The sequence below is a fragment of the Pimephales promelas genome, chromosome 14 (assembly GCF_988280905.1).
Source record: "Pimephales promelas chromosome 14, fPimPro1.hap1.1, whole genome shotgun sequence".
NCBI classification, from domain to species: Eukaryota; Metazoa; Chordata; class Actinopteri; order Cypriniformes; family Leuciscidae; genus Pimephales; species Pimephales promelas.
The window spans coordinates 9,382,048-9,454,136 of record NC_142782.1 but is presented as its reverse complement, the minus strand read 5'-3'; the positions used below and the strand labels follow the sequence as shown (position 1 = coordinate 9,454,136).

Here is a 72,089-nt window from a genome sequence, read left to right as displayed (position 1 = left end):
AATGTGTAAAATTTGGTGCAGATCTTGGCATTTACAGCTAGGGCTGCAACTAACGATTATTTTGATAATCGATTAATCGGACGATTATTTTTTTCGATTAATCGATTAATCGGATAAAAAATTTATATTCCATTTTTTTGTTTATTATAACAAAATAAAACCCTAAAAACCACACTCTTTTGTGTGTTAAACAATCTACTTAATACAGACAACTTCATTATAAAGAAAAAAAACAAATAAAAAAAATATATATGACCATAACCTATGACAAAAATGCTATTGTAAACTAGATTAGTGGATAACTCAGCAAAACTTAGCCTAGAAATATCACAAGTGCACAATAATTTTATAAAATCTGAACATTTAGTGAAAAAAATATTCCTTAGTGGGGAACAAATAAGAGACAATAAGTGTAGCACTAACTCTGGTAAAACGTACACATTTCTCTTTGTATTGTTGTTATACATTCATGAAAAACATCGTAAAAATCAGATGCACAACTGTTTTAAATGTAAAGCACAGCTGTTTAGTGAGGAAGCAAAATATAATAGATAGGACAGAACAAGAAAGGCTATTAATAAGCTTTCATTGCGCAAAAGTATTATGACATGATCATGAAAGAGCTGCACAAAGTGCTTATGGGCATCGCGAGCGCTGAATGATGCGCTTGAAGCAACACGGAGTCACAGGGCGGCGCGCAGCTCTTCAGTGTCCGCCGCATTAAAGTTAAAAGCACCAAGGAAAGAAAAAGACATATTGACTGTGTATTATACAGTATCTATGCAATAGTTTATTAAGCCTTTTCTTTTAACAGTTTTAAATTTCAGTTAGGCTACTGTGCACGTGAAGAACAATTATACTGCGCCGACTCTACTATAGTGTTGTGATCTAACAGACACTCAGTAGAAAGTGATTAAGTTACAGCAATAAAAGTCTAGCAAGATAGAAAAACCATCATAGACCTTTATCTACGGATCAATTATAAAAATAACATTGAATCATCTTGGAAAGAGTTTCATCATGTTAACTGTTGTAACGCGACGCGAATAGAGAATGACTGACAGCCGCAGTGGAGGGAAAAGCTTAGGTTGACTTAAATATACATTTCTATCTCACATTATACTATAGTATGGCTTCATAAAGTATACACGATTAACGTAGGTCACCTATTTTGGTTTCAAAACGGCGAATTTACCGAAAGGTGAATGATTTTCGTGTATGCTGCATATTGATAGCGGTTTCCTGATGCCCGCAAATTAGTTCAAACTCACGGAATCAAGAGCGCGCATGCGAGACAGAAGATAATGTGCTCCAAACCGTCCGTGTTGCGCGCGCGAGACAGGGTAGAGCGGCGAGGGAGAGAGACCGCATGTGCGCCTCATGAAGCGCATGTAAGAAGCGCATGTTCCATGTAAACAATCCCCGTGATGTAATCAGACCAACTAATCGATAATGACATTCGTTGACAACGATTTTCATAATCGATTATAATCGATTTTATCGATTAGTTGTTGCAGCCCTATTTACAGCCAAGTTACTACAACTTCCTCTTTCATGGCGAATCATCGAGCCCACGGACACGCCCATCAACGAAAACGCGCAGATAGCACAACTTTACATCGTCAATGCCTTTAGAAGGTACAGCAGAAATTTGAAGTTGATCCGACTAAATCCCTAGGAGGAGTTCGTTAAAGTACGGAGTGTGTAAATCGTCCCAAATCGGTCGCCAAATTCAAAATGGCGGACTTCCTGTCGAGTTTAGGGTATGGGTTCTTGTGGCTTTTTTGTGCGTCTGGTCATGGTAGATGTACCACAGAAATTTCGTACATGTCGGTCAAACAAGCGGCGGGGGCTACTTCGATAAAGGTCACTTCCTGTTGCCAGCAGGTGGCGCTATGACTGTGGGTGAATGTCGGCATGTAGATTTGTTCAGGGCGGGACTCTTGTCAAATATGTAAAATTTCTTGTAGATCTGGGCATTTACAGCCAAGTTACTACAACTTCCTGTTTCATGGCGAATCTTCGACGCCACGGACACGCCCATCGACGAAAACGCGCAGATAGCACAACTTTACATCGTCAATGCCTTTAGAAGGCACAGCAGAAATTTTAAGTCGATCCGACTAAATCCCTAGGAGGAGTTCGTTAAAGTACGGAGTCTGTAAATCGTCCAAAAATGGCCGCCAAATTCAAAATGGCGGACCTCCTGTCGAGTTTAGGGTATGGGTTCTTGAGGCTTTTTTGTGCGTCTTGATATGATACACGTCCCCACCAAATTTCGTGCATGTAGGTTGAACGTGGACGAGGGGCTAATTTTTTCCAATTTTCTAGGTGGCGCTAGCGTGGCATTTTGCCCCGCCCATCCGCGAAACCCACAAAATACGAAATTTTTCACCAGTCCTGACATGCGTGCCAAATTTGGTGAGTTTTTGAGCATGTTGCGGCCCCGAAAATGGCACTTACTTTGCAGAAAAAAGAAGAAAAAATAAAAAATAAAAAAAATTAAAGCTGCAAGCAGCGATGGGCGGGCCCTCGCACCTGTAGCGTGTTGGGGTGTGAGGCGGCCGCGTTGCATATTCTGCAGCTCAGCCAGTGCGGCTGTGCATTTGCTACGCTGCTTCGGTAAAGGTCACTTCCTGTTGCCAGCAGGTAGCGCTATGACTGTGGGTGAATGTTCGGCATGTAGATTTCTTCAGGACAGGACTCTTGTCAAAGGTATAAAATTTCATGCATATCTGGGCATTTACAGCCAAGTTACTACAACTTCCTGTTTCATGGCGAATCATCGACGCCATGGACATGCCCATTGACGAAAACGCGCAGATAGCACAACTTTACATCGTCAATGCCTTTAGAAGGCACAGCAGAAATGTGAAGTCGATCCGACTAAAGCCCTAGGAGGAGTTCGTTAAAGTACGTAATGAGTAAATCATCCAAAAATGGCGGTAAAATTCGAAATGGCCGACTTCCTGTTGAGTTTAGGGCAATGCTCCAAGAGACTTTTCTGTGTGTCTGGACATGGTAGATGTACCACAGAAATTTCGTACATGTCGGTCAAACATGCGACGGGGGCTGCTTCGTTAAAGGTCACTTCCTGTTGCCAGCAGGTGGCGCTATTACTGTGGGTGAATGTCAGCATGTAGATTTGTTCAGGGCGGGACTCTTGTCAAATGTGTAAAATTTCGTGCAGATCTGGGCATGTACAGCCAAGTTACTACAACTTCCTGTTTCATGGCGAATCATCGACGCCACGGACACACCCATCGACGAAAACGTGCAGATAGCACAACTTTACATCGTCAATGCCTTTAGAAGGTACAGCAGAAATTTGAAGTTGATCCGACTTAATCCCTAGGAGGAGTTCGTTAAAGTACGGAGTGTGTAAATCGTAACAATTTGGTCGCCGAATTCAAAATGGCGGACTTCCTGTCGAGTTTAGGGTATGGGTTTTTGAGGCTTTTTTGTGCGGCTGGTCATGGTAGATGTACCACAGAAATTTCGTACATGTCGGTCAAACAAGCGGCGGGGGCTGCTTCGTTAAAGGTCACTTCCTATGGCCAGCAGGTGGCGCTATGACTATGGGTGAATGTCGGCATGTAGATTTGTTCAGGGCGGGACTCTTGTCAAATGTGTTAAATTTCGTGCAGATCTGGGCATTTACAGCCAAGTTACTACAACTTCCTGTTTCACCGCGAATCATCGACGCCACGGACACACCCATCGACGAAAACGCGCAGATAGCACAACTTTACATCGTCAATGCCTTCAGAAGGCACAGCAGAAATTTGAAGTTGATCCGACTAAATCCCTAGGAGGAGTTCGTTAAAGTAAGGAGTCTGTAAATCGTCCAAAAATGGCCGCCAAATTCAAAATGGCGGACCTCCTGTCGAGTTTAGGGTATGGGTTCTTGAGGCTTTTTTGTGCGTCTTGATATGATACACGTCCCCACCAAATTTCGTGCATGTAGGTTGAACGTGGACGAGGGGCTAATTTTTTCTAATTTTCTAGGTGGCACTAGCGTGCCATTTTGCCCCGCCCATCCACGAAACCCACAAAATACGAAATTTTTCACCAGTCCTGACATGCATGCCAAATTTGGTGAGTTTTTGAGCATGTTGCGGCCCCGAAAATGGCACTTACTTTGCAGAAAAAAGAAAAAAAAAAATAATCCTAACAGTTTCAATAGGGTCCTCGCACTGTTAGTGCTCGGGCCCTAAATATAATCCTAACAGTTTCAATAGGGTCCTCGCACTGTTAGTGCGCTCGGGCCCTAATAATCCTAACAGTTTCAATAGGGTCCTCGCACTGTTAGTGTTCGGGCCCTAAAAATAATCCTAACAGTTTCAATAGGGTCCTCGCACTGTTAGTGCTCGGGCCCTAAAAATAACCCTAACAGTTTCAATAGGGTCCTCGCACTGTTAGTGCTCGGGCCCTAAAAAAAATCCTAACAGTTTCAATAGGGTCCTCGCACTGTTAGTGCTCGGGCCCTAATAAATAATCCTAACAGTTTCAATAGGGTCCTCGCACTGTTAGTGCTCGGGCCCTAATAACCCTAACAGTTTCAATAGGGTCCTCGCACTGTTAGTGCTCGGGCCCTAATAACCCTAACAGTTTCAATAGGGTCCTCGCACTGTTAGTGCTCGGGCCCTAACTATGTAAATGGCGCTCTGTGGCGCAGCAGGGTTTTGAACACGGTCCTGAGCCGTTGCTGGGCGCCGCGGACAGACGCCGAACGGCGCCGCCGGTGTGTGTACACTCATAGAGAATAATGGCTGCGTTCCAAACCGCATACTCAATGAGTAGGTACTTAATTAGGGCCCGAGCACTAACAGTGCGAGGACCCTATTGAAACTGTTAGGATTATTTTTTTTCTTTTTTCTGCAAAGTAAGTGCCATTTTCGGGGCCACAACATGCTCAAAAACTCACCAAATTTGGCACTCATGTCAGGACTGGTGAAAAATTTCGTATTTTGTGGGTTTCGCGGATGGGCGGGGCAAAATGGCTCGCTAGCGCCACCTAGAAAATTGGAAAAAATTAGCCCCTCGTCCACGTTCAACCTACGTGCACGAAATTTGGTAGGGACGTGTATCCTTTGAAGACGCACAAAAATGCCTCAAGAACCCTTACCCTAAACTCGACAGGAAGTCCGCCATTTTGAATTCGGCGACCAAATTGGGACGATTTACACACTCCGTACTTTAACGAACTCCTCCTAGGGATTTAGTTGGATCGACTTCAAATTTCTGCTGTACCTTCTAAAGGCATTGACGATGTAAAGTTGTGCTATCTGCGCATTTTCGTCGATGGGTGTGTCCGTGGCGTCGATGATTCGCCATGAAACAGGAAGTTGTAGTAACTTGGCTGTAAATGCCCAGATCTGCACGAAATTTTACACATTTGACAAGAGTCCCGCCCTGAACAAATCTACATGCCGACTTTCAACCACAGTCATAGCGCCACCTGCTGGCAACAGGAAGTGAACTTTAACGAAGCAGCCCCCGCCGCATGTTTGACCGACATGCACAAAATTTCTGTGGTACATCTACCATGTCCAGACGCACAGAAAAGCCTCTTGGAGCAATGCCCTAAACTCGACAGGAAGTCGGCCATTTCTAATTTTACCGCCATTTTTGGATGATTTACTCATTACGTACTTTAACTAACTCCTCCTAGGGATTTAGTGGGATCCACTTCAAATTTCTGCTGTGCCTTCTAAAGGCATTGACGATGTAAAGTTGTGCTATCTGTGCGTTTTCGTCGATGGGTGTGTCCGTGGCGTCGATGTTTCGCCATGAAACAGGAAGTTGTAGTAACTTGGCTATAAATGCCCAGATTTGCAGGAAATTTTACACATTTGACAAGAGTCCTGCCCTGAACAAATCTAAATGCCGACATTCACCCACAGTCATAGCGCCACCTGCTGGCAACAGGAAGTGACCTTTAACGAAGCAGCCCCCGCCACTTGTTTGACCGACATGTACGAAATTTCTGTGGTACATCTACCATGACCAGACGTACAAAAAAGCCTCAAGAACCCATACCCTTAACTCGACAGGAAGTCCACCATTTTGAATTTGGCGCCCATTTTGGGACGATTTACACACTCCGTACTTTAACGAACTCCTCCTAGGGATTTAGTCGGATCGACTTCAAATTTCTGCTGTGCCTTCTAAAGGCATTGATGATGTAAAGTTGTGCTCTCTGCGCGTTTTCATCGATGGGCATGTCCGTGGCGTCGATGATTCGCCATGAAACAGGAAGTTGTAGTAACTTGGCTGTAAATGCCCAGATCTGAATGAAATTTGACACATTTGACAAGAGTCCCGCCCTAAACAAATCTACATGATCACATTCACCCTAAGTCATAGCGCCACCTGCTGGCAACAGAAAGTGACCTTTAACGAAGCAGCGAACCAAATTCACAGCCGCACCGGCTGAGCCGCAGAATATGCAACGCGGCCGCCTCACACCCCGACGCGCTACAGGTGCGAGGGCCCGCCCATCGCTGCTTGCAGCTTTAATTTCAATAAGTACTTACTCATCGAGCGCTAAAAGAGTAGGTACTTTATAGCCAAATCTCGTTGAGTATGAATGCGAACCGGACATCTGCCATGTTGACGTTATCATGTGACCTACTACGCGTTATCACAAGCGCAACACCTTCATGCAATAAAAAAAAATATGAACGATACGTTTAATTAATCTACCTATAAATATCTTGATATTGATGAAACTTGCTCATTTTGTTGTGGTATTGTTGAAGAAACAGCTGCCTATTTATTTTGTGAATACATTTAGGGTTGATTTAAGTTGTTATATTTTAAACCCTACTAATGTGACCAACAGTGTTATTCTAACGATATTTTTTTATTATTAAGAAACCCCAAAATCATCATCTCTTGATTATGTTGTTAATTTCTTTATTTTATACCCAAAAAGTTTCTCCTTTAAGTTTTCCTCTTTTTCTTCATGAATTTACCTCGTTTCATCCCTCAGATATAACAACAACTTTTTTTATGTATTATGAAGAACTATAATGAAGATATTTAGCCTTTTTTATTGTTCTTATTTCCTGTGTATAAATATAATTTTATGTCATATTATGATGTACACAAACCAATGATCTTTATATTTTCTGTTTTGTCACTATGATTGTTACATAAACTATAGTATCTTTCCATGATCTTGCATATTAATAAGTTTAAATTATATGAGCGACAGGTGCTCTAACACTTCATAACATCAGTAACTTGACAGCACAACCTAGAACAGCGTTTGTAATGTCTGCACAAAGGAGACGGGCAGCTGCTTGAAGATCTCTTTTGGAGAAAACTGTTGATTTTATACTCAAAAAAATGTAAGTATCACTGCTTAAAAATTAATATTACCTCAGAATGAATTTCATTGTTAGCCCACCCCAAAACTTAAACAAAATAATAATATTAAATGCTGACCAATACTTATATAACTTTTTATATACTAAAAATATAATTTAATAAAACAAGCAAAATGTAATTTGTTTTGTAATATGACAGTAATGCATGAATTCATTTATATTGCTAAATGCAGTGAAACATCTCAATTGTCAGTCAATCGATGAATTAATGCATAAATTAATTACATTTTATATACTGACAACAATAAAAAACATGAATAAATGAGTAAAAGAACAAATAAAAGTAACCATCACAATAAACAAATGCATATACAAGTCAACACATGAAACAGCTTTATTCAAACTACAAGCATGTATTTACAGGCACTGAACCCCAAACCCTACTGCCGACTCAACACAGCGGTTCCCATTCATTGATGACAGCATTCAGCATCATGAGCCTCTCTCCACTGGATAAACACACGCGTGTTCTCCTGTCCCTGTAACATACAGACAAGATTCACATTACGAGCTCAACACTGCATTTACATGTTGAGGTTGATGTGTTAACTCACTTTTAATCCAACTTAAATGTTCCTCAATATATCAACACCAATAAGGGACAAATTAAATATATATCATGTTTAGTTACTTTATAGATGTTTTTATTCACAGCACATAATTTGTCTAATGTAAGCAGTGTTGACAACAGTGAATCCTACATAATAGCACACACATGTATTTTTCATGTTGGGATGTGTTCACCTGCAATACTTATACAATATTTTCCTTCCTGATGTAAATAGACATTTTAAATAAGCGTTTTTAAGATGTATGGTTATGTAAATACACGTTGGAAACGTAACTTTACGGTTACTGGAGCTCCCCTGTTATCAATACATAATAAAACATGTGTTTACAGCAAAATCACAACTATACTATACTGTCTAACTCCTTTAGACGTTCAACAGTTAAAACGTTTACTCTATAGTAGTTTAACACATACGATTTAAACCGTATTTACTCACATTTGAAAACCCCCGCGTCGCTTATCTCCGCGATGTTGATATTGACGTATCCTCTCGCGTGGCCTCCTGGGATAGATGAGTATCATGAGTAGCCGTGGAAAAGCACTCAAAAATCTGGGCGGAAGCAGTAAGCCATCCGGGAACTTCTCGCCTACTCTTTTTATGAAAACGTCTCGGTTACGTATGTAACCCTCGTTCCCTGAGTAGGGAACGGAGACGTTACGTCAGAAGTGACGGAGATTGGGGGATTTCACATAGAAAGCCAATCCTCTTCGAGTATTTAAACATGAGCCAATGGCATGCAATGCCTTGGGGCTGCGGAAATTTGCATAGCGTACTCCGCCCTACTCCGTGAGTATAAAAGGAGGAAGTGAACGCAACCGCAGTATGTCTTCGCTGAGGAGCCAAGACTGAACTCGGCATCTACCCAGCGATACAGCAGAAGTGGCAGGGAGACGTAACGTCTCCGTTCCCTACTCAGGGAACGAGGGTTACATACGTAACCGAGACGTTCCCTTTCGTAGTCACTTCGAGTTACGTCAGAAGTGACGGAGATTGGGGGTCTGTGCCATCACGCCATCTTCAAGCTGTCTTCCAGTGCCCTGCGAAAGTCTGGACACCCGAGCCTTACCTCTTTTTTTTTTTTTGGGGGGGGGGATCCGACTTTGACACAGGATTACCAAGGTACACTGGGAAACATATCCCGGAAGGGACATGCTACCAGCTGCCTACTGAAGGGAGGACTTACGAATACACATATGGCCACATAGGAACGCATATGGAACACTGGAGCACCAACCGCAGGTGGCTACTAATTTCAACTCCAGGGGTGGCAGATGGCTTGCCAAGGGAAGACACATGCTCAGAGAGGCTTACAGTGGATAATACACATGAGACGGTTACCATGGGGAACCGTGCGCATGGAGGCACCTAGCCAGCACCCAGAGCAACAGCAGTGGTGCCCGCATCGTCGGTGCTGGAGGACTCAAGACTTCAATGGAAGAACTGAGGAAATATCGCACTTATCCAGTCCGGGGAGTGGAGTGGCGAGCAAGCGAAGACACCTGAGCGGATCCAGAACTGGCCGAAACGAGTACGTGAGAGGATACCGGCTCAATTCGCAGATTATAGAATCTGGCGAAGGTGTTGGGTGTCGCCCAGCCTGCAGCTCTGCAGATGTCTGTTAGCGAGGCGCCGTGCGCTAAAGCCCAAGAGGAGGCTACACTCCGAGTGGAATGGGCCGTCACACCAAGGGGGCACGGAAGGCCCTGCTGCTGGTAAGACAAAGCAATGGCATCCACTATCCAGTGGGACAGCCGTTGCTTTGAGAGAGCCCTTCCCTTCTGGCTCCCTCCATGACAGACAAAGAGCTGGTCTGAGGTCCTGAAACACTGCGTTCTGTCGACATAGGTGCGGAGAGCACGTACCGGACAGAGCAGTGCCAAGGCTGGGTCTGCCTCCTCCGGGGGCAGCGCTTGCAGGTTCACCACCTGGTCCCGGAAGGGAGTGGTGGGAACCTTGGGCACATATCCAGGCCGGGGTCTCAGGATCACGTGAGAGTAAGCCGGCCCGAACTCCAGGCACGCTTCGTCAACGGAGAATGCGTGCAGGTCCCCCACCCTCTTGATGGAGGCCAATGCAACCAGGAGTGCTGTCTTCATGGACAGAAACTTTAACTCTACCGATTGCAAAGGCTCAAAGGGATGCCTCTGCAGAGCACTTAAAACTACCGAGAGGTCCCAAGAGGGTACGAGGGGAGGACGAGGCGGATGCAGCCTCCTCGCTCCCCTCAGGAACCTGATGACCAGGTCGTGCTTCCCTAAGGACTTACCTTCCACTGCTTCATGAGAAGCGGCAATGGCCGCGACGTAAACCTTAAGGGTGGAGGGCGACAGCCTGCGCTCCAACCCCTCTTGCAGGAAGGAAAGCACGACACTGATCGAACATCTCCGGGGGTCTTCTCCGCGAGAAGAACACCAATTGACGAAGAGGTTCCACTTCAACGCATAAAGGTGTCTCGTGGACGACGCTCTTGCGGAAGTGATGGTTGCCGCCACCGCAGGTGGCAGCGAACTCAAACCTGCCTCGTCCCGTCCAGGAGCCACACGTGCAGCCTCCAAAGATCGGGACGAGGGTGCCACAGAGTGCCCCGTCTCTGAGAGAGTAGGTCCGGTCTCAGAGGAATAGGCCAAGGAGGGGCTGTCGCGAGGAGCATGAGTTAGGAGAACCATGTCTTGGTGGGCCAATAGGGGGCTACCAGCAAGACCTGCTCCTCGTCCTCCTTGATCTTGCACAACACCCGTGCAAGGAGGCTCACTGGGGGAAACGCATACTTGCGTGGGCCCCGTGGCCAGCTGTGCGCCAGCGCATCCGAGCCGAGAGTGCCGCGGGTCAGAGAATAAAACTGGGCGCAGTGGGACGAGTCCCGAGAGGCGAACAGGTCTATCTGTGCCTCCCCGAACTGGTCCCAAATCAGCTGGACCGACTGGGGATGGAGTCGCCATTCGCCGGAGATGGGACGGGCCCGAGACAGCTCGTCGGCTGCCCAGTTCCGGTCTCCAGGAATGTAAACTGCACGAAGGGACCTCAGGTGCTTCTGACTCCATATCAAGAGATGGAGCTGCGACAACTGGCGCGAGCGTAGACCCCCCTGGTGGTTGATGTACGCTACTGCCGTAGTGTTGTCTGAGCGGACAAGCACATGCTGGCCCTTGAGCAACGCTCGGAAGCGGTGCAGGGCGAGCCGTACTGCCAACAGCTCGAGGCAATTGATGTGCATGAGGCGCTGGGCTCCTGTCCAGGAACCGGCGGCTGCATGCCCATTGCACATGGCACCCCAACCCGTGGTAGACGCATCCGTGGAGACAACGAGATGCCTGGAAACTCGCTGAATAGGGACGTCGGTCCGTAAAAAGCTGAGGTTCGACCACGGGAAGAAGGTTCGGCGGCAAGCTGGAGTCACTGGAACTCGGAGCGAACCGCGATGCCATGCCCACCTCGGGACTCGGCCGCGGATGCCATATGCCCCAGGAGCCTCTGAAATAGTTTCAGTGGAACCGCACTCTTGCCCTCGAACTGTCGAAGGCAAGCCAGCAGTGAGTGCGCGCGCTCATTCGTGAGCTGCGCGGACATGGCGACCAAGTCTATCTCCATGCCGAGAAAAGAGATCCTCTGCACGGGGCAAAGTTTGCTCTTTTCCCGGTTGACCCGAAGGCCCAGACGGGCTAGGTGCCGGAGCACCAGGTCTCTGTGTTCGCAAACCTGAGCTCGAGAGTGTGCTAGTATCAGCAAGTCGTCGAGATAATTCAGGATGCGAACCCCGTGTTCGCGAAGGGGAACAAGGGCTGCCTCGACGATCTTCGTGAAGACGCGAGGGGACAGAGCTAACCCGAATGGGAGAACGGCGTACTGGTATGCCTGGCCCTCGAAGGCAAACCGAAGAAACGGTCTGTGTCGAGGGAGAATGGAGACATGGAAGTACGCGTCCTTCAGGTCGATCGCTGCAAACCAATCCTGATACCGAACACATTCGAAAATGCGTTTGGCCGTGAGCATTTTGAACGGTAGTCGATGGAGAGAACGGTTCAAAATGCGCAGGTCCAGGATCGGTCGTAACCCACCGGTCTTTTTGGGGACAATGAAGTAGGGGCTGTAAAACCCGGACCTCACCTCGGCAGGAGGGACCGTCTCGATTGCACCCTTCGCCAGCAGGGTCGCAATCTCCGCTCTCAAGACTGGGGCATTGCCACCGACCATCGTGGAGCGAACTCCCCAGAAGCGGGGAGGAGACCGTGCGAACTGAATCGCGTAGCCGAATCTGATCGTTCTGATGACCCAGCGGGATACCCCGGGAAGCGCTAGCCAGGCTTCCAGGAAGTGAGCCAACGGGGTCATGTGAACCACAGACGTCCCCCCGGAAGGGCCGCGGTGCGGGTCGACTGGCACGCGTGCAGGAGTTACCCCGCTCGGATGCGTCGAAGCCCGCTCCCCGACAGAAGGGACCAGGGAAAGCGGAGCCTTCCACGGGGGTCTGTTCTGCCGCGGGTCTGGCGATAGAGGGGGAAGGGATTGGCGTAGCCCGGGAGCGACACACGCACCCTTCCGCGCCCTCAGAGACAGAGAGGAGTGTGTGGGCTGACGCACGGGGGCATCGAGCGCACCCACTCCAGTCTGTGAGCTCAGTGAGGATGTCAAGTCTTTCTTTAACCAGTTCAGGGTGCTGCCCACCCGTGGGTGAGCAGCGGGGAGCTGAGAACAAAAGATTCTCCCCCGGCCCTCCACCGGGGGAAGGAGGGGGCCTGCTACCACCTCCTGTGAAAGACTCGAGATCGTCACTGAGCGGCCCGTGTCAGGATCTGAGGGGGCTGTGACGCCGGCCTGCGGCCTCCTCGACGCCGGGGCCCGGGTGAAGGCTGCTGCTGGGGCCGGGCGGGAGGGAGGGGAGCCGCAGGGGGGCGTCCTCGGCGGCGAGCAGAGGGAGGCACCTGCGCCGATGACTGGGTGGAGGCAGCAGCTGGTCGCCGGGGCAGGATGTGTTTGATGGCCTCCGTCTGCTTCTGGGCGGTGGAGAACTGCTGGGCGAAGTCCTCGACCGCACCGCCGAAAAGGCCAACCTGGGAGAGCGGAGCGTCGAGCAGACGAGTCCGCTCAGCGCTCCGCGTATCTGCCAGGTTGAGCCAGAGATGGCGCTCCTGAACCACACAAGTGGCCATCACCTGACCGACGGCGCGAGCGGCCACTTTCGTTGCCCGGAGAGCAAGGTCAGTGGCGGACCGCAAATCTTTAAATGCCGTTGTGTCAGTCCCGCCCTCGTGCATGCCTCTGAGCATCTTCGCTTGGAAGACCTGCAAAGTGCTCATCGCATGCAAAGCGGAGGCCGCCTGTCCCGCCGCTCTATAGGATCGCGCCGCCATAGCAGACGAGAACCCACAGGTTTTGGATGGGTTATTAGGAGGACCACGGGTGGAGGCGCTCTGTGGACACAGCTGCATCGCAACAGAGCGCTCCACCGGGGGCATCCCAGTGTACCCACGGGCGGCCCCACCGTCGAGGGGGGGAAAGGCGGGGGAGAGATCGCGCTCTCGAGTGGACAAAGGAGCCCCCCAAGAGCGCGATAACTCCGCATGCAGCTCTAAGGACTTACCTTCCACTGCTTCATGAGAAGCGGCAATGGCCGCGACGTAAACCTTAAGGGTGGAGGGCGACAGCCTGCGCTCCAACCCCTCTTGCAGGAAGGAAAGCACGACACTGATCGAACATCTCCGGGGGTCTTCTCCGCGAGAAGAACACCAATTGACGAAGAGGTTCCACTTCAACGCATAAAGGTGTCTCGTGGACGACGCTCTTGCGGAAGTGATGGTTGCCGCCACCGCAGGTGGCAGCGAACTCAAACCTGCCTCGTCCCGTCCAGGAGCCACACGTGCAGCCTCCAAAGATCGGGACGAGGGTGCCACAGAGTGCCCCGTCTCTGAGAGAGTAGGTCCGGTCTCAGAGGAATAGGCCAAGGAGGGGCTGTCGCGAGGAGCATGAGTTCGGAGAACCATGTCTTGGTGGGCCAATAGGGGGCTACCAGCAAGACCTGCTCCTCGTCCTCCTTGATCTTGCACAACACCCGTGCAAGGAGGCTCACTGGGGAAAACGCATACTTGCGTGGGCCCCGTGGCCAGCTGTGCGCCAGCGCATCCGAGCCGAGAGTGCCGCGGGTCAGAGAATAAAACTGGGCGCAGTGGGACGAGTCCCGAGAGGCGAACAGGTCTATCTGTGCCTCCCTGAACTGGTCCCAAATCAGCTGGACCGACTGGGGATGGAGTCGCCATTCTCCGGAGATGGGACGGGCCCGAGATAGCTCGTCGGCTGCCCAGTTCCGGTCTCCAGGAATGTAAACTGCACGAAGGGACCTCAGGTGCTTCTGACTCCATATCAAGAGATGGAGCTGCGACAACTGGTGCGAGCGTAGACCCCCCTGGTGGTTGATGTACGCTACTGCCGTAGTGTTGTCTGAGCGGACAAGCACATGCTGGCCCTTGAGCAACGTTCGGAAGCGGTGCAGGGCGAGCCGTACTGCCAACAGCTCGAGGCAATTGATGTGCATGAGGCGCTGGGCTCCTGTCCAGGAACCGGTGGCTGCATGCCCATTGCACATGGCACCCCAACCCGTGGTAGACGCATCCGTGGAGACAACGAGATGCCTGGAAACTCGCTGAATAGGGACGCCGGTCCGTAAAAAGCTGAGGTTCGACCACGGGAAGAAGGTTCGGCGGCACGCTGGAGTCACTGGAACTCGGAGCGAACCGCGATGCCATGCCCACCTCGGGACTCGATCGCGAAGCCACAGCTGAAGCGGTCTCATATGAAGCAAACCGAGCGGCGTTGCCGCGGCAGCGGATGCCATATGCCCCAGGAGCCTCTGAAATAGTTTCAGTGGAACCGCACTCTTGCCCTCGAACTGTCGAAGGCAAGCCAGCAGTGAGTGCGCGCGCTCATTCGTGAGCTGCGCGGACATGGCGACCGAGTCTATCTCCATGCCGAGAAAAGAGATCCTCTGCACGGGGCAAAGTTTGCTCTTTTCCCGGTTGACCCGAAGGCCCAGACGGGCTAGGTGCCGGAGCACCAGGTCTCTGTGTTCGCAAACCTGAGCTCGAGAGTGTGCTAGTATCAGCCAGTCGTCGAGATAATTCAGGATGCGAACCCCGTGTTCGCGAAGGGGAACAAGGGCTGCCTCGACGATCTTCGTGAAGACGCGAGGGGACAGAGCTAACCCGAATGGGAGAACGGCGTACTGGTATGCCTGGCCCTCGAAGGCAAACCGAAGAAACGGTCTGTGTCGAGGGAGAATGGAGACATGGAAGTACGCGTCCTTCAGGTCGATCGCTGCAAACCAATCCTGATACCGAACACATTCGAAAATGCGTTTGGCCGTGAGCATTTTGAACGGTAGTCAATGGAGAGAACGGTTCAAAATGCGCAGGTCCAGGATCGGTCATAACCCACCGGTTTTTTTGGGGACAATGAAGTAGGGGCTGTAAAACCCGGACCTCACCTCGGCAGGAGGGACCGTCTCGATTGCACCCTTCGCCAGCAGGGTCGCAATCTCCGCTCTCAAGACTGGGGCATTGCCACCGACCATCGTGGAGCGAACTCCCCAGAAGCGGGGAGGAGACCGTGCGAACTGAATCGCGTAGCCGAATCTGATCGTTCTGATGACCCAGCGGGATACCCCGGGAAGCGCTAGCCAGGCTTCCAGGAAGTGAGCCAACGGGGTCATGTGAACCACAGACGTCCCCCCGGAAGGGCCGCGGTGCGGGTCGACTGGCACGCGTGCAGGAGTTACCCCGCTCGGATGCGTCGAAGCCCGCTCCCCGACAGAAGGGACCAGGGAAAGCGGAGCCTTCCACGGGGGTCTGTTCTGCCGGGGGTCTGGCGATAGAGGGGGAAGGGATTGGCGTAGCCCGGGAGCGACACACGCACCCTTCCGCGCCCTCAGAGACAGAGAGGAGTGTGTGGGCTGACGCACGGGGGCATCGAGCGCACCCACTCCAGTCTGTGAGCTCAGTGAGGATGTCAAGTCTTTCTTTAACCAGTTCAGGGTGCTCCCCACCCGTGGGTGAGCAGCGGGGAGATGAGAACAAATGATTCTCCCCCGGCCCTCCACCGGGGGAAGGAGGGGGCCTGCTACCACCTCCTGTGAAAGACTCGAGATCGTCACTGAGCGGCCCGTGTCAGGATCTGAGGGGGCTGTGACGCCGGCCTGCGGCCTCCTCGACGCCGGGGCCCGGGTGAAGGCTGCTGCTGGGGCCGGGCGGGAGGGAGGGGAGCCGCAGGGGGGCGTCCTCGGCAGCGAGCAGAGGGAGGCACCTGCGTCGATGACTGGGTGGAGGCAGCAGCTGGTCGCCGGGGCAGGATGTGTTTGATGGCCTCCGTCTGCTTCTGGGCGGTGGAGAACTGCTGGGCGAAGTCCTCGACCGCACCGCCGAAAAGGCCAACCTGGGAGAGCGGAGCGTCGAGCAGACGAGTCCGCTCAGCGCTCCGCGTATCTGCCAGGTTGAGCCAGAGTGGCCACTTTCGTTGCCCGGAGAGCAAGGTCAGTGGCGGACCGCAAAACTTTAAATGCCGTCGTGTCAGTCCCGCCCTCGTGCATGTCTCTGAGCATCTTCGCTTGGAAGACCTGCAAAGTGCTCATCGCATGCAAAGCGGAGGCCGCCTGTCCCGCCGCTCTATAGGATCGCGCCGCCATAGCAGACGAGAACCCACAGGCTTTGGATGGGTTATTAGAAGGACCACGGGTGGAGGCGCTCTGTGGACACAGCTGCATCGCAACAGAGCGCTCCACCGGGGGCATCCCAGTGTACCCACGGGCGGCCCCACCGTCGAGGGGGGGAAAGGCGGGGGAGAGATCGCGCTCTCGAGTGGACAAAGGAGCCCCCCAAGAGCGCGATAACTCCGCATGCAGCTCGGGGAAAAAAGGTATTGGAGTTGGCCGTGGCCTTGCGGCGGCAGCTTTGTCCCGATACCAATTATCCATCCGCGAGAGATCGGGGCAGGATGGAGGTTTCCATTCTAGCCCGATACTCCCAGCGGCTCGAGACAGCATGGCCGTCAGCTCGGGATCTGACACGGGCAACGCTGGCACTCCCGAAGGGGGCAACGCAGCCGCATCTTCCTCTCCCGAGGACTCAAGCCCGCCTAGTGATGCAGTGATAGACATCACATCATCATCTGGAGCGCTGCTAGAAGCAGCCGGCGCCGCCGAAGAGACAGCCGACTGAATCGAGCTGGCGCTCGCTGGCTCACGCACTGAGGCGGGAGGTGTGGCCCGAGGAATCGTCGGGGCTTTATCCCACACCGTCACCGTTAGATCCCCGGGTCGACGGGCCCCCTTTCGTGAAGGAAGCCGATCGAGTAGGGGGGACCGGGGCTCTCACTCTAGTGAGATCATTGAGCCTCGACCTCAGTGTGGAGATGGTCATGCTCCCACAGAAGGAACATGAGTCATCCACGAACGCTGCTGCTGCATGCTGAATGCCCAGGCATACAAAGCAGCGTTCGTGACCATCAGATGATGACAGAAATCTACCACATCCAGAAGGACACGGGCGAACCATCTTTAAAAAGATGTGCCACGTGCAGCTCTTTCACTTTTATGAGAAAGGAGAAATTCACTCTTTCAGCGCTGAGGCTACCAGGGAGAAGTGCAAAGTCTGGCAGACCACTGCTCAGATCGCAGGCGATGCAGAATCTCGCTGGGTACCGCCGTCACACCAACACTGAAGAGGACGCTTGTTCTCGAAGAGTCTTGAATCAGCTTTTAGGAGTGAAGAGGTTCTCTTGGCTCCGAAGCGAAAACATACTGCGGTTCACTTCCTCCTTTTATACTCACGGAGTAGGGCGGAGTACGCTATGCAAATTTCCGCAGCCCCAAGGCATTGCATGCCATTGGCTCGTGTTTAAATACTCGAAGAGGATTGGCTTTCTATGCGAAATCCCCCAATCTCCGTCACTTCTGACGTAACTCGAAGTGACTACGAAAGGGAACTGATGTTTCGAACGTACTGCTTCCTTCACGTACTGTTTTCGCCTACTATATACTAGGAAAGTAGGCATATTGGAACGCACTTAAGTCCGAATCTCGCGACAATTGCTACGTCACCCAGGTAATTCTCGCCTACTCTTTTGGATTCATTCATACTTTTTTGCTCGCCTACTCTTTTTCCCATACTAAATAGTAGGGAAGTATGCGGTTTGGAACGCAGATTGTGTTCGAATTTTAAAGACGTGGTGCTGCGCGACGCGCCGCTACGCTTCTCGTCCGGTGTGCGACCTACTTTACTGGAGTTCCACAACTATTCAAACACTATGTTTTTCTCTCCCGCCACCGGAATGTGTGTGTCTGAGGTAGTGATGGGCAGATCGAGGCTTTGTGAAGCAATGAAACAGTTGAAGCAAATGTGCTATATTGTTTCGAGGCTTCGAATCAATCCGACACCCGTCTCCATGGTGACACCTAGTGGTCAATTGCAGGTGTTGATCTGAAACAACCTTTACAACAATGTGTTTTTTTTTTATTATTGTATTGTTTAAATATATGATGCTTGTAACCTGTAGTCTCTTCACATTGCATAATGTTATTTTGGTCATGAAAAATTAATATTAATAAAACAAATCAAGCCACAATGTCTCACTTGCTTATAGATTTTTATTTAAAAATATTAATTTCTCTTCTGTTGTTTCTATTAATCTGTCTATATTGTGCACACAGAATGCCTATTCTTAAAGTCTTGTGCTGTTTTATGAAGGCAAAAAGCCATATAATGGTTTCGATTTTAGTTCATTGGCAAAATATAACGCTAGAGACAATATATATATATGTGTGTGTGTGTGTGTGTGTGTGTGTGTGTGTGTATGGGGGGGGGGGTGTTTTAAGCAAAAACAGGCCTATCACGAATAGCTACAGTGGCGTAGATCGTAGAGCGCATAGTTCTTGAAAGAACGATTCATGTGCTCGAGTTCGAGCCTAGCTTTTGCCGAACATGAGATGTAAAAAGTATAAACTAACATTGTCTCTAGCGTTATATTTTGCCAATTAACTTAAATCGAAACCATTATATGGGTTTTTGCCTTCATAAAACAGCACAAGACTTTAAGAATAGGCATTCTGTGTGCACTTTGCTCACGCGATCCTTCCCGACCGACCTATCAATCAAACCCTGATTTGGCGGAGCACTCCACCTGATGAAACACTTAGAAGCTTCATTTAGCCTTTGTCACGTGACTGTCGGTGTTTTGAATCACGCTTCGGATCAGTGTTTCGAATCATTTTTGCTTCGGGATCTCGCAAAGCTTCGGAACGTCTGTTTCGCGTCAGCCATCCCTAGTCTGAGGTAAAAGGGACGGAGGCGGTGGACCAACGCACTGTGAGGCAAGGGAGGGGGGTCTCAAAATGTTTAGAACGCTTTTTTCGTAATTGCCCCGTTTGCATTTGTGTTATTTTATTTCTTAATTATTTTAAGAATATATCATTACATTATTTACAATACACATATTTTAATGGTTTTTTTGGGGGGGGACAACCCTCAGATAGGGGGGGTCCTGACCCCCATGACCCCCCCCCCCCCCCCCCCGCGATTTCCGCCTATGGGTGGAGGACGAGGAGGAGGTGGAGGTGGAGGAGGACGAGGACAAGGAGAAGGAGGAGGAGGACAAGGAGGAGGAGGAGGAGGACAAGGACAAGGAGGAGGACAAGGAGGAGAAGGAGGAAGGGGAGGAAGGGGAGGAAGAGGAATCAACAGAGGAGGAATCAACGGAAGAGGAAGAGATGGAGGCCATGCTGGAGGTAGAGGAAGAGGAAGAGGAAGACAAGAAGGTGCTCAAAGAGGACCGAATCTGACAAATGAGATCCGCGCAACACTGGTTGACCACGTTGTCAACCACGGCCTGACGCTGAGGGAGGCTGGACTGCGAGTACAGCCAAATCTAAGCCGATACACAGTGGCAAGTGTGATAAGAACATTTCGACTGGAAAATAGGTATTGTAAAAATATCATCATATCAAAAACATCTGCACGGTTTCAGCAACTGCTTACAGTACTGTATTCTATGCACTATCAGCACTTCCGTTACCTTTTCCTGTGAAATTACTGTACTATTGTTTACTGTTTTTTTTCTACATAGGATTAAGGGTCAGGAACGACGAGGGGGAAGGCCTCCTATGTTCACAGAACAGCAAGAGAGGGAGATAGTAAACATGGTTTTGGCCAACAATGCTATAACCCTCAATCAGCTCAAAGCTAACATTGTCAATAACCACGTCGGTTTCAACAATATCCATCAGGTCTCAACATCAACACTGGCACGCATCCTAAAAAAAAAACATATTCAAATGAAGCAAATTTATCGAGTGCCTTTCGAGCGCAATTCCGAAAGGGTGAAACGACTGCGGCATGATTATGCAGAGGTATGTATTCACCTAAGCATTGTGATCTTTCATACTGTCTCATAATCTTTTTGTAACGGATCTTGTCGCTGTCATGACTGGATCTGGTCTCTCGCTCGTATTCTGCGTTGTGATTTAACCAATTTCGCTCATTCGTTCTTCATGCACTCAGATGAACAGCAGTCAGTGGGCTCAATTTCTCAATAAATTGCAAGGACACATCGTTTTTGTTGATTGGTATTTACTGAAAAGTGAAATAAAACATCCTCTCAGTGGTGTTTTGCTGCAGACATAACATGTATCAACAGCTCGCGTTCCCCATAGCAACTCTTGAGTTACACTAACAGTATAACCAATAATAGAACATAACCACATTTCGTATGAAACATGATGCAATAATAAAAACAAAAGCAATAATAAACACAAAAATATACATAAAAACATACCTGAAAAGTGAAATAAAACATCCTCTCAGTGGTGTTTTGCTGCAGACATAACATGTATCTAAATAAAATATAATATAAAATTAGCAACCTCGTGGCCTTGCTAACGAGAGCACTATCGGACGGAAGTTCACAAAAGGCCATAACTAATCAAATATATGTTACTACTTGAATTAAATGATTTAAACATTTGCTAAACCAAATCACAAACAAAATATTTGAAATCGCTAGTCATTTTGCGTCATAATCGCACAAATATTGCCAAAATGAGACAGAGCATGACCATACGCACCAACAGCTCGCGTTCCCCATAGCAACTGTTGAGTTACCCTATTTACCGTCAAACCACGCATTTTTGTCTGCAGCTCCCAAACAAACCACATGAGGGCACTATTTTAACATGAAATGAATAACTGCTGTTGAATTCAGGAGGATTCACAATAAAACTAAATACAAATCTAACTCTGTTACATTCACCCCCACTGAATTCTACTGAATTTAAGCAGCGGTAGCACAAAAATAAAACACACTTCAATACATTCACATTGGCGTACACACACAGAGATACCTACTGGTATGCCAAACTCTAGGTTATCTGAAAAGAAGATGAAGTGGAAAGAGAGTAGCGCAACACTCTCAGACCAACATCTGGCAGTAAGATGCCCATATACATCTCACAAAACTCCATGTCAAGGTATACAGTAAAGTAAATGTAATACACTCATCAAGGTATATCATGGAAAGAAAAAAAAACATTAAAACATTGGAAAAAAATAAAAAATAAATAAAAATGTTGTACCTTTTGTCTTATTTGTTCATCTTAAACGATATTTGTTTACAAACATATTGAACAACTTAGTACTAAAACAAATAAACATTCAAACTGTCTGAATTCTGCAACTAGGCATTGACACAACATCTTGTCTAGACATAGTGTACAACAGTCTATTCACAGGCTTAAGGAGACGTCCAAAACGAGACCTGGCCACGATAAAGGTCCCGGTGTCAGAACGTGACACATCTTCATCATCAACTTTGGAAACATCTGCTGAAGGATTTGAAATCACAGGATGTACAAGACTCACAGATTCAACCTCTGAATCCAAATACCCAGTAACACTCGAAAAGTCAGACTGTTCGTTTCGTGCACTCACTGAAACATTGCTCAAAGACACAACTGATCCCAGCTGTGAACATTTATCAGGCAACCCAGAAACCCAGTCAGACGTTCTGGCACAACTGTCAATTGTAGAAGTTGAGACATTAGCATCAAGAGACAGACCATCATCAGGTTTAACAGACTCCGAATCCTCGTGCGTCTTTGCCAACCCACCATCTCTGACACTCTGCCCCGAGTTCAAACTGTCAACACCCATTCTTGTCACAGAGTTTGCAACGTTGTTTTCATCACATGAATCAGGCACAGACGAAGATGAAACTGTGTCGGATACTGCACACTCCGCTTTGTCTAATGGCAAAAAGTTCACAGGTAGCAAAAGATTGCGATGCACAACCTTTTCCTGACCAGTGCTTGTATCTCTTATCTTGAAAATGTGAGTGTCTACATTTCTATCCACCACGACAAAGACGGCGGACATCCATCTGTCAGCTAGTTTTCGCTTGCCTCTCGCAGCCTTGTTCGCTAGAAGAACACGATCACCAACATCAATGCCCTGACCTTTGACTCTCCTGTTGTAGAGCACTGCATGTCTACTCTGTTCCTTTGAAGCATGCGCTTGAGCTAATGACAAAGCCTCCTCCAAATCTTTCAAAAGAGAAGCCACATACTTGTCATAGCAAGTCACAGTGTGATCCTCCAATACAGAGCGGAAGATTATGTCAACAGGAAGGCGAGGAACTCTACCGAACATGAGATAAAATGGAGCATAGCCCGTCGTCTCATGAACAGTACAGTTGTACAAGAAAGTCAAAGATTGAAGTTGTCTTGGCCAATTACGCTTTGCATCAGGAGCCAATGCACGAATCATGCTCCCCAGGGTTCTATTAAATCTCTCCACACTACCATTCCCCATAGGATGGTAGGGAGTTGTATGCGATTTCTGTACCCCAGACACCCGAAGAAGTTCACCAATCAACTGGCCCTCAAAACTTGCCCCCTGATCACTGTGTATGCGTTCAGGAAACCCAAACACACAAAAGTATTTGTCCCACAAGACACGTGCCACTTGTCTAGCAGACTGATCTTTGCATTGAAACGCTTGCGCCAACCTGGTAAAGTGATCGGTGATCACTAAGACATCAACTGACTTGTTGTTTTGATCCTCAGCAGACCAAAAATCGATGCATACTAACTGCAATGGTCTATGGGTCACAATATTCTCTAGGGGCGCTCGACCCTCAGGCTCAGTGGTTTTACTGACAACACACCTCTGACAGCATCGTACATACTCCCTAACATCTCTGTCAATGCTCAACCAAAAGAAACGGCGTCTTGCCAGTCCCAAACTTCTGGACTGCCCCTGATGACCCGCATGATCGTGAATTCCCCTAAACACCTCCAACTGAAGTGCTTCAGGAACAACATACTGGAAACGCTTACCCTTAGACAAACGATCACGAGAGATCCTGTAGAGAATACCATTTCTCAAAACAAATTTCTCCCAATGCTTAATGTATCTAAGGACCCAAGCCGATTCCTTTGCTCTTTCACGCCTGCTTGGTCTGCGATGTCTTTCCACATAATGAATAACCCTTGACAGCACACTATCAGAGAGTTGCTTTTCACGCAGGTCACGTTCGGAATATGTAGGCTGCATCTCCAAGTCAGGAACCATCTGAGGAAGATGATCCAAAACAGACAAAGCACGAAGTCTTGCACCGTCTTCCCATGCCATTTGTGAGTCAAACACGGCCATTACATCCTCCTTATCCAAGGAAGTTCGTGCAACATTCACCGAATTACTGTGCAAAGGACCGCTGCTAGAAATACTCTGCTTTCCTTCAGACCCACAAGACCACCGAAAAGCATCCTGAACAGAGCTGGCAGAAACCTCCTGTACTTCAGACAAAAGTTTGTCATATTTCTCACATAACAGTCTAGAGCCAATGCTAGTGTTCACGAATGGAACCCTACTCAACGCGTCAGCCACAACATTCTGCGCACCCGGTACATACTTGTTGTCAAAATTGTACGCCGCAAGTTTGGCCACCCACCTCTGCTCACAACAATCAAGCTTAGGTTTCGACAAAATGTGAGTGAGCGGATTGTTATCAGTCCACACTGTAAATACGTGACCTTTCAGCCAGTGGCTGAACTTTTCGCAAACCGCCCATTTCAACGCTAGAAACTCTAAGCGATGTGCCGGGTAATTCCGCTGAGATGGAGAAAGCGACTTACTGGCAAATGCTATAGGTCTAGCTCTAGTGTCTCCTGCCTGAACTTGAGACAGCACAGCCCCAATGCCGTCTAAAGAAGCATCTGTCGAAAGGACAAAAGGGCGGCTAAAATCCGGATGAGCTAAAACAACTGCTTCTAGCATGGCAGTCTTAAGATTCTCAAATGCCAGCTGCGTCTCAGGTGTCCAATCAGCTAGAGTCAATTTCCTTAACGCACAGTTCCTTTTATTTGCGCAACTCCTTTTGGCTCTTTTTTTCTGACCTTTCAATAGATCGAAAAGGGGTTTGGCCACGGTTGAGTAGTTGGGTACAAAATGCTGATAATAGTTAACCATCCCAAGAAAGGATCTTATGCGTTTCTGGGATGGCGTAACTCCATCAGCCTCCATCAGATCCAAGTTAGTCATTTTGGATATACTCTCTACCTTACTTGGATCTGTTGATACGCCAAACTCATCAATCACATGTCCAAGAAATTGCACAGATTTCCTAAGGAAATGACATTTCTTGGGGGCAAGTTTCAGATTGTGCGTTCTCAACCGACCGAATACCATCTCAAGACGTCTCAATGCTGTCGTTTCGTCAGGTCCAAAAACAATCAAGTCATCTAAATAGCACAACAAACTTAGGAAGTTTTGGTCCCCAAAAATACTTGTCATCATGCGCATAAAACTCCCCGGACTATTACAAAGCCCTTGAGGAAGCCGATTGTACTCATATAGGCCCATAGGCGTAGTAAAAGCTGAGTACTTTCGGTCATCCTCATGTAAAGGCATATTGTAAAAGCCCGAGGTCAAGTCCATCGTGCTGAATAGTGAATTTCCACCTAACGCAGCCAAACAATCGGCCTGGTGAGGCAACGGATGAGCGTCTTTGAACGTCCTTTTGTTTAACCACCGGAAATCCGTACATACGCGTAAATCACCATTCTTTTTCCAAACAAGGACTAAAGGAGACGCAAACTCGCTAGTCGATTTGCGAATAATCTCCTTTTCCTCCATTTCATTCAAAACACGACGCAACACTTGATACTGACTGGGCGCCACACGTCGGTACGGAAGTCGGAAAGGTTTTGTGTCTGAAAGATGGATCCTATGAACAAATTCAGTAGCATTTCCACAATCCAAATGATGGCGTGAAAAGACATCATTGTACTGCATGATTGTATTTGCCAATTTCTGTCTACAACCTTCAGACACATCACAAGAATCCAAATCAAGCCCTTCTAAACCAACTGACCTTAGTTTCTCAGCAACAGACCTCAGATCAATGGAGTTACTACCCTCTGGTTTAGTCTGTTGCGTCTGAGAAAGCAGGTTCCCATCATCCATGTCTTCGAGAGCAATACCCGGAAACAAATCGGCTATCTTGGCATTACGTCTTAGCATGACAGGTTTTTCCCAAGTATTAATCAACTTCAATGGAACCCACCTGTCCCCCCATAGGTGTGTGACAAGCCCAGCCACAAGAACACCTCTAGGTGCCGACCGCGAACTTTAGCCTCAATCAGCACAGCACTACCTGGAGACACCTTCGTGTGTTTAGGCAACCTACCCCACACAAGATACTCGCGACCAGGCTCCAGACAGACTGCAGAATTACATCTCACAGTGCCAATTTTGTCAGGCACCCCATCACCCCTCCAGCGATTCAAGCCTGCAAGCATAGACAGGAAAGCCTCAGACATAGGATCATTGCACACATTAGGAGTCGAAACTGTCTTCCAAAACAAATCACATTGCTTAGAGCATCTTATGATGTGTTTGATAACATTCGTACCAACAATGAATTCATCATGCTGCCCACTGACAATCAATGTAGGTACCAACATTTTGCATCCATAAACCTCCAGCTCAAGTGTGACAGTACATTTTGGTTTTACCCGGCTGCCTCCGCAGCCAATAAGTGTAACATCTGGGCTGCCTCTACACTGATCGCTGATTATTCCAGCATCTAACAATTTCTGTTCTGCACTCTCACTCATGGTACATGCCATGGATCCGCTATCAAGCATTCCATCCAGGACCACTTTACCAGCCACCATGACGGGAGTGTAGAACAGACTGTCATTTCTGCAGACGACATTCGTGTTCTGAAACACAACATTCTCACCACAACAAGATTGTTTAGCAGACATGAAAATTTTTTCAGCATTTGCAATATTGACATCATTTTGGGAGTTACTATCCACACCTGTACAGCCTCCCTCAATATACAGGTCGGTTAGTTTCCCGACGGAGGCTGTGGACAGGCTGAATGAGCATGCCCCGGAGAAAAACAACCAAAACACAACCTGTCTTTAAGGCAGTGAGATTTAGTGGAATGTGCAGTGCTACCACAAACTCCACAGCCACTCGCTCTGCCTCTGTATCTGAAATTCACATTCTTCTCAGGCTTGACATTGTTACCTTGCTGTAATCTTTCCATCACCTGCTCCAACATACCCATCATACGGTTCAGGACATTTTCATCTGATTTTCCCATATCCTGTGACTTAGGAACAGTCTGATCAGAACAGCAAGCATTGCGCAAAGGGTCGTGTATGCCACCGGCCGCAGGAGTGGGACTCACATAGTTTGCAAATCTAGCACCTGTTTCCTGAAAGTGAGACATCGGCAAACACTTATCAATATGTGCAACATCAACATTTCTCAAACCGAGAGAGCTGGCAGAAGCCAGAGAGGAGCGACGCTCTCTCTGATACTCATCCAATCTCCCCTGGACTTCTTTTGCAGTCCATTCACTGATCGGCTTGTGCTTAAAGAGACCAGACAGAACAGGATCAGGGCAATATTTTACAAACATGTGAGCCACCTCTTCACTGATATTATCCATGGCCCGCCCTTGTCTACGCAGGCCTTCATCAGCTAGATCTGCTGCCTTATTGAGTCTGATCCAGTAATCTACTGCAGTCTCACTGGGCTTAGGTAGAGTCGAGTAAAAGTCGGCTAACGGAAGGCATGATGGTGCAACACTGAAATACTTCAGAAGAATAGAGTAGATTATGTCAGGGTCATTCTTGACATCAAGAGACGGGTCACTTCTTAGACTAATTCTCACAATATCCCCTGCCTTGCCCATCAATCGTGACATTATCTCATCTGCTTGATTTTCAACAGCACACTTCTGTTTTGACAGAAGAGTCCTGGTCATCTCAATCCATTCATGTACCGGAAATTTATCACTACTGTCACCTCTGAAAATTACAGGTTCTCTGTCGGTAGTGACATGTACGGTCACTTGAGAAACATCTTGTTTGGTTAAACTGTCAGAATTTACCCCTCCACTGACATGAGACTCACGGCTAGTAGTAGTCATTGTTCCACTTTCAATTATTTTTGCAGCGACAGCATCACTAATTTGGTCACCCAGCCGCCCAAACATGTCGGTTAAACAATCCAACATCTGATTATCGCAATTAACACTACGTGGGGTAGACGTGTTTCCAACATGGTACTTAACAGGTGGGTCTCGAAAAAGCAAACCACGTCCAGCACTCTGTGCATTATCGAACGCCATGCACAAAGGATTTTCCCTACTGACATTAGGCGTAGGTTCGCCAGCACAAAGACTGCTGGTCATGACACCCCTTCCACGTGGAATAAAAGGGCTCCCAGGACTGCTAACATTAAATCGTTGAACAAATTTTTCACCCATTAATGAGAGTTATGAAACCTTATGAATTCAAAAGTTACTCAGCAGTCCATAACTCGATGTAATTAACAGTCCGAAAGCAGCAGTGACATATCAGTTGAAGATGTCCTCATTCAAAAGTCTGTACGCAAAAACAAAAACATTCAAAGTCTTTCATCCAAAAAAAAAATGTTGAAAAAGACTTTACATTCAAAAAGATTTCCTTCAAAAAGACTGCATTCAAAAAGTACTTAAATCAACAAACTCCAGGTAAACAGCAACCTCACGGCGATCTTCTTCAAGATGATCAGGTGATCCGAAAGGTCACGGCACCAATGTAACGGATCTTGTCGCTGTCATGACTGGATCTGGTCTCTCGCTCGTATTCTGCGTTGTGATTTAACCAATTTCGCTCATTCGTTCTTCATGCACTCAGATGAACAGCAGTCAGTGGGCTCAATTTCTCAATAAATTGCAAGGACACATCGTTTTTGTTGATTGGTATTTACTGAAAAGTGAAATAAAACATCCTCTCAGTGGTGTTTTGCTGCAGACATAACATGTATCAACAGCTCGCGTTCCCCATAGCAACTCTTGAGTTACACTTACAGTATAACCAATAATAGAACATAACCACATTTCGTATGAAACATGATGCAATAATAAAAACAAAAGCAATAATAAACACAAAAATATACATAAAAACATACCTGAAAAGTGAAATAAAACATCCTCTCAGTGGTGTTTTGCTGCAGACATAACATGTATCTAAATAAAATATAATATAAAATTAGCAACCTCGTGGCCTTGCTAACGAGAGCACTATCGGACGGAAGTTCACAAAAGGCCATAACTAATCAAATATATGTTACTACTTGAATTAAATGATTTAAACATTTGCTAAACCAAATCACAAACAAAATATTTGAAATCGCTAGTCATTTTGCGTCATAATCGCACAAATATTGCCAAAATGAGACAGAGCATGACCATACGCACCAACAGCTCGCGTTCCCCATAGCAACTGTTGAGTTACCCTATTTACCGTCAAACCACGCATTTTTGTCTGCAGCTCCCAAACAAACCACATGAGGGCACTATTTTAACATGAAATGAATAACTGCTGTTGAATTCAGGAGGATTCACAATAAAACTAAATACAAATCTAACTCTGTTACATTCAAATGAAGCAAATTTATCGAGTGCCTTTCGAGCGCAATTCCGAAAGGGTGAAACGACTGCGGCATGATTATGCAGAGGTATGTATTCACCTAAGCATTGTGATCTTTCATACTGTCTCATAATCTTTTACTGTACTGTAATATGTATACTAGATCTACACTGAACACAATTTTGCCTGACACTGTTCTTCAGAGAGTTTTACAAATGGATGGAGAGGAGATCCAGCATGAGTTCATTTACGTAGATGAGGCTGGGTTCAACCTGACGAGAACACGAAGGAGGGGAAGAAACATCATTGGCCACAGGGCTATAGTCAATGTCCCAGGGCAACGTGGGGGTAATATAACACTCTGTGCAGCCATTACACAGAATGGGGTCCTCCACCGCCATGCCCATATGGGCCCTTACAACACAGCACTCATACTTGCATTCTTGGACCAATTGCACAACATAACAGCAGCAAATCAAATCGATCATATGCAATACATTGTTGTCTGGGACAATGTGTCTTTCCACCGCTCTGCTCTGGTTCAGAACTGGTTTCAGCAACATCAACATTTCACCGTGCTATATCTTCCACCATACTCTCCATTTCTCAACCCTATAGAAGAGTTTTTCTCGGCATGGCGGTGGAAGGTATATGATCTCAGTCTCCAGGCTGAGGTACCCCTCATCCAAGCCATGGAGGAGGCCTGTGACCAGATGGAGGTAGCAGCAATGCAAGGATGGATTCGTCATTCAAGACGTTTCTTTCCAAGGTGTCTTGCTAATGACAACATTGCCTGCGATGTTGATGAAATGCTCTGGCCAGATCCAGCTAGGCGAAGAGACAATGTCTAGTTTTGTTTTGTTTTGTTTTTTACAGTAAACTTACAGTACAATACGTAAAGTGACATTTTGTTACAGTATTATGAATCTCCATGTCAACATTTTGGGCGTGTTGAGAAATAAATAAATTTCTTCAGTCTGCAACATTGGTCTTGTTTGGTGAATTTACATTAGATTTGTACTTTGTTGATGGTAGCCAACTCTAATCATAGTGAAGTAGAAGTGCTAAAAGTGTTTTAGGTTTATTACAGCAGAGTGTAACTTGTGCAAACAGAAATGTGAAACGTGTGTGTTTCATGTGGTAACAAGTGTGGTTTTTAAACAGAAGTGTATAGTTTTTACAACAGTGTTTAATTATGCAAAGGATCTGTAGTGTTTTGCTAATTGGGTGTGTGGTTGTGCTAATTGTGTGTAGTGTTTTGAAAACACGGGCCCTGTTTTGAAAATCGTGCTTAAGCAATCCAAAAAAACTGTATTTAATCCAACTGATCTTAATGGTTAATCAATGAATCATTTGGTAAACCTATAGATTTTCATTTCACTTTGTAGGACGACTCAGAAGCTAGCGGTGCATGGGTTCCCTCGGTCGAAAAGCAATGCATTTTCCCCATAGACTTTTGGAAAATCGCAAAAAATAAGATCTGTGTTTAACAAAGGGTTGTGATCCTTACACGTTTTGTCTAGCAAGATAATATTTACAAGTTAATCCAAAATTTATACATTTTGAAGCCTATATAAAGATTTTAAAAAACACAATCAGACACAATAAAGTTTAAAAAACCACAAGCAGGTTATAACTGTGTATTCTATGCCATAGATCAAAACGTGAAAATATTTAGAGGCTTTGTTCACCTCAGACCTTATTTCAGGCGATTTAGCAAAAACCCATTCAAAAATCCCATAGGCTTTAGAGCGAGGGAACCGTAGTGCTAAAATGCTAACTCACTTTCGCATTTTGGCCTACAGAGTGACGTTGTAACTTCGGCACTCTATACCAGAAACTGTCTGGTTACTGATATTCTTCTAAATATCAGAAAATCGTCTGAATGCATTTGAAAACGGTGAAACCCATCTGTTTAACTCTGGGGGAGTGGTAAAATGACCCTATTTCCAAAAAAAAAGTGGAGTATCCCTTTAAGGCAGTGGTTCTCAACCGGTGGGGCGCCCCGGTTCAAACGGCGGATTCATCAAGATTGAGATGTTTGTGAACATAGACATAATATATACATAGACGCCCTATTGGCCGCTGGAGCGTACGTCAACGGCGCCGCCATATTGGGGAGAGCAACTTTCCCATAGCTCTCATACCGGGAATTGAGAAAAATGCCTGTTTTGTGCGCTGCTTGGGGCGGTAAAAATCGCCACACAACTGAAAACAGCTTTCGAGGAAGTACCTTTCACAAGCAAGACTGAACGTTTGTTTTTTGGTATTTGGTCATGATTTAATTAGTAATTAACATTTAGAGATTAAATACTACTGTTATTGTGTCACGAAATGTAGTTTTAATAGTTTTTCAGTCGACAATGTAGTTGTTTAAACCTCAAATATGTGGTTTGTTTATAAAGATAGAGCCTATTTAAAAATTTGATCTGAAGTTTTCGGAGTTGCTGCGCCCCCACCCAGCGCTCGTCTCCCCCCCCCCCCCCCTGGAACAGCCGTACCACGGCCAGTGCTTCTGACAGTTGCCGCTGGTTCGGATGTCTCTAGTCTAGAGGTTAAACATGAGATATAATTCGTATAATTTGTGTTTATCTTTGGTCTCATTAATCTATAAATGGTTCCCTGGTAAATAGTTTTGGCTGAGGGCAAAGTAAAGTTTCATAACTTTATATTTAGGCTAACATTGTATGTTTGACTGAAGCTACTTCTGTTATAATTGTGTAACAGACTTTGTTGAATTCTGTTATGACGCACTAATTCTGGAGGTACTGGCGTATTTTTCCCTTCGGGGCTTGCCGTAGTTAGGCATGTGTCATGCGCACTGTATGTACTAGAGTGTCGCGGGGGTTTTGTGAGAGTTGGTGATCTGACAGGTGAAGCAATAAAGTGGAGAAGAGTTCCAAAGTTAAACGGCTACCGTTTATTGTTTTCTTACTTCCAAGTGTTAGGCGAACCCTGTTTAAACGCTCGGTCACATTGGTGGCAGCGGTGTTGTTTTGATTTATTTGCGTTTACGTGATCCAGTGTTGCGGCGGGAGTTTAACTAGTTAGTTTACAGTGAAAAGAGTTAGCACGCGCGGGTTCAACGTCGACGCGGCCATCATGTGGTGTAACGACGAGGATGATTTCTATCCGAGACGGGACCGCGACAAGATCAACAGGCACGTGAAAATCGAGCTGCCGCCGCCGTTCTCAGGCGACGAGAAGCAGAGCTTTCTGTGCTGGGCGCGCCAGTTCGAGGTCGCCGTCAGAGCGCTCACAGAGGGGGATGGTCCTGCGTCGGTTAATGGGCTATATGCACGCATAAGTTCCGCATTTGACGTAAGGATGCTCGTCCATTTCCGGTTGTGGAGATTAAAGCGGAGGAAAACCGCAGAAAACGGGATTATGGCAGAGTCTTCAATATTTACTGGCCTCCCGTCTTTGAAACGAAACGTACATACGTTTAGATGTAATTTTATATATAGTTATGTTTATTTAATATAATTTTAAAAAGAAGCATAAACACAACGAGGGGTGTCTGTTTTATCTGTTTTTGTGACTAACGTTTCATTAGTATAACCATGGAGTATAAAATTCAATATAAATTCTCGGTATTGCATTGGACTCTATGATCGGCGGAAGTTATCGAGCATCCTTAATCCTTCACCGGAAATAACGCCGTGCATAGAGCCCATTATGAGCTAGTGAGGATTCTGCCGACACGTTTAAGCAACGCAGCATTTCTTCTGTGGGACAGCCTTCCTAAAACTGTTCAGGCTGACTATACAGCTGTAAAAGAAAGACTGAAGGAGGCTTTCGGGCAGAGGCAGTTTATGGATCGCTTCAGAGCCAGTTTATCAGCCCGCCCTCGTGCTCCACGGGAAAGTTTGGAGGTGTATGCGACAGAGATAAGCAGGTTAGTGGACGAGGCTTTTCCTGAATATGGCGACAATGCCCAAAGAGAAGAAAAGTTTCGTCGTTTCTTGGCTGGTTTGGATCCTGTGCTCAGAGCTAAATGCCACGAACAGGGAGCAACAGATTTGGAGGAGGCCGTGATAATTGCAGGTCGGTGCGAAAATGCCAGAGACTCGATAAAGACTGATTACATGCCTGTTAATGCTGCCTATGCTAATAATGATGGTGGTGCAGTGGCTGCTGTTCACTCTGTGGCTGATAATGGAGGACTATATAGAGCAGTGGATAGATTAACAGAAGAAATGAGAGATATGCGAATGGAGCTGAGGCGCTTGGGTGATGAAAACCAAAGACTGAAATCCAGTGTGAGTCCTAGAGCAATGGATGAGTGGAATAGAGGCCGCTCTCAGCCGAGTGGAATGTGCCAGTGTCTCTGCGGGGGCCGTGGATGCCAGTCACGTGTCTTTGACAGCGCACGGAGGGGCCGTTCACCTGAGAGGAAATCATTCCAACATTTTGGGCGCACATCAGGGGCCTCATGTATAAACGTTGCGTACGCACAAAATGGGCATAGAAATATGCGTACGCATTTTTCCACGCGCACATTGGGATTTATAAAAAATAAACTTGGCGTAAATAAGTGCGCACCGTAAGGATGCTCTTGACCGTGCGTACGCACTCTTTTAGAAGAGTATGGCTTTTGGCGACACCGATGGTGAGCTGGAGTCAAATGTCTTTTTGCTCACTATTAGACAGAGAATCTAAAGAAAATTATAAATCTACAGAAATATAATTCAAATATAATTTCACAAATCATCACTTGAAGCAAACATCCATCCCTTCTTAAATGACCGCGCCAGCACGCGCGTTGGGCCGTTTGGTGAAACTGACGCATATAGCCTATAATCTAACGGCAGATGGAGTAAAACCGTAAATCTTCATTATTAGTCCAAATCATAAATACAGTCCATATTCACAATAACAGTTTAAATAAATAAGAGAATGATTTAAACTATGTTTTACTTCTGATATAAACATTTAGATTAAATATGCCATTCTCATTAATGGAGTTAAACTCTTAAACTACATGAAATCATTACTGAGAAGTTAGAATATATATATATATATATATATATTTATTCAATAAATAGAATAAATATATAGATTTGTTGTGGATGCATTGCTTTTGAACACTTTTCTTCTGGCATGCTGTGTTTTAATTTTTTAACAAGAGATTGTCTGAGAAAACTGTTTTGTGCAAATAATGCACAACCATGTCTGTCTCTTTCCATTAAAATATAAACCAATTAAAAATACTATTTGGCCAGTGGACAAGATTGAGAAAAACGTTCTCTGAAATGTATTTAACACTATTTGATTTATTCATTCAAAAACAAGGCAAGGATATAGGCTACTGTATCTGTATATCTGTATATATAGGCTACTGTATAATGTTTGTAATAATGTGTGCACATCCGCATTTCATATTTTCCTAACGTCTTGTACCGTTAAACTTGGTATCACATGGATGAATAATCATATGCAAATGATATGCAGATTAGGATATGCATATTTAAACTAGGCGTTGTAATCTCCATATATGGTTATTTCGGGGAGGAGACGCATGTGCGCACAATCTCCCGCTGACTGGGATTTATAAAGTGAATTCTGCGCAGGTTCTGGCGTACGAACGGTTTTATAAATCTGTAAACTTTTGTGCGTACGCAAATTCTGCCTTATGTGCGTACGCACACTTTAAGGATGAAATCTACGCAAAGTTTTATGTATGAGGCCCCTGGTACTGTTATGGATGTTCGTGGTCATAAAGACTCATACTCTGCTCAGTCCCCTGCAAGACGCAGCCCTAGCCCCGGTCCTCGCAGCTGGAACAGCGCTGAGGATGACTCGAGAAAGCGGGGAGTGCGTTTCATGTCTCCTGGCGGAGTGGAGCGCCGCAATGGGCCGGGAAACGGATTTTAGCTGATGTTGTGGCCCAAACACCAGCTATGTTGTCTGTGGGCCCTGTAATGGACAATGTTGATGATGGTGACTCAATTTCAAAAAGCGTCAATGTGATTGTGGATGATGGCCAGGAGCTGGTGTCGTACGTGAGAGGAATAATTGAAGGTGTGGAGGTTCAGATCTTAGTGGACTCTGGTTCCAGTGTATCTCTCATGAGTGCCGATTTCCGTATGTCAATTCCATCACTTCGCAATCGGCCATTGAAAAAGGACTGTGTGTCAGCCCGTGCTGTGAATGGACAAATGCTGGATACACTCGGCACCATCACAGTAACATTTCAACTGGGAATTGAGTCATGGCAGCATGTATTTCATGTGATAAGAGAAACCACACAGACTGTGTTGCTGGGCTGGAACTTTTTGTTGAGGAACCATGCTTTACTGGACCTCGGCCGCGCCGAGCTACAACTGTGGGACATCTCAGTTCCTCTCCTTACCAGCAAAGATTTTGTTCCACTGTGCTGCAACGTGTCACTGGCCACCACTATGAACTTGCCACCTCTCAGTGAGTCAGTTGTGGCAGTTAAAGTGTGTACACCCAATGCAGCCCATTTGGCTAGTGACTTTGTTGGCTATCTGGAACCCAATGTCGCTGACTCTTCTGGTCTCGTGGTTGCTCACACAGTTGGCATGGTTCACAACGGACTGACTAAAGCTCGGGTTTTGAATCCTACCGAACAGGACATTTCATTGAAACAAGGTATGCACCTGGGTGAGTTTTACACAGTCAATGACTCAGATGTTCAGCTGTTTCATGCTCCAGTTGGCGTAGCTGCAGCGACTTTGTCCAGGGTCACGCCTCCTGTGTCGTTGGATGAGTCACCTATTTCTGAATCAGAGAGAGCTGCGCTTTCAGCATTGCTGTTGGAATACAATGACATCTTCAGCTCCTCCAAACGGAATTCCAGTAGATGTACACTGGTGAAACATCACATCAGAACTGGTGAGCAGACTCCTATCAAACAGCGTGCATACCGTGCTTCAGGGCCGTGCAGAGACCTCTGGAAGGGCAGGTGCTCAAAGTATAAAATGGGGCACATGGAAACAAGGCTTTATAGGGCTGTGCTCAAAATATCAATACAGTAATATATCAATACAGATGATTCTGCATCGATACAGCAGCAAATGCATTGATGCAGTTTTGAAAAAGAAACAGAACAGAAAAGACAATTTTAAAGTTTAAAATGTAAAAAAATAATTTATATATATATATATATAATTTATATATTTATATATAACTCTGGGATTAGAAACTGAAGTATCTTAAGTTGTCCCAACCTGATGGCTTTTTCTTCTCTGTTATACAGAATAATAAAGAACAGCTGTTATAGTGAACTGTATAGGACAAAATCAACCTGGCCCATGTTTCGTGCAGTACAGTATAGTTTTATTTAATGGCATATCAGCATCTGTGGCTATTTTCATGGCAAAAACGGATTTACAAAAATACAAGAGTTACATTTTATACAATGAAAATAAAAACAAAGCAAACAGAAACATCAATTAATACTTTTACAAGATTTTTAACATTAATGTGATGCCTGTTATGGTTAATTCTTACTTAAGTCCTTAAGTGAGTTTGCTGCCTTTGCTGTTGATGTTGTTACTGCTGCTGCTGATACTGCTGGAGTTGATCTAAGACTGTAGACATTAAAATAAACAGAAATATAGGTTATTAGCTGATTAAACCATTTTTATGTGACCATGACAAGATGTAAAGATTGCTGACAGTGTTTGGAACTGGCTCACTAGTTCACTGACCTGCTAAAGCTACAGATTCTGCCCAGGCTGCTATAGTATAATAATACAATAATAGAATAGTAACGTAACAGGGCAGATGTTCACACAGGCTTCTGCACACAAAACATAAGATACTAACTGGTAAGCCTATGTGATAACTTACCAGAGTTGTGATAATAATTTTTATGTGAAAATAATTTTTTAAATAAATACTGTAATAATAATAATAGTTTAAAGTACAAATAATAGTTTTTAGTCAAATAACACCACTCCACGCCCATGAAACTTTTCTCCCTCAAACAGCAAGCTAACGTTACTTCTACAGCCTAACGTTACACACAGCAATACAAACAACATCTCTCTGCATGCTCTCTTCACGTCGTTCTAGTAAAATAATTATAATAAGTAAACAAACATCAAAATCACTTCGCTGAGAATAGAACACCACTTACCAGCAGCCGCAAGAGTTGAAGATATCCTCTGGGAATGCGCGATTGCGCGTAGCCGCGCGAAATTAAAAAATGCGCGTGCAGCGTGAGGAATCAGGTGAAAGGTCATCATGTGGGTCATTTTATTTACAGCTAAATTATTATTCATTAATTTTACTACTAGTTAGATGGGGCAGGCATCCACAAAAGTGCATTTAAATACAAAAAAAAGGAGAGGAAATTTTGTCTTGACAAAAGGGCACTTTGGGCACCAAGGGGCAAAAGGGCAGGTGCTCGAGCACCCAACGCCCCCCCCTCTGCACGTGCCTGCCGTGCTTCCCCTGAAAAACGTGCCGAGATAGAGAAACAAGTGGCTGGCCTGTTAGAGGATGGAGTTATTGAGGAGAGCTGTAGTCCCTGGGCGTCACCGGTTGTTTTGGTGAAAAAGAAGTGTGGCACATGGCGTTTTTGTGTAGACTACAGGCGATTAAACAGTGTGACTATTAAAGACTCTCATCCTCTACCCCGTGTGGATGACACACTGGATGCGTTATCAGGCGCAGTGTGGTTCAGCACGCTAGATTTTTCCAACGGTTACTGGCAAGTGGAAGTTGCTGAAGAGGACAGAGAAAAGACGGCCTTTACAACAGGACAGGGCCTCTATCAGTGGCGATCCATGCCGATGGGCCTATCCAACGCCCCCGCCACGTTTCAACGATTAATGGAGCTTGTCCTCAGAGGCCTCAGTGTGGGGATCTTCACCATTCTTATCCAAGAATGTTTTTATCCAGAAAAACGCAGCTCACCCGTTTACTTACATTTAATTACAATGCAGTCTTGACCTCCGCAAAATGGCGGACCCGTTGACGTATCGCAGCAACGTTCCAAAGCGGCCAATGGGGCGTCTATGTATATATTATGTCTATGTTTGTGAATGGGTCATTGAATCTTTGACTCGTTCAAAACACTGAATCATTCAAAACACGATTGAGTGTTGTTGTGAGCTATGCTGTAATTTTTGTTTGGATTCATCGGATCTATTTTCGCTGCTAAAATAGATCAAAACAGTCATTATTTCGTCTAAAAAGTGACTTAATAATATTAACTTGTTTGTTGAACTGTCATATGAAATCAGTGTCACATTTTCAATCGTGAGGTGATGGTAAATTAAGAGTAATGGTTGTTAGCTCTTGGACGTCAGGTCGTGTGATGTATGTTGCTGAACTGTGTTCAAATGTTATAAATATAAAACACCACATATTGAAATTTAACTGCAGTATGTCAATTTAGTTTGTTTGTGTGTGCTGCGCGCTCACAGACTTAAGAAAACGGCGCTAATTTTTTGATTGATTTCTCCTCGAGAAGCTGCTCAAGCCTCAAGTTTGAGTCAAAAACTGTCGTATTCGTTTTTCATATTCGTTATTTGGTGGCTCTCAATTGTCAAAACCCCTCAACATTTGCTAAGGATGCGAAAAAATGCAGAAAATCGAACCATCTGAATTAATCTTTATGACGGACGGAAGTTTCAGAGGCTGCAAACATAAACGTGAGGTCGTATTTAGTTTATACATATATAAACGAATAAACTAGTCAGAATATAGGCTACAGTTTTCCTTTATGTTTTGTGAAATGCTCACGCGCACGTAACTTACGCAGCCACACACAATCATGTTTTTTTTTAAATACATTTATGTTTTTAATAAATAAATAACAATAAATTGTTGTAGCCCCAATCTCCAAGTTTTGTTTTTTCACTATAAAAATTTCATGATTTGCCAATGCAAAGAGAGTACCGCGACCTTTCCCACCTCCCACTTCAAGCACTGAATATAACACAAACAAATCATCCTCCTGACTTTATTTATATAACTTTATTTTTTGTCAAAAGCGACAAATCCAGCGACTTTTACTGGTGTTTTTGGAGACTTTTGTGGTGTTTGGAGACTCGAAAGCACGAATCACTCTGCAGTTATGCCTACTGTGCTCAACCATGGGAGCTGCCGTGAGCCCCTCTCCCATCCAAAAGCACTCACAGTCAGCAGTATCGCGCAGCAGGCCCAGCCTGCAGTAAGAGCAGGGAGAAGACACACACCCCTCGGCGTTCAGGCTGCAAATGAATCACGCATGCGTAAGGCCGCCGCCGTTCCCGCCCTGACTTTCAGAGCGGGCTGTAAATGTTCACTTAACTCTCACACAAAAATAAATCACTGCATTTAAATTGATTCACGACATAGTTATCCATTCACTCTAGTCTAGTCTCTTGCCAAGTTCGCTTGTGCCAACTCTCGCTAGTCTGTTATCTCGATAGTCCTTTACTTACTACAAACCCCAACAGTCTTTTTAAAGACTAACCCATAAACATTCTTTTTTAAGATTGGAATAAATCTCAACCCTAATATTTTTTTTAAACTGCTAGGCAGCTTCACTTAGCTTAAATTAAAGATCGTGCCTGAGTCCCGACTGATTAGCCCCTGATATTTCTCTCAACATACACCACACACACACACACACACACACATAGTTACATAGTGCAAAAACTTTATTGAAATTGAAAACACATAACAAAAATGGAGAAATTTCTTGTGAGGACCAAGCCAACCGACGCACCACCAGCTGCAAAAAAGCTTCGACGGTACGATGAAGCATACCTGCAGTTCCCTTTTCGTAGTCACTTCGAGTTACGTCAGAAGTGACGGAGATTGGGGGGGTTTCGCATAGAAAGCCAATCCTCTTCGAGTATTTAATCACGAGCCAATGGCATGCAATGCCTTGGGGCTGCGGAAATTTGCATAGCGTACTCCGCCCTACTCCGTGAGTATAAAAGGAGGAAGTGAACGCAACCGCAGTATGTTTTCGCTTCGGAGCCAAGAGATTTCTTCACTCCTCAAGCCATTCTCACTGATTCAAGACTCTTCGAGACGAGCGTCCTCTTCAGTGTTGGTGTGACGGCGGTACCCAGCGAGACTCTGCATTGCCTGCGATCTGAGCAGTGGTCTGCCAGACTTTGCGCTTCACCCTGGTCGCCTCAGCGCTGACAGAGTGAATTTCCTCCTCTCTGAGTGAAAGAGCTGCATGCGGCACTTCTTTTTAAAGACGACTCGCCCGTGTTCTTCTGGGTGCGATCGTTTCATGTCATTTTCTGATGGTCGCGATCGCTGCTCTGTGTGCCTGGGCTTTCAGCATGCAGTAGCAGCGTTCGTGGATGACTCATGTTCCTTTTAAATGGGAACATGAGCATCTCTACACTGTGATCTAGACTTAATGATCTGATAAAGTGAGAGTCCCCGTGTTCGTTACTCGTTCTGCTTCTTAAAATAGAAGCTCTTCGACTCACGGATAGGGTGATATGACGGTGAATGTGTGGCACAACCCCCGACGCTAGTTCCTTGGGCCACACCCACCGCTCCAGTGTTAGAGCCAGTGAGCGCTGTATCGCTTCAGACGTCTGCCTCTTTGCAGGTACCGTCTGTTTCGTTCAGCGCTCCAGAGGATGATGCGATGACGATCGCAGCATCACAAGGCGGGCTTGACTCCTCGGGAATTGAGGATGCAGCCGCGTTGTCTCCCTCGGGAGCGTCAACGTCGCCGTGTCTGATCCCGTGATGACGGCCATGCTATCTCGGGCCTTCGTGAGCATCGGGTGGGGGTGGAACACCGCCCTGTCCCGATCTCTCGCGGCTGGATAATTGGTTTTTGGGTAACGCTGCCGCCTTATGGCCACGGCCAACCCCAATTTCCTTTTTCCCCGAGTTGCATGCGGAACTGACACGCACTTGGGTAAAAAAAAAAAAAAAAAGGCCCCGAGAGCGTGCTTCAGTTTCCCCGCCTTTCCTCCCCTCGGCGTCGCGGTTGCCTGTGGGTACGCTGGGACTCCCCGGTGGAGCGCTCTGTTGCGATGCAGCTGCGTCCGCAGGGCGTTTCTCCCGCGGTGCTCCCAGATGCCCATCCAAAGCCTATAGGTTCTCGTCGTCTATGGCGGCGCGATCCTGTAGAGCGGCGGGACAGGCGGCCTCCGCCCTGCATATGATGAGCACCTGCTAGCTGCTCAGGATTGTGCACGAGGAGGGGACGGACCAAGCGAGCTGCGAGCCTGCCGCCGACCTCGCTCTTAAACGGGCGACGGAAGCGGCTGCTCGCTCCCTTGGCCACCACTGTGGTCCAGGAGTATAATCTAAGGAGCATCATCGTTTCGGCGGTGCGGTCCAGGACTTCGCCCAGCAGTTCTCGACCGCCTAGGAGCAGACGAAGGCGGGTTTACACTTCTGCCCCGACAGCCAGCTGCTGCCTTCACCCAGCCGTCGGCTCAGACGCCTCCGCCTGCTCGCTGCCGAGGACGCCGCCCTGCGGCTCCCTTCCCTCCCACGCGGCCCCAGCAGCAGCCTTCAGCCGGTTCGCGTCGTGGAGGAGGCCACAGGTAAGCGTCACAGCCCCCTCAGGCCGCGTGCCCCGCTAACTCCAGGCGAAGCGAGGTTCCTGAGACGGGCTGCTCAGTGATAGTATCACGGTTTTTCTCAGGAGGCGGTAGCAGGGCCCCTCCTTCCCCCGGTGGAGGGCCGGTGGAGAATTTTTGTTCTAGCTAGCTCCTCACTGCTCACCCACGAGTGAGCAGCGCCTTGAGCTGGTTGAAGAAAAACTGACACTATCATTGAGCACACAGACTCGAATTAGCGCGCACGACGTTCCAGTGCGTCGCCCCGCTCATTCCTCTCTGTCTCGGAGGGTGCGGATGGGAGCATGTGTCGTCCCTCGACTACACCACTCCCCTCCCCCTCTATCGCCAGACCCCCGGCAGAACAGACCCCCGTGGAACGTGCGTCCTTCCCTGGTCTCTTCTGTCGGGGAACGGGGCTCGACTGTGCATCCGCACGGGGTAACTCCTGTGCGCATGCCGGTCTCCCTGTACCGCTGCCCCTCCGGGGGGACGTCTGTGGTTCGCATGATTCCGCTGGTTCAGTCCCTGGGAGCTTGGCTAGAGCTCCTCGACCTGTCCCGCTGCGTCATCAGAACAATCAGATTCGGCTACGCGACTCAGTTCGCGAGGTCTCCTCCCCGTTTCAGGGGAGTTCGCTCCACGGTGGTCGGTGGCTATGCCCCGATCATGGGAGCGGAGATTGCGACCCTGCTGGCGAAGGGTGCAATCGAGACGGTCCCTCCAGCCGAGGTGAGGTCCGGGTTTACAGCCCATACTTCACTGTCCCCAAGAAGACCGGTGGGTTACGACCGATCCTGGATCTGTGCATTTTGAGCCACCGTTCAGAATGCTCACAACCAAACGCATTTTCGAATGTGTCCGGCCGCAGGATTGGTTTGCAGCGATTGACCTGAAGGACGCGTACTTTCATGCCTCCATTTTGCCTCGACACAGACCGTTCTCGGTTTGCCTCGAGGCCAGGCATCAGTACACGGTTCTCCCTTTCGGGGTTGGCTCTGTCGCCTCGCGTCTTCACGAAGATCGTCGAGGCAGCCCTTGTTCCCCTTCGCGAACACGGGGTTCTGTAATAGCTAATTTTGCATTTACATTTATACAAGTTTCTTTTCTTTCATATATGATCTTTATTTTCTTTTATATGTATTCTTTTATTTCATTAAGATGTGATAGATGTGTGTGTAACTTTTACTAACGTTGGAGAAGATGTATTCATGAGCATTTAAAGGAAAATATTCATATCATCTAACATATACTCATAAGCATTTAAAGGAAGATGTTCATGTAATCCAAAGGACATTGTTAAAGATATAACAAGCTGTTAGAAATGCATAAGTTAGAGTAAGCTTAAGGTATAACTAAACTGTTAGAAATGCATAAGTAATGTAAGCTTAGTGTGAGGACATAATGTTCTGTGTTTAACAAAGAAGCAAGCAGCATGGAAACATTTTAATAGCTCATTGTATTTCAAGTGTGAGTTATATTTGTGCAGGGTTTTGATCAAACAAAAGATAAACCAGAACTTGCAACCAAGAGATAAATTGAGCAGAAAGGTGTGAGGTCGAACAGAACTTGCAACCAAGAGATAAATTGAGGTGTGAAGTCAATCTGTACTTGGACATAGGAAACTTAACACAAACGTCATTGTGCTGGCCAAATTAAATATAGACAATCGGTAGCAAAACCAGATATAGCCTGCATGGTTTCCTGGGTTTTCAGGTATATAAGGATGATGAGAAGGACTAGCCTTCGCCTTCACATGTAGACACTGTTCTGTATGTTGAACGCCAAAAGATTGGATGTGTTTTCTTGCAAGAAAATAAACTTTTGATACTTTGACTTTTGAAAAGGTTTCCACTTGTCTTCTTCCTCCTATCTTTTCGAATAACAGAGAATCATTTCCACAACAAATGGCGACGGGGAGGATGGGATGCTGAACCAAGGAGCGGCGTGAGGAGCGAACAATTGGCTGATCACCCCCAGAACAGTATACTCTGCGGCTCGAATCCTCAAGCTTAAGGAGAGAGAATTGTTTCACTCATCACGACGACCGAGGTGACGCACTCCCAGAAGCGAACTCACAAGGTCATCAAGAGACGGTGAGAAAAATTATTTACGTGGTAAATAAGAGAATTATTTGCGTATTGAATACTTTTCCTAAAAGGGTCAGAGGTTTGGAATAAACCTGAAAGTAAAGTTTCAAAGAGTTTGAGAATAAGCCTGATAGTAATTTTCTCAAATAGCAAGTATTAATTGTTTTCCCAAAAGGGCCAGAGTTTGAGAAAAAGACTGAGAGTGATTTCTCAAACACCAGGTGGGGCCTGTTTGAAATAAGCCTGATAGTAATTTTTCAAACGGCAAAAGGCACTCATTTGGGAAAGACCTTCGTCGACGGATGGAGGCAATTTGAAAGTCCTTTATTGACGAATAAAGGCAGGCGTGGTGGCCACGTTGGGGGAAAGAATTAATACAGTAGATAAGAGAACGTGGTGACCACGTGAGGAAAAGATTTAAATACGCAAATACAAATATTGTGGAGCAAATTACACAAGGAAAATGGGTAATAAAAATTCGAAAAGAGAGGAGGAACGGGTTGATATTTCTAAACGAATTGATTTTTCTAAGAGCTCGTATGTAGCCATGGATAAAATAATGGGAACCTGGTATCATGAGTATGTGCCGTACTTAGCACACCATTATGGGTTTAATGGAGGGTTTAGTGTGTCACATCTGACTCAAACCAAAGTACATTGGGCGACTCATAAGGTCAAGAATAAAGACAAAGAGTTTTACAATAAGTGTGGTGAGATCATAGGGAAATGGTTAAAAGAGGCAATGCGCAGACAGCAAAAACAAGGCTCTCGTGCCATCGCACCATCAAATTCTGATAAAGAAAGAGAGGAGGCATCAAAGAAAGCATTACAGGATGTTAAAACTGACTGTTCTACCTTTAAAAATGACTGTTCTAACATTCCTGACGGTTTTTCTCCTTTCTTTGGTCAATTTATGAAAATGATGATGGATGACGGGGATACGTTATCCGGCTCGACGCCCACCTGCTCTCAATCTTGGTCTAAGTGGAGCTGCTGCGGGAGAATCACCAGCCAGTTCGCCGTCGCAAGCGCCATCGCAAGCCAGCGCGCCGTCTGAAGTACAAGCCAGCGCACCAGCTGCCCCACCGCCCAGTTATACTCCGAGGGAGGACAGCGAAGAGGCGCCATCTTCAACTCGCTCTGGGACAGTATATAATGACGAGGGGCGAAAGGAATGCAGCAAAATTCTAGAGGAACTGCTGAACGAAAACCTGAAAAACTTAACTTTGAACACACGGAGAAAGGCGAAACGACAGCGAAAACTGAAACCGTACTCGCGACGGCAACAAACCAACAGCAAGCGCCAGACTGAAGATTAAGAGCCTGAAATAAAGACTGAGAGCAGCGACGAGGACGACGAAGGTCCTTCTGAAGCTATTCAAGCACCAATGGTTGAAGTAGCAGGGCCAGAGGGAACAGTTCTGGTAATGAGACCATGGACCGAAGAGGACATGAGACAAGCCTCTGCTCACCTGCCAAACATCGAGTTAGGCGGGACCAAGCTGGGTGCTGAACTAGCTGCATTCTGCAGAGAATTCAGGCCGAGTCTCAATGAACTGAGGAGACTGATGATTTTGAAGTATGGACTAGTGCAAATGACCAGACTGTTGGAAAAGTGGCCAGAAGACGCACGTCTGAAACACACCAACTACGACGATCCGTCCAACGGCGACTACACCAAGAAAGTCGTTGACATAATTGAAGTCCTGAGGACAGCTTTTCCGCGCACACTGGACATTCATAAAGTTCGTCAATGTGTTCAAGGAAAAGAGGAAACTACCGAAGCATATTTCCTAAGACTGAAGGCATGCTTTGATCAACATGGTGGATTGGAAAAGAGACGACTGCCGCCGTCGACAGAAGCAAATGCAGACCAACCGCCTCCAGCATCTGATCCATATGACGACTATTTAAGATCTTTGTTCCTGGATGGACTGAAACTGGAGATTTCAATGGCGATCAAGAAATCCTGTGTTGGATGGCAACTAGCTACATCAGCGGACATTAGGCGACATGCAAAGCATCATGAGGAAGTTCTAAACATGCAACAGCTAACCAAGTCGGCCAAGCACGAAAAAGATCTTTCCCTGGCTCTGATTGCACTGCATGAGAGCAAGAAAAACAACAAACCACACCACTATCAGCAAAACCAAAGAGGTGGTGGAGGAAGAGGCAAATGGCGTGGTCGTGGCAACGGTCGACATTTCGCACAGAATCAACAACGTCCAGGTCGAGACACTTGTTTCATTTGTGGACAGAAAGGACATTGGCGTGATTCGTGCCCGCAGGCAGGCAAGACCACGAGTCAGGCGGATTGAGAGGGGGAGGGTGCGAGCAACGGGTCTCCGACGGTCTCCACATCAGATGAGTATACTTTTTCTTCTTCTCCTTCTGACTCTGCTCTTTGCAATGAAGACAAGCTTGCTGATATTTTCTATAAGGCTCATAAATCTTTACCTCTGATAGAAGTAAACGTTCTTGACAAGACAATGTTGTTTCTAATTGATACCGGAGCCACATTTTCACTAATAAAAGAAACAGAGTTTAAACAACCAGTTTCACTTTCTGGAAAGACAAATCTTTCCAGGAGTGCATCTGGTCATGTGGTTGCAGAAGCATTCACAGCACCGCTTGAGTGTTCTATTGATGGGAGAAAATTTGAACATAGTTTTTTGATTACGCAGACATGTCCAGTTAATTTAATGGGTCGAGATTTACTTTGTAAATTGGGTGTTTCTATTCACTGTACTGCTGAAGGGATTTCTGCTGACATGAGAATGATGTATGAAACAACAGGGGAAAACCCTTTGTTTGTGTATGAATGGCAAGTTTCTAACACGTGTCTGACCACAAAGGCTCATGACAGAGTGTTGCCATCGTCTGAATTTATGAATGATTCAGACTTGCACTGTACTTCACATGTCAGCAATAGTCCTGATGATGATTATTCACAGCGTTGGTTTGCTGTTGATGTGGAAGATGTAAAGACAGATTATTATTGGACAAATCACTGGTGTGTTTTGAGTGTGAAACTGACTGACAGACAGGCAATGTTTTATGACGTGGAGAATGCACAGCCTCATATATCACTGGCCAAACCAGTGAAGGCTGAATGGCGTGACGCAGGTCCATTCATGGCCAAGTGTCATGAATTGACCGACTGGGTCATAATAGATCAAAAACGACTGGTCTGCCAAAGCGAAAGTACCGGATGGTTCAAACAGCCATGTCGTAAAACATTGCGAGGTTTGAGAGCAGTCACAGTGTTGGAAGAGGAAATGAGATTTGGCAGTCTGACATTATCGCAGCTCCCTGTTATCCCGGAGGGGTTGGAGGGAGTTCCGAGTTGTTTGTGGGCTAAAGATAGCTATGATGTAGGACTGATTGCTGGGTGCGAACCAGTTCGAATAAAACCCAAGTCTGACTATAGGCCAAAGAAAATGCAATATCCGCTGAAGAAGGAAGCAATTGAGGGCATTACTCCTGTGTTTAATTCCTTACTGGAAGGAGGGGTGATTGTTGAGTGTCCGGACTCTCCTGTTCGCACACCTATTTTTCCAGTAAAGAAAATACGACCGGACGGTCAAGTCGCCGGTTACAGGTTCGTTCAGAATTTAAAATCGGTTAACGAATCAATTATTTCGAGAGCCCCGATATTTGGGAATGCTTACACTATTTTATCTCAAATCCCAGCGGGGACCAAGTGTTACACCCTGATTGACATTTCAAATGCGTTCTTTAGTGTTCCAGTACACCCTGACTCACAATTTTGGTTTGCATTTAACTTCAATGGGAAAGCGTACACATTTACGAGATTGTGTCAGGGGTACTGTGAAAGTCCAACTATTTTTACCGAAGCTTTGAAACGCAGTTTAGAAGATCTAAAATTCTTCCGCCTGGCGTGGTTCTTTTGCAGTATGTTGATGATCTGTTACTCTGTTGTCCAGATGAAAAGATTTGCATGCAGGCTACTATCACGTTGTTAACTTATTTGGCCGAGCGGGGTCATAAGGTTAATCCGAGTAAAGTGGCCATAAACCAGACCAAAGTCACCTTTTTAGGTCACGTGTTGACACCGAACGGAAAATCACTGTCGGACAGCAGGGTTACAGCCATACAGAACATTCCTAAACCGATCACTAAAAAACAAATGATGTCTTTTTTAGGAATGACTTTGTATTGTAGGACATTTATTCCAAGCTACAGTGAGAAGGAAGGGCCTTTGTCTGCATTAATTTATGGACAGGATATGACAGCCCATGACAAACTGACATGGACTGTAGAGGCAGAACATGCTTTTTGTGAAATGAAACAGGCTTTGCTGAGTGCACCTACGCTGGGCATCCTGATAAGCCATTTACACAGACAGTTGCTGAGAAAAATGGTTACATGTCTTCTGTCCTGTTACAGGAGCATGGGGGAAAACTCAGACCCAGTGCCGATCCCGACCTCCCTGGGGCCCTAAGCAAAATTCTGCTAAGGGGCCCTCTACCTGACCCGTGACGCCGTGACGTGAGCTATGCAAACCATTTGCCAATGCTACACAGTCACACCTGACACTTCAGTGCTCCAAATACAATCCTCCCTCCTTTAAACAAAACAGTCAAAGAACAGAATGAGGTTCAAACAAACAATATTTATTGAATAGAGTATTTTCCATAGAATATTAAGATAACAAGTTAACAAGTTTTTTTTATTATACATGTTGAAGCAATTTTTGATTTATGGTTATTATTTACTGAGGGATGTGCATACATATTGACCAGTATGTCCAGCTAATCAACATTTTAAATTCAATATATATCAGTCAATCAATGTCAAATTGTCAATATTGCTTTCCATCTTGCATAATTAGTGCTGCTGCAGTTGTTTAGAATGTTTAACTACACATTGACTGAGACTAGATAATCAGTGTCTTGTTTTAAAAGTATGTATGTATAATGTGTACTTTGATGAGGAGTGCCATTTCCCGCCCATATATTGTACAGTATGTCCACATATATTTCTGCTTGAAAAAAATGCGCGTTTCATTTCGTGCACGCGCATATGAACGCATGATAATAACACACGCGACGCGGTTATCTTTTCCGAGCTGCAGTAAACAAACACCGTTGCACAACTTGCACTTTGCTGTTTATCAAAAACAAACGAAATAAATAATTGTATTTTACTCTCACTTTTGTCAGTCAGGCACAAAGAGAAGTGATGCAAGAGATGCACTGCCTGTCTGCCCAGCTAGGTTAGCAAGACCGAAAAAACACAATAGAAATACACATAAACTTAACTTTACTTTACTGACTGACAGCAAATTTGGAGAGGAGGCAACACAAGTTTACCTGAATGTTGTTCCCGCAATTCACTCTCATGTTTTTTCTTCTTCCTCTTATCGTGACCAGAGGGATAGTTTCGCTTCATTTTGTCAACATTAATTGACGCGCTATGACCATAGACTGTAAAAAATAGGCTATGACACGAGGAGGGGGAGGCGGGGCCTTGAGTAATTTGCGGGGCCCTACGCAGCTTGCGTAGTGAGCGTATAGGGCGGATCGGCTCTGCTCAGACCAGTGGCATATTTCTCAACTAAGTTAGACGCAGTAGCGAGGGGACTTCCTGCCTGTCTGAGGGCTGTGGCAGCAGCTGAAAGAGCTGTGGTGGCCTCTAGAGAATTTGTGGGTTACAGTGACCTGACACTGCTTGTGCCACACGCGGTGTCAATGATATTATTAGAACAGAGGACTTCTCATTTATCTGCAGCACGGTGGCTGAGATATAACTCTGTACTGTTGGAAATGTCAAATGTTACAGTTAAACGGTGTAATGTGTTGAATCCAGCTACTCTGTTCCCAATGGAGCAGGATGGTGAACCCCACTGTTGTGTTTCAGCCTTGGAACAGGTATGTAGTCCCAGACCAGACTTGACAGACGAGGCTCTACCCAACAGTGACATGATTCTTTATGTGGATGGGTCATCCAGCAGAGATGACCTAGGCAAAAACAGAGCTGGCTACGCAGTAGTTTCCTTAACTGAGATTCTGGAACAACAACCACTGCCGTCACATTTTTCAGCACAAGCTGCTGAATTGGTTGTTCTGACTGCAGCATGCAAATTAGCGAGTGATCAACGTGTTACAATTTACAATTGACTCAAGGTATGCTTTTGGTGTTGTCCATGATTTTGGTGCACTATGGAAACATCGAAAATTTCTGAAAGCAGATGGAAAGCCAATCTTGAACCATCAGCTGGTGAGTGAATTGTTAGATGCACTGCTTTTACCAAAGGAAGTGGCAGTTTGCAAGTGCCAAGCACACACCACAGGCATTGATGAAGTGTCTAGAGGAAACAGAGCGGCTGATTTAGCTGCTAAGGCTGCAGCACTACTTCTAGTAGTGATCTATTTTAGATTATCTGAACTACAGAGTTCAGATAACCACTGCAGTACAGATGCAGGAAGAATTAGGAGACGTTGAGATCATGCAGCAGCACGCTTCTCCCTCTGACAAAGAGAAGTGGAGAAAGGCGGGGTGTGTGTTTGTGAATGGACAATGGAGGGGCCCCAACAATAAACCATGTTTACCTTCTCATTTCTTTCAGGCTTATGCTAAGCTGACACATGGACTGGATCACGTGTCGAAAAGTGGAATGTTTAATGCTATGCAAAATAACTGGTTTACTAAAGGTTTCTCCACAGTGGCAGCAGATTACTGCAGCAGATGTATGATTTGTGGAACTAACAATGTCGGCAGGGGTCAGGCAATGAGACAGGCGGGGCATCCCATTCCGCAAAGACCATTCTCACATGTAATGCTTGATTATATTGAGTTGACACAATCTGACAAAAAGAAATACTGCATAGTTGCGGTAGACATATTTTCAAAATGGGTAGAAGCTATGCCAACAGCAAAGGCAGATGCTAAAGGGGTGGCAAAACTACTCCTACAGGAGATAGTCCCGCGATGGGGTATTCCTGAAAAGTTATCAAGTGATAATGGGTCGCATTTTGTCAACAGCGCAATCTCAGCAGTCGAGGCATTCCTGGGAACTTCCTGGAGGAGGCATTGCGTTTATTTTCCGGAAGCAGGCGGGGCCATCGAACGTGAGAACCAGACTATTAAGAATAAGCTGACGAAAATTTGTGAGGAAACAGGGCTTCCTTGGCCCAAGGCCTTGCCCATTGCATTAACTTACATGAGAATGAGGAAGAGGGGAGGCGCACAACTCTCTCCATTTGAGATTCTGTTTGGTCGTCCACCTCACATGGGCTGGGAACCCCACAATCCTAGACCACTGCCTGACACCACTCTTTGTGAGCATGATATGTTGAACTATTGTGTTGAGCTGGATAAGGTGTTTTCTGATATCTCACGACAGGTCAAAGCAGCAGCTCCAGTGCCAGCTGAGACGGCCCTGCACAGCATCAGACCAGGAGATTTCGTGCTGATAAAGGATCTGAGGCGGAAGCACTGGAAAGCAAAGAGGTGGCAGGGGCCATTTTAGGTTTTGCTGACAACTCACACTGCGGTGAAAGTCGGAGAGAGAGCTCCGTGGATCCACGGGACGCACTGTCGGAAAGTGCCAGCTCATGCGGTAGCTGCAACGGTGGAGGACGACAATTCCAGAGTATCGGCTCATGCGGTAGCTGCAACATCAGCTCGTGCGGTAGCTGCAACAGGGGAAAACTCCAACTCCAGGCAATCAGCTCACGCGGAAGCTGCAACGGACGGGCAATCCCACTCACAGCTTACGAGATCCGAACAGGTTTAAGACTAACTGACTTTGCTTGCCAACCTGTAGGTTTCTCACTTGCAAATCATCGTCATTGGAGAGAGGACGAATCTATCGTACAAGACGATTCTGCGATCTTAGGGGTAATACGTACGTTGTCAAGAACTCTGTGGTATTTTGACGGAGAGGGCATTGCAGTAACTTGTTTAATAATATCTACTAGACCGGCCCTAAGACCAGCGATAAATAGGCAAACAGGACTTATATCGTTCACACAAGAACATTATCTCGCCTGGCGAGGTTGCCGTGTGTGGCAATATGTTAATCTCATCCTCTTAACTAGCCTGGCCATAGGCCTAGCACAGGATGGTAGCATCAAAGTGAACATGACAAGAGGAAAAGGGAGTGAAATTGTTATAATATGTGATCCTATCTCAGCAGCAGGACCTGGGTACAATCCAGAGCGTCTGAGCAAATGGGGTAAAGCCATGTATTTTTGTAAGGATCCCTGTGGATGGGGAGATGTGTATGGAGGTAATGAGGAGGCTGTTAGAGAAGGCCTCTTAACCAGAGCAGGGTATACCTCATATAGTGGTTACAGCAGACGGGTGAAATCAGGTCTTTTGAAGATAGAAGAAATCACTGAAAATCGTAAGATCAAACTGAAAGTTACACTGTCAACAGGAAATGATGGCACTACCCAATGGGGTGGTAAATATTTTTGTGCCTGGTGGACTGCAGGTACCGACACTTACGTCCCACTCGAAATTAGAATGGTAGACCCGACCCCGAAAACTCATATGCTATCCGAACTTATCTCGCATACTAGCATACCTGAAGAAGAGGAGAGGGAATTAGAAAGACAGTTCAATTTACATCATGAGGACGGAACTATCACTAAAAGTAGAATTCAATGTGGGAGTAACAAAGCATGCATGTTAAGTTTACTTCAAAGGCAAGCGTTGGCCATCAACCAATCATGTTGGTGGTGTTTGCGAATGGATAGAACCTGGAGGGTCCATCCATTACGAGCTGCAAATTTAGGAGAGTTAAAGGGATTAATACCGTGTGCTATGTGGGATCTATTGAATGCGATTAATCCTGAAGAGACCAAATCAATATCCCCTCAAAAGGTAGTGTGTAACAATCGATCAGAACACAGCCATTCAGAATACATCACCAAAGGCTTTGACAATGTGTGGGGGATCAAACCACAACTAGGCGACGTGTGTCTGTGTAAATTCGAGTTCGGAAGGGGATCTACAATGGTTGGCACGTCACATTGCACAACCACGGTAATGATGAACGATGACAAATGCGTAACGTCTGATGGTACATTTATCACGTGTCCCGGTGACAACTATGGTTTCGGAGAGACAACCGCTGGAACAGTATGGGTCTGTGGTCATACCGCTTACCACTCCCTGCCTAAGAAATGGACAGGGTGCTGTTATCCAGGACTCGTAGATGTAGGAACGGAAGTTTACGTTGAAGAACAAAATGGTATCCATAAGCAAACCTCTACTCGACCAAAAAGGAGTTTAGCCGATGAAAAGATACCTCTTATGTTTCAAGGTACCAAACTTTGGGATCCGTGGACAAGTAGACTAGCTATGACTGGGTGGTCTTTCCTCGTGGGGGGAGGCACTGCTGCTAGCTTGCTAAAAATAAATGGCTTAGCTTGGCAGGTATTGCGCTTAGCCAATGAGACTGAAGATGCATTAACAGAACTGAACGTTGAACTAAAGGGAATTAGGGAGGCAGTGATACAACATAGGCTCGTTTTGGATATGCTCACCGCGGAACGTGGAGGCGTGTGCAAAATGCTAGGAACCTCGTGTTGTTTTAGTCTGCCTGACGTCTATGACAACGTAACCAACCTAATAGAGCACATGAAATTGGCCGTAGCTACACCAAAAGACATCATCTTATGCTGTGTGTCATCTAACAGTGTCATCTTCACTGGATAGGTGGTTCTTGGGTCTGCAGGGGTGGACCAAATGGCTGATAAGTACAGTCTTACCAATAGGATGTTTAGTTTTGATTTTGCTTCTGGTAATCCCATGTTTGATGAATTGTGTCTCTACTATCACTGCAAAGGCAGTGACCACCACTATGCTTAAAATGAACGAAGGAGAATATGCAACCATGCTCCATAGGGCACCAGATGGTGATGTTGAAGTACAGGAGTATGAGATGTATGAGAATGAGGACACGCATGAGTTTTGACTAAGAAATGAAGTAAACATGGGAAAAATTTACTTGGTGTAAGTTACCATGATTATGGAGAAGTAAATGTCAAAATTGTGTGTAAGTTCTTTAAATGAACTTGGGGTGGAATGTAATGGCTAATTTTGCATTTACATTTATACAAGTTTCTTTTCTTTCATATATGATCTTTATTTTCTTTTATATGTATTATTTTATTTCATTAAGATGTGATAGATGTGTGTGTAACTTTTACTAACGTTGGAGAAGATGTATTCATGAGCATTTAAAGGAAAATATTCATATCATCTAACATATACTCATAAGCATTTAAAGGAAGATGTTAATGTAATCCAAAGGACATTGTTAAAGATATAACAAGCTGTTAGAAATGCATAAGTTAGAGTAAGCTTAAGGTATAACTAAACTGTTAGAAATGCATAAGTAATGTAAGCTTAGTGTGAGGACATAATGTTCTGTGTTTAACAAAGAAGCAAGCAGCATGGAAACATTTTAATAGCTCATTGTATTTCAAGTGTGAGTTATATTTGTTCAGGGTTTTGATCAAACAAAAGATAAACCAGAACTTGCAACCAAGAGATAAATTGAGCAGAAAGGTGTGAGGTCGAACAGAACTTGCAACCAAGAGATAAATTGAGGTGTGAAGTCAATCTGTACTTGGACATAGGAAACTTAACACAAACGTCATTGTGCTGTCCAAATTAAATATAGACAATCGGTAGCAAAACCAGATATAGCCTGCATGGTTTCCTGGGTTTTCAGGTATATAAGGATGATGAGAAGGACTAGCCTTCGCCTTCACATGTAGACACTGTTCTGTATGTTGAACGCCAAAAGATTGGATGTGTTTTCTTGCAAGAAAATAAACTTTTGATACTTTGACTTTTGAAAAGGTTTCCACTTGTCTTCTTTCTCCTATCTTTTCGAATAACAGAGAATCATTTCCACAACAGTTCGCATCCTGAATTTTCTCGACGATTGGCTGATACAGCTTTGCGAACACAGAGACCTGGTGCTCCGGCACCTAGCCCGTCTGGGCCTTCGGGTCAACCGGGAGAAGAGCAAACTTTGCCCCGTGCAAAGGATCTCTTTTCTCGGCATGGAGATAGACTTGGTCGCCATGTCCGCGCAGCTCACGAACGAGCGCGCGCACTCACTGCTGACTTGTCTTCGACAGTTCGAGGGCAAGAATAGGTCCCACTGAAACTCTTTCAGAGGCTCCTGGGGCATATGGCATCCGCAGCCGCAGCAACGCCGCTCGGATTGCTTCATATGAGACTACTTCAGCTGTGGCTTCGCGATCGAGTCCCGAGGTGGGCATGGCATCGCGGCTCGCTTCGAGTTCCAGTGACTCCAGCGTGCCGCCGTACCTTCTCCCCGTGGTCGAACCTCAGCTTTTTGCGGGCCGGTGTCCCGCTCCAGCGAGCTTCCAGGAATCTCGTAGTCTCCGCGGATGCATCTACCACGGGTTGGGGTGCAATGCGCAATGGGCATGCAGCAGCGGGTTCCTGGACAGGACCCCAGCGCCTCATGCACATCAATTGCCTCGAGCTGTTGGCAGTACGCCTGGCCCTGCACCGCTTTCGAGCACTGCTCAGGGGTCAACATGTACTTGTCCGCTCAGACAACACCTCTGCTGTAGCGTACATCAACCAACAGGGGGGTCTACGCTCACGCCAGTTGTCGCAGCTCGCCCGCCACCTCTTGCTATGGAGTCAGAAGCACCTGAGGTCCCTTCGTGCAGTGTACATTCCAGGAGACCGGAACCTGGCAGCCGACAAGCTGTCACAGATCCGCCCTATCTCCGGCGAATGGCGACTCCATCCCCAGACGGTCCAGCTGATTTGGGACCAGTTCGGGGAGGCTCAGATAGACCTGTTTGCCTCCTGGGACTCATCCCATCCCACCCAGTTTTACTCCCTGTCCGAGGGCATGCTCGGCACAGATGCACTGGCGCACAGCTGGCCTCGGGGCCCACGCAAGTATGCGTTTCCCCCAGTGAGCCTCCTTGCACGGGTGTTGTGCAAGATCAAGGAGGACGAGGAGCAGGTCTTGCTGGTAGCCCCTTATTGGCCCACCAAGACGTGGTTCTCCGAACTCATGCTCCTCGCGACAGCACCTCTTTGGCCTATTCCTCTGAGGCAGGATCTACTCACTCAGAGACCGGGCACTCTGTGGCACCCTCGTCCCGAACTATGGAGGCTACACGTGTGGCTCCTGGATGGGACGAAGCAGGTCTGAGTTCGCTGCCACCTGCGGTGGCGGCAACCATCACTTCCGCTAGAGCGTCGTCCTCGAGACACCTTTATGCGTCGAAGTGGAACCTCTTCGTCAACTGGTGCTCTTCTCGCGGAGAAGACCCCCGGAGGTGTCGATCAGTGTCGTGCTTTCCTTTTTACAAGAAGGGTTGGAGCGTAGGCTGTCGCCCTCCACCCTTAGGGTTCATGTCACTGCTATTGCCGCGTCTCATGATGCAGTGAAAGGTAAGTCTAGGGGAAGCATGACCTGGTCATCAGGTTCCTGAGGGGATCGTGGAGGCGAGACCCGCCTCACCCTCCCCTCGTGCCCTCTTGGGACCTCTCAGTAGATATAAGTGCTCTGCAGAGGCTTCCCCTTGAGCCTTTGCAATCGGTAGAGTTAAGTTCTGTCCTATGAGGACGGCACTCCTGGTTGCATTGGCCTCCTTCAAGAGGGTGGGGAACCTGCACGCATTCTCCGTTGACGAAGCGTGCCTGGAGTTTCGGGCCGGCTTACTCTCACGTATCTTGAGACCCCGGCCTGGATATGTGCACAAGGTTCCCACCACTCCCTTCCAGGACCAGGTGGTGAACCTGCAAGCGCTGCCCCTGGAGGAGGCAGACCCAGCCTTGGCACTGCTCTGTCCAGTACGTGCACTCCACACCTACGTCGACAGAACGCGGTGTTTCAGGACCTCAGACCAGCTCTTGTCTGTCATGGGGGGAGCCAGAAGGGAAGGGCTCTCTCAAAGCAACGGCCGTCTCACTGGATAGTGGACGCCATTGCTTTGTCTTACCAGCAGCAAGGTCGACCATGCCCCCTTGGTGTGACGACCCATTCCACTCGGAGTGTGGCCTCCTCTTGGGCTCTAGCGCATGGCGCCTCGCTAACAGACATTTGCAGAGCTGCAGGCTGGGCGACACCAAACACCTTCGCAAGATTCTATAATCTTCGAATCGAACCGGTGTCCTCTCACGTACTCGCTTCCGCCAGTACTGGACCCGCTTAGGTGTCTTCGCTTGCTCGCCATTCCTCTCCTCGGACTGGATAAGTGCGATATTCCTCAGTAGTCTTCCGTTGAAGCCTTGAGTCCTCCAGCACCCATGATGCGGGCACCACTGCTGTTGCTCTGGATGCCGGCTAGGTGCCTCCATGTGCACGGTTCCCTATGGTAACTGTCTCATGTGTATTTTCCACTGTAAGCCTCTCTGAGCATGTGTCTTCCCTTGGCAAGCCATCTGCCACCCCTGGAGTTAATTCTAGTAACCACCTGCGGTTGGTGCTCCAGTGATCTCCATATGCGTCCCTATGCGGCCATATGTGTATTCGTAAGTCCTCCCTACGGTAGGCATCTGGTAGCATGTCCCTCCCGGGATATGTTTCCCAGTGTACCTTGGTATTCCTGTGTCAAAGTAGGATCTCCTGGTGATACCTAGGTTCAGGGGTCTAGACTTTCGCAGGGCACTGGAAGACAGCTGTAAGATGGCGTGATGGCATTGACCCCCAATCTCCGTCACTTCTGACGTAACTCGAAGTGACTACGAAAGGGAACGTCTCGGTTACGGATGTAACCCTCGTTCCCTGAGTTCAGTCTTGGCTCCTCAGCGAAGACATACTGCGGTTGCGTTCACTTCCTCCTTTTATACTCACGGAGTAGGGCGGAGTACGCTATGCAAATTTCCGCAGCCCCAAGGCATTGCATGCCATTGGCTCGTGATTAAATACTCGAAGAGGATTGGCTTTCTATGCGAAACCCCCCCAATCTCCGTCACTTCTGACGTAACGTCTCCGTTCCCTACTCAGGGAACGAGGGTTACATACGTAACCGAGACGTTTGAGTTTACAGTTACGGCTGATCTTAGACCTCAGTGTGTCGTGTGTGCCGAGGTGCTGGCAAATGACAGTATGAAGCCCTGCAAATTAAAAAGGCACCTCGAAACAAAACATGCTGGCATTAAAGATAAACCGGCTGAATATTTTAAAAGAAAGCTTGATCGCCTCCATCAGCAACAGGCAATCATTTCAGTGCACAGCACGGTGTCAAAACAGTGTTTGGAGGCATCGTATGTAGTGGCCAAAAGGATTGGTAAACTGGGTAAACCGCATACAATCGCTGAGACTCTCATTTTGCCGGCAGCGCAAGACATGTGCAGGATAATGATAGGCGATAGTGCAGCAGCCAAACTCGGTGCAGTACCACTGTCCAATGACACAGTCGCTAGGAGAATTGTAGACATGTCCAATGATATCAGAAAGCAACTGATAGAGTTCGTAAAAAAGAGTCCTTACTACGCGCTGCAGCTGGACGAATCCACTGATATTGCTGGGCAGGCACAGCTCCTCACTTACGTCAGGTATCTGCGGGACAAGGCGAATGAGAAGGATGTTCTGTTTTGCCGCCCTCTTCAGTCGCACACTACAGGAGAAGCCATTTTCAATGTCCTTGATATTTTTATCCGTGAAAATGGGTTGGCTTGGGACCGATGCGTTGGCCTATGCACTACGCATGCATGGTGCGCAGGCAATGACGGGCCGTGAGCGTGGCCTAGCTGCTCGCGTTCAGCAAGTAGCTCCACTTGTGAAATGGACTCATTGTATGGTCCATCGCGAAGCACTAGCAGCTAAAAAAAATGCCGGTTCTCTTTGACTCCGTGCTGAACCAATCCTTGAAAATAATAAATCTAATCAAATCACGGCCGCTAAACTCTCGCTTGTTTGGGGTCCTCTGCCAGGAGATGGGTTCAGGGCATGAACAGCTGCTTCTGCACACTGAAGTTCGCTGGCTCTCCAGGGGGCGGGTGTCACAGCGGTTGTATGAGCTGCGAGAGGAGGTGAAGTGTTTTTTGACAGAAATCAAATCTGATCTGGCGAAGCATCTGGATGACACTATGTGGCTTGCGTCTCTGTCCTATTTGGTCGATATATTTGATCGCTTGAATGGCCTCAACCTGTCTTTGCAAGGCCACGAAACTCACATTTTGCTCCTTGCAGACAAAGTGAACGCCTTCACACAAAAACTAGACCTCTGGCATGGCCGCATTAGTCGAGGGAACTGCGACATGTTCCCCAACCTTGCAGACTTTATCACCGATGCAGGCACGTCACATGATTTCTCCTTCCTATTTCAGTCAGCGTCTGAGCACCTGTCAGCAATGAGAACACATTTGCGACGTACTTTAAAGAGGATTATCGCTCTTTTGCGTTGGTTCGAGATCCGTTTGTGTGCACAGCAAACGAGCTCAATTGATATGCAGGAACAGCTTATTGAGCTGAAGAGTGACAGTAGACTGAAGGAACTCTTTAGCTCCTGGCCTCTTTCGTCGTTCTAGGCAGTATTGATGCAGGAATACGCTGAACTCAGTGACGTCGCCTTGAAGATTCTCCTTCCTTTCGCGTCAACTTATTTGTGTGAGGCAGGATTCTCAAAAATGACTGCACTCAAAACGAAATACCGCAATCGTGCACAAATCGAGGATGATTTGAGGCTATGTTTATCAAACATTGAGCCAAGAATTGAGGATCTTTGCAAGGCAAAGCAGGCTCAGGTCTCACATTAATATCTCCAACCTGCAAGCTTCTTTAAAAAATGCAGACGATGGCTAATATTAGGCCTAGTAATAATAAAAATAAAAACATAAATGAAGATCAGAGATCTGATGCCAATTCCCAATTATAGCATAGCCTAGTAATGATAATAGGTCTACTAATGATAATAATAATAATAATAATAACAGCCACATCAATAAAGCATGTAACCTTATATAATTATATATCAATAGCCTAGTAATGATTTTCCCGTTTGAAGATCTACATTAAAACACGGACAGGTTGGTCACGTGACCCGGAAGTAATATCAAAATAAAAGCCAAGCGTTTAGAACATAATCATTCTGTCTGTGGTCATAATATGCAGCACTAACGTTATACCAGAGTAACGTCAGAAGAAGAAAAATCAATGAATAAATAGAAACCTGGACCGGAATAAATATGTTAGCAACAGTAGTTTATTACAGCTATTTAATATCATGCCTATCCAGCCATCACTAGTCACGTTTAATGAGCGCATTGTTTGGCTCAATACAGTTGGTAATATAGGTTAACCTAAGAACTTATTATGTGTGCAGATTTGTTACTGTTAGCGCTACTACATTATAATTAAATTTATATTTAATGTGGTTTCCACCGTAATGGACAGCGTCGCTCACGTTATACAGTGTTCATAGAAATGTAGGCCTATTGAACAGGCTAGTTAGGTAATAGACTAATAGTGATAGTAGTTTGTTAATAATACAATCAAAAACGACAAATGTGAAGGTTCTCAGTCCACTAATAATCCAACGAAGTTTAAAACCTAGGGCAGTTCAAAACGATTACAAAAACATACCAGTAGGTGTCGCACTGTGTCTGCTGTGTGCGAGCTGTCATCATGGAGATATTGATTTAGGTTCTGTAATAAAAACTTTCCATTATAACTGTGCTTTCACAAATCATGTTTCTTAGCACTGCTGCTTAAAGCATTAGCCTACTCACCAAAATAAGCTCTTTCTCCTCATGTTTGGCATATTTGATCATGTAGCCTATACAGTATCATGATTTGGCAATTATTAAATAATAAAACAGTAGTAGATCAACGTGAAAATCACCGCAGGGGTAGTCTGTGATATTTAGAACAAGAATCTGGTGGATTTTTTTTTAAAACCGGCTCCGGCTGTATGATCTAGACCACTTCTGGAAATGACTCGGCTTAGGTTAAATCAAGGATGGTTTAATAATAGCCTAATAACATTAAACACATATTTTGAAATTGACGTAAATTCCTGACCATATCAGATAATGTTAGATGCGGTAGTTATGCGGTAAACAATAATTAAATAGTGTTGTTTTGCACAGAGGATTCTTTAATATACCAAAGCGAAAATATTTAGTTGTCATGAAAATCATTCTTTACATTTATGTATTATAAACATGCATTGGCGTTTAAGCTGACATAGACGCGCAATATATGTTTAATCGTAAATGGCGCGACCATGGGCGCGAACGCGCTTCTCCGAAGAACAGATTGCGTGACAGCGGCAGGCTATTATACTGAGGCAGCTTTTGAAAAGCTGTCTATGGAAAAATCTACAGAAAAGTTTGGGCCCATGGTGGGACTATCATTGGATACCACCTGATGAATTTTGTTTTTCTAGCACCTCATATTCATTGTATAATAGTCTTCTTTGAAATGTGTACCTTGAAATATTTTACATTCCAGATTGATTAAGGCCAGATGTTGTCAGCAATTACTAGGCATACCTAGCCTACGTAACAACTGCCATCATTATTTGATTACAGACCACTTGAGAACACCTAAAGTTTTGATAATATTTATTGAATATAATTTATGGAATTCTACTTTAAAATAGCCTACTTTTTTCAGATAAATTCATGCAGCGTAGTGATGCACAGTTCACTTCTCCATCATTGCACAGTCAAAATGATATCCTGAGCTGCAGTCAGAGGGACTGTAAGCAAACAGAAGTTTAATGCTGATTAAGATACATAGGGCTAGGTGTACAGACACATTCTCATTTCTTAATTTTCTGCCATTCTAAAACATTTTTATGTTAATATTTAAACTTTCATTGAAAATTGTTGCTGATGTAATCAGCGTTGACAGCCTGTTTTTTTTTTTTTTTTTTTTTTGTAATGTAATTATGTTTTTGTTATTTCTTTTGAGGACCTTGTAAAATCTTCTTACCTTAGGGCTTAACAAAAATTCTGCAGCCATTGATTGTACATCCAATGCCTTTGAAAGCATGAATGTGCTATATAAAGTTTTAAGACTTGTATGGATTCTCTTCACTTGCATGACACTATCAGAGTTTTGTATTTTATACTCACTGGAATGTGTATAGAGAAGAAAGATTCACACAGCACACTGGTAAATCATTATTTTGGCCAGATGGCCTACATAGGACATTTCTGATGTGAGTTTGTTGTCTGAGGTGCTAAAAAGCTGATAGAAGTGTTAGAATCATCATAGTTAGAATCAGGCTAAAACAGAAGCAGGTTTAACTCTGGGCTGGATGAATGATGATGATGATAACTAGGCAAATAAAATCAAAAACCAAATAAAATGAACAACAATAAATATATCTGTATCAGTAGTCTTGATTTAAAACAGTTACCAAAGACACCATACAGTCAGTCATTTAAATACTGCCACCTGCTGTTAGAAAGGGGAAACAGTGGTCCATTACGGTGGGAAACCACATTAAATATAATTATATAATATAGCGCTAACAGTTCAACTCTGCACACACAGTAAGTTCATGTGTTAACCTATATTACCAACTGTATTGAGCCAAACAATGCGCTCATTAAACGTGATGTCTGGATAGGCATGATATTAAATAGCTGTAATAAACTGTTGCTAACATATTTATTCCGGTCCAGGTTTCTATTTATTCATTGATTTTTCTTCTTCTAACGTTACTCTAGTATAACGTTAGTGCTGCATATTATGACCGTTCTAAAAGCTTGGCTTTTATTCTGATAGGCTATATTTACTATTACTTCCGGGTCACGTGACCAACCTGTCCGTGTTTTAAAGTCCCCGTGAACCGGAAGTTGCAAACGATTTTTCTCCCGTGCTGTGACGTATTTCCAAGTGAAACGGAATATTGAACAGAGGGCAGGGTTTTACTCTAGCGCTCCTCCTCTCCATCTCTCGCTCATAGCAAACTAACGGTTTGAGGGGAGTGGTGCGTTTCCCCACCCAAACTGTGAAACCTACGTCATCAACCGTTCCAGACCGGAAGTAACTTTTCAGATTTTGATTAAAGATTACCAAGGTAAAACATTTTTTAATATATATTTACTTGCACGGATTAATTGTTCACCACAAGACTAGTAATATGCGCTAACAAAGTAAATAGGTTCAATTTTGATTTCACGGGGACTTTAATGTAGATCTTCAAACGGAAAAATGGAAAAAGGAATTTCAAAAAAACAAAAACGGACCGTTATTTGATTTTTTTTTTTCGTTTTTGGATTCAGAACCAAAAACGGGAAAACGACTCTTTTTTTACGGTTTCTTTGTTTTTGGTTTGAAACGACAAATGAAAAAAGGGTGGTTTCTCGTTATTTTGTTTTTTGTTTCAAACGAAAAAACAAACTATCAAAACGTACACGGACCCTTCTCGTTATTTTGTTTTTTGTTTCAAACGAAAAACAATCTATCAAAACGTACACGGACCCCTAAGTCCCGCCCTTCCGCTTCCGGCTCATAGGACCTTATTTCGGAAAAAATATGAATGGTAGTCAATGGCGAGAGACAACTTATCTTTTTATTCCGTCTGAACTGTGCCCTGAATTACACATATGATGTTTGTCAATTTAAAGGATAATTCTGAAAGTCAAAAACGTCGCAGTTTGTCATAAAACAGAAGAGTAACATTTAGTTTTATGTGAAAATCGCTCAATGAACTACATCTCCCGGGTAGTGAAACAACGAACAAGATCCGCTGCTCGTGTATGTGCAGTCTAGTACAAAACACTCAGGCATGACGGCATAACGTTACGATTACAACGTAAGATTATAGAAACAATGACAGACATTAACCTCAGTAAAGTTAGCTTCATTCATTGAGAGAAAATGTGCGCCTTTGGGGATTGTTTTCTTTACGTATTTTCACAGTCTTATACCTCAACGGTTTTACATCAAACTAAGACGTTCTTGACTTTAAAATGATTCTTTTAAATTGACAAACATCATATGTGTAACTCAGAGCACAGTTTAAACGAGATCAAAATATTTGTTGTCTCTCGCCATTGACTACCATACAATATTTTTCCGAAATAAGGTCCCATAGACATATACACTAGACCTCACCTTGGCTACGGCAGTTCATTGGAACGAATGCGTCAATAGAGCCGCCATCTTGAAACAGGGGAGCGCCTCCACTTTAATGCATCAGTGTCAATGTAGTAGACACAGGTCTAACGGAAATAAAATCACCATAAATCATCATGAATGCGATTTTTCTTGTTTTATTGGTTTGTTCCAACGGTATTTATCATTGATTCCAGAAATAATTTTTTTTTTTAAAACATACTTCCTAGTTCAGATTTCATCCGTAAACATCATACGCTGCACACAAGTCCGCCACCATCAATGAATTCGAAGTAAAGGCAGAGATAGCAGTGTTACCTAGCTACTTCCTATGACAAGACCCCTGTTCCAAGATGGCGGCGGTTTTGATGCATGCTTAGAACCCCAAGGTGAGGTCTAGTGTATATGTCTATGAATAAGGTCCCATGGTGGTGACCGGAAGGGGAGGGACTTAGGCTCTCAATTGGTGGGTGGGACTGGATCAACCCCTCGCTTCTGATTGGATAGTGTTCTCCATCAGTTATGTCTGTGCTTCAGGCTACTTTTCAAAATAAAGGTTCTCCCAAATAATATCCATTACTGCTGAGGAGCTCCCTCTTTGCCTTAAAGCAGGAGTTCTCAACTTTTTGCAAGCTGGGCCCCCCCAAAGCTGGTTCATTGCAGTTGGGGCCCCAGTGCCCCACGTCCCACACCACACCCCACACCACCTTGCTTACACCACCATCTATCTAGATAGATAGATAGATAGATAGATAGATAGATAGATAGATAGATAGATAGATAGATAGATAGATAGATAGATAGATAGATAGCCCTATAGGCTATTATTTTTAGGCCCACATTATTATTAATATTATTATCATCATCATTAGTGGTATATATGCCTATTATCATTACTAGGCTATTTTTTATAATTGGCAGTAGCACCAGACTTTTAATGTGAGCTTGCAGGTATTATTATTATTATGCATAGCCTATCATCATTACTAGACTATTGCTATATAATTATATGAGGTTACATGCTTTATTGATGTTGTTATTATTATTACTATTATTATTATCATCATCAGTAGGCCTATTAAAAGGAATTTAAAAAAAACAAAATCGGACCGTTATTTGATTTTGTTTTTTTAGTTTTTCGGTTTTCGATTCAGAACCAAAAACGGGAAAACGGCTCTTTTTTTACGGTTTCTTTGTTTTTGGTTTGAAACGAACTAACAAACTATCAAAACGTACACGGACCGAGAAACCACCCTTTTTTCGTTTGTCGTTTCAAACCAAAAACAAAGAAACCGTAAAAAAAAGAGCCGTTTTTGGTTCTGAATCCAAAAACGAAAAAAAAACAAAATCAAATAACGGTCTGATTTTGTTTTTTTGAAAGTCCTTTTTCCATTTTTCCGTTTGAAGATCTACATTGAAACAAGGACAGCTTGGCCACGTGACCCGGAAGTAATAGTAAATATGGCCTATCAAAATAAAAGCCAAGCTTTTAGAACGGTCATAATCATATTTCTATGGTCATAATGCAGCACTAACGTTATACCAGAGTAAAGTCAGAAGAAGAGAAATCAATGAATAAATAGAAACCTGGACTGGAATAAATGTTTGCAACAGTAGTTTATTACTGCTATTTAATATCATGCCTATCCAGACATAGTCACGTTACTGAGTGCATTGTTTGGCTCAATACAGTTGATAATATAGGTTAACCTAAGAACTTATTATGTGTGCAGAGTTGTTGCTGTCAGCGCTACTACATTATATAATTAAATTTATATTTAATGTGGTTTCCACCCTAATGGACGGTATCGCTCACGTTATACAGCGTTAATAGAAATGTATTGAACAGGCTAGTTAGGTAATAGAATAGTGATAGTAGTTTGTTAATAATACAATCAAAAACGACATATGTGAAGGTTCTTGTTATGCTTGGCTCTGTATGACACTCACTCTATTTCTATAAAATAAATGAATCTCACAACCGCATGCTTCTCAGTGCTTCTCTTTACTTCACGTGCTTGCGCATCTCAAATGACGTCACATACACAGGAGTCAGGGTTCAACAATACATAGTCTGTCACTTCCTTATGACCATATATAACATATTGTAACATCCTTCCTTTTTTTTTTTTTTTTTTTTCATATATGGCATGAAACATGGTCACTTTATGAAATAACTTGTAACCAAGAACAACAATATAACACCATATAGTCAAAACAGCTCTTCTGTCTCGTGGTAACAATTAAACAGATTTAAACAAAATCTTTCAAGTGTTTTGGTCTCTTGACTATTCTGCCAGCTCTGGTTGTCACAACATCGTTACTGTTATCTGAATGTTGTGTGTGAGTGTGTGTTACTGTCCGTGAATGTCCCTCATCCAGATTGATCTTCTTATTTGACTGTTCAGTTTTGACACTCATGTTTTGGGTGTCTGCACTCTGAGGTCCTCCAAACACAGTCCTGAGATGTTTCCGATTTCTCCTTACTACAGTCCCATTTTCCATCTTGACCGTGTATGATCTGTTATTGGCAACTCTTAACACGGTTGCTGGTGTCCAGTCTGATCTGTTTTTCGCGTCCAGCTGAACCCTTACGTGTTCTCCTTGCCTGAGAGGTCTGAGATCTTTTGCTCCTCTGTTGTAGTAGAATGCTTGTTTGCGTTGGTTGGCTTTTACTGCATGTTCTGTGTTTACAACACCTGGCTGCAGGAGGCCGTCATGTGTCGGCAGTAGTGTTTTAGTCCTTCTGCTCATGAGTCTTTGTGCCGGACTGGCATGGAAACCCTGCGATGGTGTGTTTCTGTGCTCTAGTATAGCTAGATATGGATCAGTCTTTGCTCTCTTCGCTTTCTCCATCAGCTGTTTTGCCGTCTTTACAGCAGACTCCGCTTTGCCGTTGCTTTGCGGATATGCTGGAGATGATGTTATATGCTTAAATTCCCAAACTGTGCTGAACTGTTTGAACTCTTGTGAGCTGTACTGTGGTCCGTTGTCAGATATCACAGTGTCTGGGATCCCGTGTCGTGCAAAATGGGCCTTTAACTTGTGTATCACTGTACTTGATCTGGTGTCTGTGAGACAGTCCACTTCCCAAAAGTTGGAAAAGTAATCCACTGTGATGAGATATGCTCTGTTGTTAAATGAAAACAAATCTGTTCCCACTTTTGACCATGGTCTCATAGGAATAACATGTGGGCACAATGTTTCTTTCTGCTGCCGTACATCTACTGCTCTGCAGACAGCACAGTTTCCTATGTATGCTCTTATGGCGGCACTCATCCCAGGCCAGTATACGCAGTCTCTTGCTCTGCGTAAACAACTTTCTATGCCTAAATGTGCAGCATGAATTCTCTCCATGATTTCTGTTCTTAGCTTCGTTGGTATTACAGCTCTCTCACCTCTGAAAATCACACCATGTTGCACACTCAGCTCTTCTCTTACTGAAAAAAATGGTCTCACCTCCTCTTTCAGCTGTGTTTTCTCTTCTGGCCATCCTTGGACTATCACTTGCCGTAACATCTGAAACGTCTCATCCTTTGCAGTTTCTGTCTGTATCTTTTGTAAACTTCCTTCTGAAATGGGCAGGTACTGCAGCATGTTAATCGTCTCAATTTCTGTCTCTACAGATCCTTCTGAAGCACACTCTGGTAAGTACGCTCTACTGAGGGTGTCAGCAAGGTACATTAATCGACCTGGAACATAGACAACATTAATATCGTATCTTTGGAGCCTCAAAAGCATCCTCTGCAATCTCTTAGGTGCATCTAAAAGTGGCTTTCTTGTGATCGTTTCAAGGGGTTTGTGATCAGAATGGACTTCTGTGCTCCGGCCATAGGTGTACTGGTGGAATTTCTCCATCCCAAACAGAATTGCGAGGCATTCTTTCTCTATTTGAGCATACCCCTTTTCTGTGGGTGTAAGTGCTCTGCTACAAAAAGCAACCGGTTGACCTGCCTGCAGAAGTGCTGCACCCAGCCCTGTCTCTGAGGAGTCACACTGAAGAACCAGGTCTTCTTCTGGATTATAGTATTTCAGCACAGGTGCAGAGGCAATCGTCTGTTTCACTTTATTGAATGCTTCTTCCTGTACACCACTCCACTCCCAAACCGCATCTCTGTGTGTCAGTTGTCTTAATGTGTCACAGCTATCTGACAGGTGTGGACAAAATTTTGACAGATAATTCACCATACCTAATAATCTCTGCAGCCCCTTCACATCTGCTGGTCTGGGCATCTCCACTATGGCTCTCACCTTCTCTGGATCAATCTTTAGACCTTCTGAAGTCAGTCTGTGTCCGATGTATGGCACCTCTTTCTGTTTCAGCTTGAGTTTGTTGAAGTTTAGTTTGATGTTTCTCTTTCTGCATCGCTCCAGTAGTTGTCTTAGTTTTTCGTCATGATCCTTCTCAGCCGTTTCATCGTTATCTCCTTCCCCACAAATGAGGATGTCATCTGCTATTATCCGGATTCCTGGCAGCCCCTCCAACGCCTGAGTCAACCTGTGCTGGAAAACTTCTGGAGCTGGGCTGATCCCCATTGGCATTTTGATCCATCTATACCTGCCAAACGGAGTAGCGAAAGTTGTAAGATAACTTGACTCTTCTGAAAGCCTTACATGCCAGAATCCATCCTTTACATCACACACTGTGAAAACTCTCGCCTTAGTCAGATCCGGGAGAACATCATCTATGGTAGGCAGGGGAAAATGTTGACGCTTAAGTGCTTTATTAAGTGGTCTTGGGTCAATACAAATTCTTAGTTTTCCACTTGGTTTTTTCACCACCACCATGCTGCTAATCCAATCCGTGCTCTTTTCCACCTGAGCTATGATGCCTCTCTCTTCCAGGCTTCCTAGTTCATCTTTTAGATGTTTCATTATGGCCACCGGTACTCTCCGCTTTGGAAGCCTCACTGGTTTGACTTCTGGATCCACCTCGAGGTTGTATGTCCCTTCCAGGCATCCATCTCCCTCAAATACATCAGCATACTCTCGTTGTATGTCTCCCTTGTCCCACGTTAGCTTTTCACTGCATCTCTCTGTGGTAACAATATCATCAATTGCCATAATGTTTTCATGCTGTATTCTTACCAGGTCCATTGCTTGCACAGCCTTGTTTCCTAGCAGGGGCACTGATGAGCTTTCATCCACTACCATGAACTCCAGACGATAGAGTTTCCTGTTTCTGGGGTTTCTTATTTTTGTTCTGCACTTCCCTATGGGTTTTAGGGTGCTCTTGTTATACATGACCAGAATCTGTTCAGTCTTTTCCATTACTGTGTCAGGGTTTAACAGTTGAATGGGTATAACGTTGCAACTGGCTCCGCAGTCTAGTTGAAATTTGACTGGCCTCTCATTTATCAGCATGGTTGCAAACAGTTGTTTATCATGTTTGTCCTCCTTTTGTGAATTCAGACTTAGTATTTCTTGATACAGTTCTTCTTCTTCCCTTTCTACAACACTGTGTATTCCCTTTCGCATTGTCTCTTTGGTCTTGTATGTTGATGTGAAATGGTTCATCTTGCCACATTTCCTGCACTGCTTTCCGTATGCAGGGCAACTCTGTTTTTTCCACTCATGTTGTTTTCCACAGAATTTGCACTTAGCTGGTTGTGTTTGTTTGGCACTCTTGGCTTGTCTAACTCTCTGAACTGCGTGTACTTCTGATTTCTGACCTTCAATAGTCATCACATTAATAATAATATAATAATAATAATTCATTACATTTATATAGCGCTTTTTTTTCTGGAAACTCAAAGCGCTTCACATAGAGGGGGGGGATCTCCTCAACCACCACCAATGTGCAGCATCCACCTGGATGATGCGACGGCAGCCATATTGCGCCAGAACGCTCACCACACACCAGCTTACTGGTGGAGAGGAGACAGTGATGAAGCCAATTGGTGTATATGGGGATGATTAGGAGGCCATGATGGACAGAGGCCACTGGGCAAATTTGGCCAGGATGCCGGGGTTACACCCCTACTCTTTCGAAAGACATCCTGGGATTTTTTATGACCACAGAGAGTCAGGACCTCGGTTTAACGTCTCATCCGAAGGACGGTGCTCTTTTTGACAGCATAGTGTCCCCATCACTTTACTGGGGTGTTAGGACCCACACAGACCACAGGGTGAGCACCCCCTGCTGGCCTCACTAACACCTCTTCCAGCAGCAACCTGGTTTTCTCAGAAGGTCTCCCATCCAGGTACTAACCAGGCTCAGCCCTGCTTAGCTTTAGTGGGCAACCAGTCTTGGGCTACAGGGTGATATGGCTGCTGGCCAACATTCTCTTTAGACAGTTCTGATGCTTTGCATATCCTCACGCATTTCTCCAGCGTCAGTTCCGTCTCTCTTAACAGGCGTTCTCTCACGTGCGAGTTCATTATACCGCATACTATTCGGTCTCTAATCAGAGAGTCCCTAGCCGTTCCAAAATTGCATGTGTCAGCCAGCACTTTCAAGTCAGTAACATACTTGTCAAACGTTTCACTTGAGTTCTGATTTCTGGAGAAAAATTTGTATCTTTCCACCGTTTCATTCGGTGCCGGATTGCAATGATTTCTGAACGCGGTTAACAGCCATTCAATCGTCAACTCGCCGTCAACACAGCTCTCGTCCTGTTTCACCGATTAGATATTGGAAAACTTTTACCTTCGTTTTGTTGTCCGCATCTGTAAGCGACAAATCCATGTACAGGGAAAACTCCTCTTCCCACGCTTTCCAAGCTTTGGGTATGCACGTCGCATTCCAGTCAAAGTTTGCTGGAGGTTTCAATCCAAACGCACCCTCCATGATCGGCACTCGTTTCTCACTGTTGCTTTCTCGAAAACACCCTTTAATCTTACACTTTTATCTCGTGCTTTACCGCTGCCACCATGTTATGCTTGGCTCTGTATGACACTCACTCTATTTCTATAAAATAAATGAATCTCACAACCGCATGCTTCTCAGTGCTTCTCTTTACTTCACGTGCTTGCGCATCTCAAATGACGTCACATACACAGGAGTCAGGGTTCAACAATACACAGTCTGTCACTTCCTTATGACCATATATAACATATTGTAACAGTTCTCAGTCCACTTGTTTCCACTGAGGGGTACGGTACGGTTCGGTACAGTACAGTACGGGTCGGGTCGGGTACACCATGATCAGGCTTGCGTTTCCACCGCCAACAGTACCCTTACTTGATAGGCGTGGTATGCTGGAAAGAAGCGATCGACGTCATTTTCGCGTGAAGAAAGCGACATAGTAAACAACAATGGATGACAGACAGCAGATCTTGTTCTTGCTTCTCGGCATGTTTGTCACTAGAAACAAGCGCTGGCATTAGGCGTTGCCAAGAAGCCAACGCAAAGTCCGATTCAGGAGAATGATCCCGAGGACGCGAGTCCAGTAATTCTGTTAATGGAAGAGCGCGTTCTTGAACGCGGCACTCTGCTCGCTCTGGCTCTGCGACTCCGGTTATCTCTGTATGTTCATTTTAGGCTACAAATTACAATAAAACGAAATATGTTATAAAACACCACTCTGCTTCTTTCGATTTCATTTTAATACATTTTAAACATTCTAAAGCAAACAAATGTGGTTCAGGCAACGCATAGCCTATTGATTATGTTCTGCATGTAGCCTATAACATTATATATTTATAACAAAATTAAATATAAAACAACCCTGCCTCTTTTTGTTTAAATTTAAAAAATATTTATATTTATTTATATGTATATTAAAAACATATTCCAGGCAATATGTAATGTAATGTATTGCATATCGCATAAATGTTGCAATAAACATACAGATGATCTTGTAGTAAAATAAAAAAATGACAAAACTATCTCTTTTTTGTTGAATTTCAGTTTTATCAATAATAGCCATTATAAAAGTATAAGTAAAAAGTACAAAAAGATATACAGTAAAGCTTAAATATAACATCAAGAAACAATTCAGTCAGTCAAATATAGACCAACGCCACTTTTGCGTCATCGAAGGGTAACGCCCCCTTTTGGGGGAAAACAGCTCTGTCTATGGGAAAACAAACGGATTCCCATGAGAACAGAACTTGCAGTAGATCTGCAAAGTTTCTTGATAGCAAAAATGGCACAAACTTAAAGAAGCTAACGTTACTGAATACGGGGTTACAGAGGTGTCCCTTTGAAATGGTCGAAAACTGGATTAATGACCCCACACAGCGGCCAAATATGGACTATTCAGACATCTAACGTTACCACTATCTCGTGGAATCACCAAGTAAGCACGTAGCATTTTTTTTTTCATTAACACTCACAGTATGACAAACTAGACGATGAATGGATCAAATTTAACTTGATTTAAGCTATTGACATAGTCTAATAAGGTAACGTTAGCTGCTAACAGCTTAGTCTTTCTAATAGCTAGTCGACAACAAAACTGTCAATAGCTTAAATCAAGTTAAATATGATCCAAGTGACATGGCCTCATCGTCTAGTAGTTTGTAATAGGCTACTGTG

The 72,089-nt window shown here is 45.4% G+C and overlaps 2 protein-coding genes and 2 long non-coding RNA genes across 4 annotated transcripts; 3 read left to right on the top strand and 1 right to left on the bottom strand.

Annotated features, from left to right (window-relative positions):
- Positions 1 to 7,707: 7,707 nt before the first annotated feature.
- On the bottom strand, positions 7,708 to 8,642 carry LOC120485759 (uncharacterized). Its single transcript, XR_005624010.2, has 2 exons — positions 8,405 to 8,642; positions 7,708 to 7,876 (listed from the first exon to the last, which is right to left on the bottom strand). It is a non-coding gene; the product is annotated as an uncharacterized LOC120485759 (long non-coding RNA).
- Positions 8,643 to 32,039: 23,397 nt separating this feature from the next.
- On the top strand, positions 32,040 to 34,814 carry LOC148973668 (uncharacterized). The gene is made up of 3 exons (XM_089119205.1): positions 32,040 to 32,215; positions 32,608 to 33,374; positions 34,663 to 34,814. Exons 1-3 carry the CDS (start codon positions 32,040 to 32,042, stop codon positions 34,812 to 34,814), a joined length of 1,095 nt encoding a protein of 364 aa, XP_088975331.1.
- Positions 34,815 to 42,604: 7,790 nt separating this feature from the next.
- On the top strand, positions 42,605 to 54,386 carry LOC120468116 (uncharacterized). The gene is made up of 2 exons (XR_016146461.1): positions 42,605 to 43,548; positions 50,912 to 54,386. It is a non-coding gene; the product is annotated as an uncharacterized LOC120468116 (long non-coding RNA).
- Positions 54,387 to 57,889: 3,503 nt separating this feature from the next.
- On the top strand, positions 57,890 to 59,061 carry LOC148973667 (zinc finger BED domain-containing protein 5-like). Its single transcript, XM_089119203.1, has 2 exons — positions 57,890 to 58,117; positions 58,465 to 59,061. The coding sequence occupies exons 1-2, from the start codon at positions 57,890 to 57,892 to the stop codon at positions 59,059 to 59,061; spliced, it is 825 nt and encodes a 274-aa protein (XP_088975329.1).
- Positions 59,062 to 72,089: the final 13,028 nt, after the last annotated feature.

Coding starts and splice junctions, on each gene's coding strand:
- LOC148973668 (XM_089119205.1), top strand. CDS start 32,040: ATGTGGTGTAACGACGAGGATGATTTCTATCCGAGACGGGACCGCGAC. Junction 32,216..32,607: donor ACAGAGGGGGATGGTCCTGC/GTCGGTTAATGG, acceptor CGCCGTGCATAG/AGCCCATTATGAGCTAGTGA. Junction 33,375..34,662: donor GCGCACATCAGGGGCCTCAT/GTATAAACGTTG, acceptor GTGGTCATAAAG/ACTCATACTCTGCTCAGTCC.
- LOC148973667 (XM_089119203.1), top strand. CDS start 57,890: ATGATAGGCGATAGTGCAGCAGCCAAACTCGGTGCAGTACCACTGTCC. Junction 58,118..58,464: donor ACAAGGCGAATGAGAAGGAT/GTTCTGTTTTGC, acceptor GTCCTCTGCCAG/GAGATGGGTTCAGGGCATGA.